The sequence below is a fragment of the Gopherus evgoodei genome, chromosome 4 (assembly GCF_007399415.2).
Source record: "Gopherus evgoodei ecotype Sinaloan lineage chromosome 4, rGopEvg1_v1.p, whole genome shotgun sequence".
In the NCBI taxonomy this organism is placed as follows: Eukaryota; Metazoa; Chordata; order Testudines; family Testudinidae; genus Gopherus; species Gopherus evgoodei.
Genome location: NC_044325.1, coordinates 154,319,261 through 154,389,972, shown reverse-complemented (window position 1 = coordinate 154,389,972; position 70,712 = coordinate 154,319,261). Strand labels below are relative to the sequence as shown.

The following is a 70,712-nucleotide window of genomic DNA, read 5'->3' as shown; positions in this document are numbered from 1 at the left end:
AACTGCTCAAAATTCAGTGAATTTCAAATTTCCGACGAAATGTTTTGTCAACAGGTCAAGTATCGGTGTAAAGAACAGGATGTCTCTTTGTGTGTCCGAGAGAAAAGTTTCATCAGCATTTCAAACACACCACAAGGTAGATCTAGTTTGAGGGGATTCCTCTTAGGCTATGAGACATCCAAGGCTCAGTAAGGGCTGTTCTGTGAACAACCATCCTCCATCCGTCTGGCTCCATGGTACGTCTATCTCGCCTATGTCATGGGCCAAACTGTGCTCTTGGTTTTCTCTGTGTGAATCCAGCATAACTGCAGTAAAGTCAGTGGAGTTCCTCTGGATTTACCCTACTGTAGCCAAGGGTAGAATCTGATCCAGACAAAACTGGCCAGCTCCCCAGTGGATGTAAGTTAGAATGTCTTTGTTGACCTATATGGAGCTGTGTTGATTTATACCTGATGAGGATCAGGCCCTATGACAGAGTTATCTGAGTGTTTTTAGCCGTCATTTGGGATTTTAGGCTTAAAAGCAAGATACACCTCTTTAGTTTTGAGTCTATTTCACAACCTATTCCTGGAGAGAAGGGCTTCTCTATGTGAAGCATATCCATATTTCTGCAATGAGCACATCCCTTTGAAAGAGGAAAAAAAGAAGAGTAAACAAAACACCCAGCAAATCCACAGGTGATTCTTCCCAGCTCCCGGGAGAGACGAGGGACATTTTGATGATCCCATCGGTGCCTGGCTAGAGATTCAGAGCTCTGAGATGCTTCAGGGACTTTGCACTAATATGCCACTAAACCAGATATAAACTGTGATACAGCATGGCCAGAGGGCAGCAGGAGAGGGTTAGAAGGGAGCCTTATTCCCTGTAAGGGGAAGAAAGTTTGCTATAGATTAACTAGAGCACCTGAAGCCAATTAGAGCTCCTGCAGTCAGTCATATGATAAAAAAACCCCTGCTTCAATCAGACAGTGTGGGAGATGGAGCAGAAAGGATTGATGCTGGAGCAGAGAACAGTTTGAAGCAGTTGGAGCAGAGAAGATTGGTGTTGGAACAGAGAACAGTTTGAAGGAGTTGGAGCAGAGAAGATTGGTGTTGGAACAGAGAACAGTTTGAAGAGAAGCAGAGGAAAGTTTGGAGGAGTGCTGAGGTGGGCTAGGAAGTCCAAGACCCTAGGTAAGGGGCACCTGGCTTATGCAGAGGGAGGGCAGGAAGCCCCCACAAGCTGAAGCGCAGGAGAGGGAAGTAGCCCAGGGGAAAGAACTGCCAGTTCAAGTGGTTCACTGCTATCCTCAGGGCCCCTGGGCTGGGACCTGGAGTAGAGGGTGGGCCCAGGTCCCTCTCTCTCCACTCCCCTCCTCAAGGACACTAGTGGGGCAATTAATATTCCAATTCAGGGGCAACAAATGGCACCCTGAACACCCCCCCTAAAGAAGAGAAAATGCGAGACCCATCATAATAGTGCTGGCAATTTGCCACAAAACATATCCATCATCCTGATGTGATCCATTTGGAACTGAGAAGCACAGGAGAGGCAAATTAGATCATTTATTTTGGATGTGGGGGGAAAAAATCTCTTTCATTTCAAATTTCTGCAAATGGCTACAGCATTAGACTGAGCCACTCAGAACTGAGATTTTTTTGGTACAAATGATTTTGGTTCTTTGCCCTTTTCTAGCTCAGCATAAGTTATACTGAAAAGGGAACCCAGCTCTTGAAAGTAGTCCATAGACAGAATGCAATAATGAGGTAAGCATGTGAGGTTTTGAGATCAGTTCTGGCATCTGCAAATGATAAAGGGAATATTGTAGAATAACAAAAGTGTGTTGTGTGGCAATACTATTGGATTTTTCAATGATGTTCAATCTAGAAATGAGGGGATGGGCAGGTGGAAGGACAAATATGTTTGTTTTAAATTCTCTGAAGTGTCTTTTATGCTGGATGATAGCTGCCCTCCAGACAGAAGTGCTCAATGGCTTTTGCCAAAGCCCACTGGTCAGTGGAGTTCTTCTGGTGAGTTCAGTGGGTTTTGGATCAGGTTCCTATCTATTGAGATGCTACTGTTTGGTTCTGAGTGGCATGGGATTTTCCAGCACACCACCACCTAGGAAGGGATGGGGGTGTGATGCCTGCCAGGGAAAGAATTGTCCAGGTTGTCAGCTACCAGCAGGTTGCAGCTGAACCAGAGGCAGACCCCACCCTAGGGAGCAGAGAGAAATGTGTCCCAGGGAGGAGCCCAGAGGAGGGTGATGGGATCTCAGAAACCACTGGGATGGGTGAGGGTTCCTGCGACTCTGTAACACAGGAAGGCAGGGGGCTTCCAAGCATGGGAGGGGCTGAGACTGGCTCCTTTCCAGCAGAAGGCAACACACCTTCAGGATCGAGGGCAGGAGAGGGGTTGTCACTGATTAAGGGAACTCTCTCAGTTGTTAGCTGGCAGAGTTTTGAACCTGAACAACGGATGGATCCCTTCCGAGGGAGCACAGAGAAATGTGTCTTAGCAGGGCACACAGACAAGGGAACTGGGGAAGGAATAGTGAAAATACAGGAATGTCTCCTCACTGGTCATTTGGGAAAGGATGCCCAGGACCGAATGGCCGAGTCAGCATCTGTGCACCCAGGCACTCAGCCCATGGCCCAGGTTTTGAGAGGGAACTGTGTGACCGACCTCCTGGACTTCTCAAGGACAGAGAAAGGGGTGACAGAGGATACCCCAATCCAGGTCCCAGCTTTTCAGGATGCTATTTCTGATAAGTTTTTGGAAAGTATCTGTGTCTCTTTGCATCAAGATGCAACTCCAACGCCTGTGATAACAGAGGAGTTGAGACCAGGAAATTGCCAGGTGGTAGTCTGTGAGAATTGAAATGACCTGGCTGATGTGGGGGAGCCGGGTTTTCCACCAGCAGGGGCGGCTCTAGACATTTTGCCTCCCCAAGTACAGAGGGTCCGCTGATCCTGTGGCTTCGGCGGACCTCCCGCAGGCATGCCTGCAGGAGGTCTGCTGAAGCCGCGGGACCAGCAGACCCTCTGCAGGCACGCCTCTGGGAGGTTCACCGAAGCCGCAGGATCAGTGGACCCTCCGCAGGCAAGCCACCGAAGGCACCCTGCCTGCCGCCCTAACGGCAACCGGCAGAGCACCCTCCGCTGCTTGCTGCCCCAGGCATGCGCTTGGAGCACTGGTGCCTGGAGCCGCCCCTGTCCACCAGGCTCATGAGAGGCAGAGAGCAGTGATGGGAAAGATGCTGGGAAAAGGTGACTCTGATCAAAATGTAGACACTCTTAGCCCTGACAGCACAGACCACAGCCCTCAAGGAAAAGTCGGGAGGGAAGGACTCAGTGCTGGGAGGGGAAAACACAGGGTAACCTCAAAAAGGGAACTGGATTTTTTGCATATGTACAGGCTTGGGTTTGAGAGACTGTTCCCCAAAGGGCCAGCGACATGTACAGCCATTGGTGAGCAAATGTAGCCTGAATCAGAAAGTAACAAGAAGTTGTCCAGGAGAGACCAGTTTGAGCACACAACACATATCTCAGGAGAAAGGAGAAAGGAATATTTATGCACACAGGTTGTTCAGCATGTATTTTTTTTATTTGTCAAAGACTTAAAACGAAAATGCACTCAAAATATTAAAGTGCTTGATTTACAGATCCTCAAGCTATTCCAGTTTATACCATCTCAGGATCTAGCTCCACCAGTCCTGATTACAAAAGATGTACATCTTTTTCAGGAGATCAGGGGAGGGTACGTTTGTGTCCCGATGTGTTTTGTGATGGCTGAGTTGTTCACTGCACTTGCATTTGCTGTTTCGATGTGGATTGTATTTCTACTGGTCTATTAAGGCATCTAAAGCTGGCACAGATGTCTTTTAAGTCTTTAAAGTCTAAAGACAATGAATAACATATGGGGGGCACAGGAAACTACAGTGGAAAAAGCCTAAACTAGGACAAGGATATTCAGAGGAGGGCTATGAAGTCAGACATAAGGATGTTCCCATGGCTGAGGTGCTAATCCTGGACTTGGTAGATCAGGATTCAACTACTTGTTCTGCCAAAGTCTTCCTGAGTGATCTTCACAACTTGCTTTATCTCATTGTGCCACAGTTTCCCCATAATGAAATGGGGATGGTCATAATTCCCGACCTCACAGGGGTGTAATGAGGCTAAATACATTAAAGGTTATGAGGTGTGCAGTTGTCATGCTACTGAGAGCAGGTGAATGCCATGGATGGTGGATGCCCATCTCTTACTTAATTTCAAATGGATCAGTACATCTAATTTTCATACATTCTTTTGAACAGCCCAGATGAGATGCTTCAAACAGCAGCTCCACGCTGGCCTGAATGCATTGGATTTTATGTAGGGTTTAAACACAAAGCAGACCTGGGTTTGGGTAGAGTTTGGCTGATTAGTTAATGTAAACACTTTATTTTTTCAAAGATCACCTCCGGTTTAATTTGCTGGTCATTCTGCACTTCCATAGGCCCTTCAATCCATAATTATCCAACACTGGGTAATGTGATGTGCCATTCCACAGTGAGTCAAATCTGAAGCAAAGGCCCAGCCATTTATTAACTGCCCCACCTGGAAAGTCATGAAAATGTGGCTGAAATGGGTATGGCTTTAGGTTAAAATCCATCTTTTCTCTATAAGGTTTTGTGCACATAATAGCTCTTGTCTTTAGACTGACTGGAACCAGGGGGCTATCAAGTAGCTAGATATCTGGCTTCCTTTAATTGCAAACATGAAAACCTCAGGAACAAACAGGTAGAACAGGTTTTTACATATTTGGACCATTGCATCTCTCATATTGCATTTTTGCACGTTAGGTTGCTGCGCAAGTATATTGAGTACTGATCCTGTGGGGAGATGAAAAACTAACCTCCATTGAGGTCAACCAGGAAGAATGGATGTGCTCTTTGCAGGATCTAGACTGTCAGGACAGCATAATCCACAGAAAAACGGCATAGCACTAATTGCAACCCAGACTCTCACTGTGTGGCTATTTGTCCTGTCTCTGTTGGCCAGAACATGAGCAGAGCTTTTTGAGACTGCTGCTGCCTTCTAGTTGATGATCCTGGTTATTTTGCTTAAACAACACAGGCCTGTGCTTTGTGACTCTGCTTTTAATATTTTGATTTGGTGCATTGAAAAATCCCATATTTAACGTTTCGTTAAAAAAAAGGAGGGTGTGTTTTTCCCCTCCTCTTAGTTGACATAAATTTATAATTGTTAGTTGCCTTGAAAATATCTTATATCAGGGAGTTCAGAAAGTTCAAATACATGGAATACTACTTTTCATCCCTTTGCACTCTTTTAGCTGTCAATATCAAGTTTCACCATTTTCTTAAAGGGCCTGCTCCAAAGTGCACTGTAGCCAATGGAAAAACTGCCTTTGGCTTCCATCACTATTGGTTCAGACATTCATAGAGGGAGTGGGAACACTACACACCAAGGAAGTAGGAAAATATGAATGTTTTTCTATGAAAAATTGCAAGATGAAATTAAAAACAAACAATCAAAAACAATTTTCATTCAAATTGTCCATGGAAAATTTCAACTGTTTGCCCCCCCACCCAACAATTATAATTTAATTAATTGGGCATGTTGCCGTGGTCTTTCATGGGAGCTGTATTTCCTCGTATACCCATTCTCTTCCATAGGCAGGGCTCACTACTTGGACTACATTTCCCATGGTGCACAATTCACAATCAAAATACTTCTGATTTCAGACAAAATATATTAGATTACAGCCAAGCTATTTTATATTATTTCCCCACGAAAACATGGAATTTTCCAAGAGAAATAAAAAAAATAAAAACCCATTTTCCAATTTAGCTTTACACATTAGTCCCTTATTAAATATTCTGTTTCGTATCTCATTTCTGTGACAAGTGATAACACCAACCTTTACTGTACATCAAAGGAGTCATTGGAGATATTTTGAAATACTCATTGTTCTGTCCTCTCATTTGTCTCTTCTTTGGTCACAGAGAGCATCTACAGGATAAATGGTACTGGGGAATTATACCACAGTGACTGGCTTCATCCTCCAGGGAATAACAGAAAATCCAAAGGTGCAAATCATCCTCTTCATGTCATTCTCCTTCATCTATTTCTGCACCCTGGTGGGGAATCTAGGGATGATCGTGTTAATCCGTGTTGATCCCCGACTCCACACCTCCATGTATTTTTTCCTCAGCAGCTTGTCTTTCTTAGACATTGGCTACTCCTCTGTGATTGCCCCAAAGACGCTGGTAATCTTTTCCACAGAGACTAAAGACATTTCTTTTGCAGGGTGTGTAGTTCAGTTTTTCTTCCTCTCTCTCTGTGCCAACACTGAGCTTTGTCTCCTGGCTGTGATGGCCTACGATCGCTTTGTAGCCATCTGCAACCCATTGCTTTATCATGTTGTTATGTCCAGGAGAGTCTGCATCCAGTTGGTGCTGGGCTCTTATCTCTATGCCTTTGCCAATGCGATCGCCCACACTAGTTCTTTGTTTTGTCTGTCCTTCTGCCACTCCCATGTCCTCGATCATTTCTTCTGTGACATCCCCCCTCTCCAAAAGATCTCATGCTCCAACACTCGCATTGATGAGCTGGTGCATTTCACCTTTGCAGCTATAGCAACCATTGTCACCATTGTGATCATCCTTGTCTCCTACACATATATCATCTTTGCCATCCTGAGGATCCGCTCTGCTGAGGGCAGGCGCAAAGCCTTCAACACCTGCGCTTCCCACCTGATGGTCGTTGCTATGCTGTATGGGACTCTCTTCTTTATGTATCTGCGCCCCATCTCCAGCGACTCAGCAGATCAGGATAAAGTGGTGGCTGTGTTCTATACCCTGGTGATCCCCATGCTGAACCCCCTGATCTACAGCCTGAGGAACAAGGAGGTGAAGGATGCCTTGAGGAGAACAATATATCAGAAAATTATTACTCGCTATAAGTAAATATGGGGACTTTTTTACTGATCAGTATTGGAGCACAGGCATGAGCTAGTTCTGAGTCATTACGTCAACATGCAGAAATATCCTTCATTATGTGATATACAAGAGAAGACAGTAAAGTAATGGAAAGTTGAGCCAGATAATGCAGGAAGGCGTAATTTCACTTGATAACAATGTCCAGTAACAGTGTTATAGCTTTTCCATTATGCATTGTTATGTGATGTCTGCAAGGATAAGTATCTTCCTCATTGGTTTAATTTGCTACCAAACTGTGTCAGCTAGTGTATCGAGACACATAAAGAGATGATATCAAGAATGTAATTTTTTCAGTTTGCCACTCCTGTCACCTCAGCACCCACATCCCACACCAACCATCACTTTACAAGGAAATAAAGTACATTGTATATGTGGAAGTATATTTATAGATAGACTGACAGATTGATGGTTATGCACAGGGCTGGGTGGGTAGCTACACAGATCGATGTGTGGATAGATAGACAGAGAAACATCATTTTACATACACATGCAAGAGAAAGGACGACCCATTGGCCAACCTAAGGCTAATGAGGTCTCAGTTCAAGTTCCTGCCATGTGACCTTGATTAGGTCATTGAGAACCAGTTTTTCAATGCGGGTTAGGTGCCTTTAACAATCTTGGTCGCATGGCTTGTCTACAAGTAAAATGCTACGGAGGCACAGCTGTATTCCTGAAGTGCTACAGTGTAGGCACTACCTATGCTTACAGGAGGGGTTCTCTATTGGTGCAGATAATCAATCTTCCCAAGAGGCCACAGTTGGTCAACAGAAGAATTCTTCCTTGACCAAGCACTATCTACACTGGAGGTTGGGTCGGCACAGCTACGTCTCTCAGGGGAGTGGATTTTTCTAATTAAAATTTCTAGTGTACAACAGGCCTTAGTCTCTCTGGGCCTGACATTCCCGGCTGTAAAATGGGAATAAGGGCAAGTCCCTATCTCACAGATGGGTAAGTACATTGAAGATTGTGAAATGCGCAGCTACTGAAGGAGCAATAAGAGTAGATAAGATCAGATATTGCACCAAAGTAGCCACCTCGCTGTATACTTACCTGTCTACATTTGAAAAGTGAGTACTGATTTTGGATGCTTCCGTTTTTCAGTTCCCAACCTGAGACCGCTTCCCAGGACTGGGTTATCAGGCAGCGCTGAGCACTTGCCCTCTAAAACCTTTCTAAGAGGTCTCAGCTTGGGCACCCAAAAATGGAAACACCCAATACTGTAGCAGAATGAAAACTCAGCTATAGTTAAGGCCAGCTTTCTGTTTAACTGTGGTGTAGCTTTTAGAGCACTTAGAACAGTCAGATTGCCTCACAATTTGGTGTGTCTCACAGGGGCATGGGGCTCTGCTATAAACCCAAATTTGGGGCCATTTGATCACAGAGTTACTAAGATACAGCTCCTACCCCCAAACAGCTTTTCTTAAAATTAGCAGATTCTATACTTCCTCATACCTAACATTAAATCTACAGACTGATCTTGTCTCCCGCCTCATGACTGACAATACCCATGACAAGAAAAACCCGCTGCCCTGCTCCTGACATAACCTACATTGTTTGGTATTGGAATGATGTCAACAGGACACATTCACCTGTCAAGGGCACACGCACCTGTCAGGGATGGTCCAGATAATACTTGGTCCTGCCTCACTGAAGAGGACTGGACTAGATGGACTATTGAGGTCCTCTCCAGTCCTATATTTTTATGATTTATATCAGGAGTTCTCAACCTTTCCAGACTACTGGACCCCTTTCCAGAGGTGGATTTGGTCTTATGTACCCCCAAGTTTCATGTCACTTAAAAACAACTTGCTTACAAAATCAGACATAAAAATACAAGTGTTGCAGCACACTAGTACTGAAAAATTGCTTCCTTTCTCCTTTTTATCATATAATTATAAAATAGATTGCAACTCTCCCGCTGAGAAACACAGATATAGTACATAGAGCAGTATAAGGAAGCCATTGTCTGTATATAATTTAGGTTTGTACTGACTTTGCTAACACTTCTCATATAGTCTGTTGGAAAACTAGGCAAATATCTAGATGAGTTGATGTACCCCCTGGAAGACCTCTGCATACCCCCAGGGCTGCATGTACCCCTGGTTGAGAACTATTGATTGATATGACTCCTTTACTTCGATCACACTCACTGGGGGACTGAGATCCATGTCTCATCATATCTCAGTCACAGCTCCAACTTATTCCTCTGCCATTCAGTACATCTACTGTACAGTACAGTGAATGCAGCTGGAGTGCAAGCAGATAATTCCCAGTGTTTATTACCAGCTCCAGTGGGCAGAGTTACGGTTGTGTGGGCATTTCCCTGAACTTTGTATTTTCTGGTTTTCACAAGTCTGAGTTTTGCTGAACTCAACTTTCTGGAATGGCATGAGCCATCATGGGGCAACCATAACTCTGTGCTAATGTAGGGTGTTTTTTTACCATTTATTTACTAGTTAGTCTGGAAACTATTGATGTAAAGCCTATGATTCTTATCTGTCTGTTGCATGCCTTTATTGGTTCTTGTCTAATACTGAGATTGTACGCCCCTTGGGGTGGGGAACATGTGAGTCTGATTTCGTTTTGAAACACCTTGCACATTGCTGGCTGCTCTGAAAATAATAATAATAATAATAATAATAATAATAATAATAAATAATAATAAACATAAGTGTGATGCTAACACGTTAACTAATCCATCGTGTCCTCCGCTTATTATAGCCTATAGAAATAGGGTGCTGTTTCTTTAGTCTGTGGGTATGTCTAGGAGGAGGGATAAAAATTATTCTCCGTAACCTCTGATGATAGGACAAGAAGCAATGGGCTTAAATTGCAGCAAGGGAAGTTAAGTTGGACATTAGGAACAACTTCCTAACTGTCGGGGTGGTTAAGCCCTGGAATAAATTGCCTGGGGAGGTTGTGGAGTCTTCATCATTGGAGATTTTTAAGTGCTGCCATGAGTGCAGGGGATTGGACTTGATTCCTGTGATTCTATGGTCACAGAGAACATGCCATGCATACTGACCTCCACCAACACCACCCAACAGCTGCACAGTGGACCCAGCAACAGAAATTAGACCAAACTAAATGAGACCCAGAGAAGACTAGTCTGTTATGTGCCACAGGCAGAGGATATCAAAGAGCTAGGTGCACCAGTGGTTGAGACCTCTGTAATGGAAGGGAAATAAGTGAGTGAGATATACCCAGATAATCCTGGCAAGTGACTCACAATAGGATGCTTCTGAGGAAGTTGAACCGCACCCCCCAGGTCACTGCCAATCTGATCTGGGGGAAAATTCCTTCTCAACCCCATATGTGGCGATCAATTGGACCTTGAGCATGTGAGCAAGAATCAGTCAGACAGCCAGGCATGGGAGAGGGAATGCTCTGTGCCACCTCATCGAACCAGCCCTCTCCATTCAGGGTGCCAGCTCCAACCTTGGCCATCCCTGATGCTTCAGAGGAAGATATTTAACAACAACAAAAAAAACCCTCCCAGAATATAATGGTAAAAAAATATCCCTTCCTAACCTCTGCTAGTGACAAGCTGAAACCCTGAAGCTTTTGCGATAGGAACATAAGACATAAACCACAAGTGAACCCCAGGGCTGTTGAGCCCTGCCTCCACCATCACAAGCAACCCCAACATGCAACTCCATCATACAATCAGACTCATAATTCATCCCGCTCTCTATTAAAGCTAATTAAGTGGTTTTCCCCCACAACTCCTATTGGGAGGCTGTTCCACAACCTTCCCCTTGTGGTGGTTAGAAACCTTCTTATAATTTCCAGCCTGAATTTGTTCATGTCCAGTTTATATCCATTTGTTCTTGTGACAACATCGTCCATTAGTTTAAATAGCTTGTCACTTTCCCTGGTATTTAGCCCCTTAATATAGTTATAGTGCCTGATGTTAGCCCCTCTCAACCTTTTTATGAGACTAAAAAAGCCAAGTTCTTCCTGTCTCCTCTCATGAAGTTCTCTGTACCTGTTCTCATTTAAATTAATCTTTCTTCAACATGGGTGATCAGAATTGTGCACATTATTCCAAATGACATCTTACCAGTGCCATACAATGGCATTAATACTTCTCTTTCTCTACTGAGAATGCCTGTCCCCGTGGTTCTCAACCTATTTACCATGGTGGGCTGCATATGCAGCTCTCTATGTGACATTTGGGCTGCATCCAGACAATGTATGTACTACCTGTATGGCCCCGAGGATGTCACATGGGCTGCAGCCATGTGCTGATTGGGCCACAAGTTGAGAATCACTGACCTAGCCTAATACATCCCAAGGTCTCATTTGCCTTTTCACAGTCTCATTACAGTGGTGGTTCACAGTCACCCTGTGATCAACCCCACAGCCCGGTCTCTCTCCTCCTCTATTGCTTCCAGCTTGTGATCTACAACTTGTAGAAGTTTCTATTATTAGATCCTTTGACCTTTCACTCTGTACTACTGAATTTCATCCTAAGACTGTCAATCTTGTCTTCAAGGTCAATTCAAATCTTTCACTATAATATTCTGATCCTCCTCTGTATTGGTGATGCCTCCCAACTTTGTATCATCAGCAAATTTCATTAGCACATGCCTACTTTTTGTTCCGAGGTCATTAGTAAAAATATTGAACAAGATTGGTCCCAAGACCAGCCCTTGAGTAACTCCACTAGCAAGCTCTCTCCAGTCTGATCATTCATCTTTCAGCACAACCTGTGTCATTCTCCCATTTAGTCAATTCTTTTTCCACCTTACAAGGCCTGTTCTGTTCTCTAGTTTAACGAATAATTTCCCATGTGGTACCATGTCAAATGCTTTACTAAAGTCCAAATATATTAGATTTACAGAACTCCTTTTATCTAAAAATATCAGATATATTCCCAGAGAAGGAAATGAGATAAGTCTGGCATGATCTACTTGTAGTGAACCCATGTTGCATTACATCTCCTTTACCATTTACCTCTCTGAATTTAAATATTCTGTTTTTCACAATTTTCTCTAAAACCCAGTTCCATCTGTCAGTCTCAGTTAGGGTCAGTGGAATAAGACTTCGTGACCTTGTTGAAGAATTATAGAATTCATCAAAGATCCAGAGTTTTCTATCCTCCCCCAGGCTCTGCAGCATACTATAAAGCTAGGATGCAAGGATGTATGTTTGTTTTCCCTTGCTTGTTACTATATTCTCCTCCAAATTGCTTTATAAGTACAGCTAAACCACAGTATCTCCATAATGGACCAAAAAGGATTTGATCCGATCTGAATACTCAGACTTTGAGTTATTGACCTTTGGGCCAGTAGTGAAATTGATTCAAGCCGTGTGACTGGCTGGACTAGAAGTTACTAGATCACAGGCTCTGGTTCTCATGGGGAATTTCAATCACCCCGATATCTGCTGGGAGAGCAATACAGCAGTGCACGGACAATCCAGGAAATTCTGCACAGAATATGAATTTGGTGTGAATTCTGCATTATGCAATGGGGCAGAATTCCCCCAGGAATAATGGGGAGAAGAGGTAAGAATAAACCATCATGTCGCTCAATACACAGCAGGAAGATGCTCAGATATTATGGTGATGTAAGTCTATGTAGAATAGAATCAGAAATTGGGGGTTTATTTTGGGCTTCCTTCCACCCAAATGTGGAAGATCAATTATCCTTGTGAAAAAAAAAACCTGGAATAGAAATACTGAGCATATGAGTAAAAATCTCTCCTCGCACCCCCACTCCCAACAGAACAATATATCGGAGGGCAGTTATTCTGTACCCAAAATGTCTGTCTGCAATGTGAGCCTTAGTTATTTAATTGTGCGATTCTGTCATCAAGAGATCTGAAAACTCCAGGGAATCTGTCTTGGCTTTATAAGCTAGCAATAAACACTTTAACTTAAAAATCCCTCCTTTTACTAATGTAAATCCTTTGAAGCCTTTCAGTAAATGCCAGCTTTCATCAGCAGGTAGGTTCCATGGGGCTATATTTGAACTAAGCGGGGATAAATAATGGAGTAAACCATTGTATTTTCCTGAGTTAGAAGCATTTGCTTTTTAATGTAACTCTATTTTATCTTATTTATTGGTTAGTCAAAGTGAAATGCAGCTAGCAGGCCGGAAAGCTGAAATAATAGGAAGCAAACTATGTAGAAATTATTCATGACGAGCAAGATTCTGATACAATCTCTGTTGTTGGGAAGTAATTTAATCCTCAGATTGCACCATTCATTTACATTGGTTAATCATGGTGTGGAATATTATGCAGCATTAGAGCTGGTTGATTAATTTATATAATTTTTAATGATAATTAAATTTTAAATGTTGTGGGAAATTTCATGCAGCTTCCCCATCACCATCACAGATTTTACAAAAAACCCCCACAAAAATAAAACAGCAGAGCCCCTCCTCTCTATGTACATATTTTGCGTTTGAAAAAATGTTATTAAAATCTGTAGGGTCTTAGGTTCCAAATTTCATCACACATTGAAAATATCACACTCCAAATATTTGGAGTTTGTTTCCCTTTTTTTTCCTGTGACACATCAGAGGAAGTTAGACTACACTGAACATTTTCTGCAAAAATGCATTTTTCATAAAAATATGATTTGGTTAAAATAAATTCAACCACCTCCACTCAACATGAGTTCCAACATATCACATTCTGGTCCTAAACAAAGCAAAGGGCTACATAGATGACAAACAGTTTTACAGACGAGTTAGTAAACCCCAAAGTTAAAGATACAGATGCCATTTTTAATTCTTTCCCCTTCTGCATATGCATTATTAGAGTTCAGGTAGTTTGAAGCCAATTGAAGTTTTGCCACTTGTCTTTAGTTAAGATCAGGATTTAGTGCAAAATATAGGCATATATGCAACTGACCTGAAAATTATCAATACATTTCTAATCAGTAAAGCAGAACTAAATGACAAACTCACTTTTTTGCAACACTGAAAAAAAGTCCATGTGGCTCTAAGTACAATGTATGTACTGGATAGCATGGAGGTAGTGCCACAGATAAAGCTGAGTTTGCTTCCACTTAAGCAGAAATTCACTGTGGTGTGCTGAGGTCACTGCCTTTCATATGGACCATATTAATTCCTTGTTTCCTTGTACTCCCCTATTAATCTGTCTGTGTACAGCTGTTGCCTCTGGACATGTTTAAGCCATGTCCTCCTCATAGTTACAGCACTACACCCTAACTAACAAATGAATTTTCTGAGAATTTGCTAGTGCATCTGTTAATAAATTTCTGAGTTAAAATTAATTAAAAAAATATGCCCTTTAAAAATTAAACACAGTGTCAAATTATTTATTTCTCCCTAAATAACCCAACCCAGGTCCTCCCTATTTCAATGGAAATTATCAAAGTCCTAGGTGGATCTGGGGCAGTGGGTGGTTTCTGAAAAGAACTTTTTAGATCTTTTTCCCTTTTATTTTACTTAACTGAAAATGACCTCTTCACAGTAAAGTGTATTAACAAAACACTATTGATAGTGTCATAGTCTTTGAAACAATTCACATAGTAATTTATTTCAAAATCACCTTACATGCAAGCTCGTTTTCATTAGCACTCCGTGGTGTTATATTTCACATGCTCAATGTTGTCTACATATGAATTTTAGTATAATTTTCATGTGAATGGTTTTTAAGGACACTAAGCCAAATTCTGCACCCTCTACAACTGGGTTATTTTGAGAGTAAGTGCATTAACTACTGTGCAGTCACAATGGATTCAAACAACTTTTCGATTGAAGGATTTAGATTTATTTATAAGAATATACTCAGGTATGCAAAGCGATCATACAATTGATGATGCTACAGTAATGCATATGAGTGACAGTTACTATGTTAACCAACAAGAGGCGCTGAACTGGGACTCTCTAGAATGCAAGCAGGAGTGTCCACAGCTTGGCTAAATCGCCAGCCATTGAAGCAATGGGCTATAACAGAAGCACGTCCTCTGTACATCAGGCAGTGAATGGGACACACATAACACATGCTAACCAGTGAGTTACAGATATTTAGGTCATATGTTGCTATGCATTCCAGAGTGTTTTGTCTACTGCGTACTCTGGGAAGAACTTGCAGCTATCGCCAGCACTCACAGGGAGATGGGACACTCAAAAGCCCAGGGTGGTGAATAAATGTAAATCAGTTGCTATAAGCATCATGATTAATTATTTTTCCCTGCAGATAACAAGGAAGTTAACACGAATGACTGGAGACAACCACACCACAGTGACCAAGTTCATTCTCCTTGGATTAACAGATCGTCTGGAGCTGCAGGTCCCGCTCTTCGTCACATTTTTTCTCATCTATCTCATCACCCTGATGGGGAATATAGGGATGATCTTGGTAATTCAGATCGACCCCCAACTCCACACCCCCATGTACTTCTTCCTCAGCAACTTGTCTTTCTTAGATGTCTGCTATTCCTCCACCATTGCTCCCAATATGCTGGTCAATTTCTTAGTGGAGAGCAAAGCCATTTCTTATAGCGGGTGCCTTACGCAATATGGCTTCTTTGTTGTGTTTGTCACCACTGAGATCTTCCTCCTGGCTGTGATGGCGTATGATCGTTATGTGGCCATCTGTAACCCACTGCTCTACATGGTCACCATGACCAAGAGAGTCTGCATAACGCTGGTGGTTGGGTCGTATTTCTCGGGCTTGATTAACTCTTTGATAAACACAAGCAGTTTGCGGAGATTGTCCTTTTGTGATTCCAATGTCATCAATAACTTTTACTGTGATCTCACCTCTCTCCTGAAACTCTCCTGCAGTGATGTCTCTGTCAACGAGAGGCTACTCTTTACCTGTGGCAGTTTGTTTGAAATGAGCACATTTCTGATCATCATCATCTCGTACATTCTTATTGTAATTGCAGTGCTGAGGATCCATTCTGTCCAGGGCAGGCATAAAGCATTTGCCACCTGCACCTCCCACCTGACAGCTGTGACTATATTCCATGGAACCATTTTTTTCATGTATTTGCGACCCAGTGCCAGCTACTCACTGGACACAGATCAAATAGCCTCTGTATTCTATACTATAGTGATCCCCATGTTGAACCCCCTGATCTACAGCCTGAGGAACAGGGATGTGAAATGTGCTGTAAGGAAATTGCTAAGTAGAAAAGTGATTGTTACTCAGTGAAAATCTAGCATAACATCCTTCAGAGTAACTAACGGGGAAGGGTGGTAGGAGAAAGAGGTCTATGCTGGGGTGGAATCAAGAACTCCATGACAGCAGCATCACCAGAAACAGTATAAAGGCTCTTCCAGGTGACAGATATGTAAGGCGTTTATCAAAATCACACAATGTGCATTGCATGATGTAAATTCACTAAAGCCAATTATATCACTTAAAAGTTCTGTGCTATCAGATCCTGAGTAGAATAGCATCGAATCAGTCTGCTCCATTTTTATTCTAAATAAATAAAACACCTTTCATGAACCCCCACCTTCCCAAGTGCTCAGCCCACTCTCATGGTAAACTGGATGGTGTACCAATACTCCTGACCCCTACTGGGTGGAATCAGAGTTATGTTCACAGCATGCAAATAGAGATGCTAGATGTAAGCCTAAAATACACTTTTGGAAGGTTGCAACATAACACTTTTATTTCTTTAGAATTCAGAACAATAACATACAAGAACCTTGAAACAGAGAAAGACAAAGCAGGCTGTTCCCTAAGGCTATTTCTACATTGCACACTCCTTAGGGTGACATGTAAAGCCCCTCACCTGGCATGCCTCCTAGCAGCACTATAAATAGCAGTGTAGGCAAGGAGGCATTGCTTAGATGAGTAAAGACACAACTGAACTTGTAAGGTATGTACCTTGCGTGGTTCTGTACATGCCCAGCCACTGTCTCCTCAATCTACACTGCTAAACTCACCCCACCTTGTTCTAAATTAGCTCTCTGCAGAATGACTCGGATCATAAGTTTCCTAATAGAGCTTCCTCGCTCTGGGTCATCACTTTTCCCAAGTGCAGGACACACAGCCTCAGTTGCTCTGGGACTGGGTGATGGAGCTCCAGTACCCCCTGTTCCCCATTGTGAGCTCCTATAGCAACTCCACCGTAGTTTAGACTTTACTGCAGGGCCAGATGTTATTCAAGCATGAGTGCTGAAGGAACTCAAATATGAAATTTGCACAACTACTAATTGTGGTATGTAACCTGTCAGTGAAATAAGCCTCTGTATCAGATGACTGCAGGAAAGTTAATATAATCCTGATGTTCAAAACACGATATCGAGATGATCCTGGCAATTACAACAGTAAGCTTAATTTAAATACCAGGCAAATTGGTTGAAATTACAGTAAAGAACAGAGACATAGATGAGCATGATTTGTTAGTGAAGAGTCAACATGTTTTTTGTAATGGGCAATAAAGCCTCACTGATCTATTAGGATTCTTGGAGCGGGGTCAACAAACATGCAGACAAGGGTGATCCAATTGATATAGTGTACCCAAACTTTCCGAAAACCTTTGACAAAGTCCATCACCAAAGGCTCTTAAGTGAATTAAGCAGTCATGGGGTAAGAGAGAAGGTTCTGTCATGGATCAGTAACTGGTTAAAAGACAGGAAACAAAGGGTAGGAATAAATGGTCATCTTTCACAATAGAGAGAGGTAAGCAACAGGGTTCCATAAGCAACTGTATTCAATATATTCATAAATTATCTGGAAAAAGGGGTAAACAGTGAGGGTTCAAAGCTTGCAGATGATACAAAACTACTCAAGATAGTTAAATCCAAAGCTGGCTGCAAAGAGTTACAGAGGGAACTCACAAAACTGAGCGATCAAAACTTTGCAATCGGGCAAGGAAATGACAGATAAAATTCAGTGTTGATAATGGAAAGTATCACACATTAGAAAACATAATCCTAACTAGACATACAAAATGATGGATCTAAATTAGCTGTTACCACTCAAGAAGGAGCTCTTGGAGTCACTGAGGACAGTTCTCTGCAACTACATGAAGTGGTGGTTCAAAAAGCTAACAAAGTTAGGAGCCATTAGGAAAGGGATAAACAATGAGACAGAAAATATTATATTGCCTGTATATAAACACATCGTATCCTCAGTCCCTGAATACTTTGTGCAGTTCTGGTTTCCCTATCTTAAAAAATATATATATTAGAATTGAAAAAGTCCAGCAATAAAAATGTCCAGAGGTCAAGCTTTAATTTTTTTGAGAAAAAGCAGAAATTTCCCAGTAAACCAGTTGATGCATAAGAATTTGTGTGTATGTGTGTAAAAACTCTATAGGCAAGGGGAACATTTCCTGAAAACTTTAATGGTGAATAACTTTCTTCTTCAGAGAACGGCAACTTTTCAAAATGGCCACCAGCTCTCATTGTCAACAGGAATGAGGCTAAAACTGCCTTTAAGCAAAGAGGTCCTCTTTCAATATGACCACCACCTGCCATTATTTCCAACAGCAGTAATGTCAAGTTGCCCTCACTGAAGCTGGTGGCCCACGTCCCCAGCACAGAGAGACATTATCTTTTAAAGGTCATATGCACCTTGCTGTTCTGTAGAACAATAGAATATGCAAGCTGTTTTGAAAGACGGCAGTTCCACTTCAGAAGATACCAAGAGGTAAAGGCCAATTCTGTGTTGAGACCATGCTGCCGAAACCTCTCCAGATTCGGATGTGGTACACATGCTGCTCTTGGTTCTCCAAAAAGAGAAGTATGTCACCTGAATAGATGACACTGTATGAATCCACAATGTCCGCAGCTACATCACTGATGAAATGTTGCAAGGTCAGGGGATTCACAGCAGGGAGTAATGGTTCCAAAATATCACTTTGTTCAGGAGCTGATTGTCTAAACAGAAGCGTAGTAGAGTCCCACATTTCTTCTTCCCAAAAAGGGCCTGGGCACCCATGGGAGATGCTTATTTGCTCATAAACTCTTAGGACCGGTTTCCATGAACATACGCAGGGAGAGCCACTAATTCTGGTTCCAACAATGTGTAAATGCAGGCGAAAGCAACTTTCAACCAAGATGGTAGGTCAATAGGGCAGTCATAGTCCCGGTGCAAAGGTAACGAATCCACATTTCTTTCAAAGGTATCCATGTAATCTGGGTATTTATCAGGAATGCCAGGTGTCCAAGTCAGGAATGGTGGAGTAGGTCCATGGGCAGGGGTTGGTTAAAGGAACTCTGACATTTTCAGTCATTTCCATTGCACAACTCCAGTAGGGGCAGCACCGGGCCAGGCTCATGTAGTGAGGCCATGGTTCACACTTGGTGTGATGGGTCCCCTGTTGCATACAGGACACGTACTTGTGGAGAGCCTGATTTTCTGCAAGAAGATGCACCACCTGATGTCACGTGCTGCATCTGATAATTAGGTCCAGTGGTTGGAGTATAGGTCAAGCGAGGTGCAGGATGGCACCTAGGCTAAAAGTGGTGCTAGAATCAAGGTCCAGGGACACACCAGGTTCAAAACCAAGATCAGAGTCCATCGACAAAGCACAACCAGAACTAGAGCCAGTGTCCAAGTCTAGGATAGAGGTCGAAGCTGGGTGGTCAGATCAAAGATCAGCCAAGTGCATGCCAAGCCAAAGTCCAGATACAAGCCGAAGGTCAAATCCAGGTAGTCAAAATACAAGGGGTTGGGAAGATCAGGAGGAGGAGGCAATGCTGGAGCGGGTGGGTGGAGGGCCTGGAGCAAGGCTAGAGAAAGGCAAGGAAAATACTCAGCCAGAGTTCATAACCAAAATCTGGAGCCAGGAAGGGTCACGCCAAAGTCATAGCCAGAGATCGAAGCCAAGAATCAAGTCTGAGTCAATAGTGAAGAAACCTCAGGGCAGGGCAGGGTGGTACATGCAGGCAGGAACCAGGATGACTTACAGGTGCTCCCAGGCACTGCCCACCTGGAGCCCTAGAGACCCCTCATCGGGGGACTCCCTTCCTAGCAATAAAAGAAGGACAGCAGGATCATAGAATATCAGGGTTGGAAGGAACCTCAGGAGGTCGTCTAGTCCAAAGCCCCTGCTCAAAACAGGACCAATTCCCAACTAAATCATCCCAGCCAGGGCTTTGTCAAGCTTGACCTTAAAAATGTCTAAAGAAGGAGATTCCACCACCTTCCTAGGGAACTCATTCCAGTGCTTCACCACCCTCCTAGTGAAATAGTGTTTCCTAATATCCAACCTAAACCTCCCCCACTGCAACTTGAGACCATTGCTCCTTGTTCTGTCATCGGATACTACTGAAACAGTCTAGATCCATCCTCTTTGGAACCCCCTTTCAGGTAGTTGAAAGCAGCTATCAAATCTCCCCTCATTCTTCTCTTCTGCAGACTAAACAATCCCAGTTCCCTCAGCCTCTCCCCATAAGTCATGTGCTCCAGTCCCCATATAATTTTTGTTGCCCTCTGCTGGACTTTTTCCAATTTTTCCATATCCTTCTTGTAGTGTGGGGCCCAAAACTGGATACAGTACTCCAGATGACCAAGGGTCCAAGCCAAGGGGAGCTCCCATCCAGGCTATGTGCCAGGACTCCACTACCCTCCCTGTTCATTTCACACTCAGAGACTCACTAGCTGGAGGGGAGAATAAAGGGCAGAAAGTGAAGGTGCCCCTGGAGGAAAGGGTCTAGGCTGGGACCCAGTTCACTTCCCAAATCTACACCCAGGATTATGTGAGCCACGCCTCCCAGACTGCAATGGCTATTGAGGATAACTCCTGGTTTTGTGGATGCTCTCATTTCTGGGCCAGTCCCACAGCCCTCACAGCCTGATTCTTCCAAAACTGGCCTCTGGGCATGCGGGCAGGGACAGTTTCTGGCCTGGCCCCAGCTCCAGGGGTAGGGGTGGGGCAGGGTGTTCAGAGTGAGGTGCTCGGCCTTGATTTCTCTCAGTGCTGCGGGGTCTATGGTCGCTCCCCCCAGCCCTTTCTCCCAGACACAGTGAGACACAGCAGTACCTGCGGCAGGGGGTGGGAGCTGGTCATGCAAAGGCGGGGGGGTCTTCACTGCTGCCCCACGGAGCATAGCCCCTGCAGGACTTTGGGGACCTGGCCCAAGACCCTGATAGTAAATAGCTCGGCCATGACCTTCACTGTAATGTTCTCCTGCTGCAAGGCAACAAGGATCAATCAGAGACTTGGACACCCATGAGAAAGAAGGGTATTAATGACACTGTGAACCAGTAAAATTTCCTCCCCGCCCTCCCCATGTCTGAGGGACGGATTCCTCCACCCAACCCCCAAGGCGAAATCTTCTCTCTTCTCTAGTGACTTCCATCCCCTCTCCCACCATTGTGGAATGAACTCCTGCCTCCACTCCTCTCAGTCCCCCCATGAGAACGGTTCTACCTCCCAACCCAGGGGGAATCCAGCTCCGCTCCCCAGAGTCCTCTCAGTCTCCCTTGCCCCCTCCAGCTGAGGGGCTGGGAGGCTTTGGGCAGTAGTGCTGGGGGGTGAGAGGAAGTGGAAACCTTTCCCCAAGGGATCCCCATCTCCTTAACGTGATGCCATGGGTAGTAGCTCTGGTGAATGGGGCACTTGAGCAGCCTCTGCTGACTGACTCTTCCAGTTCTCCCAGAGCAGTTGGTGGCTGGGATAACATGATACCAGAGCACAAGGAACCGGCCTGAGGCCCGGAGGGAGATGAAAGGCTCACAGAGGTGGCTAGGGCAGTTGGCAGCCCCTAGCAAACTCCCTTCTGCTGAGGCAATTCCTCCTTCAAGTTAAATGGGGTGTCAAATTTGAGGGAAAAATCAAATTGAAAAAAAAATACAAATAAAATAACTATGATGTCATTATTTCAATTCCCGCATGTGGTCTGTCCCGTGGTTGGACAGACAGATGGGCTGACAAACCGAATAATTAAGCTAGCAGCCGGAGGGTCACAACACTGACCGACAGCCAGGAGGACACCTCCCATCTCAAGGTCTCCTAGTACCTCACCTACATTCCTGAAGCGTGACGGCCCAAGGTCTGTAGGGGAGGGACCTCAGCCCACTGATGGAAACAGAGGCCTGGACAGGAGAAGCCACTGCCTCAGGGTTGCGTTGAGAGTCAGGGATAGAGCCGGGGATGGAGCCCAGGAGTCCTCTGTCCAGAATCCCACACATACCTCTAGAAGAACACTCCCTTCCAGAGCTAGGAAGTGCCAGCAGGACTCTAGTCCCAGTCTCCCTGGCTCCGAGTGTGACCTGTCGTAGTGACTGAGGCAGGGGGTTGGGAATCAGGACTCCTGGCTTTCATTGCTGGTTTTCCTCTATCCCCAGTCTCCCTGCCGCCAAGTGTGACCCATGGACGTGGTGGAATCATAATCTCTGGAGATTTGTAAGGGCAGCTTGACAAAAAAATATTAAATGTGAAATTGACAAGCTTTGTTAAGGATGAAATTTATGACAATCTTTTAAATAATTTAAATAGAAGAGAAAAAATAACATTAAGTGGAACATGTTCACTAACAAGTTTTTCAGACAGTCGCACCACTGATGTGATAGCTAAGGCCCTGGAAGCAAAGTTAGCTGAAATGCTAACCCAGCTTTGGGCAGCAGTAGCTTCCTTGAAAGGTGCAGAAATTATTGTCTGCCCTTCAGTTTATTCAAATCGTTCAGTTCAATTGACTAGTTTGTTGGAATTCAAGAAAGCAATTGGGAATTCACAAACCAGGCAAACTTGTTTTCCTCCCTCAATCTATGGATAAAAACTAGGGGATAGATCTACTGGCTCATCAGTCTAGAAACACGTGGAGACAAGAATGGATCATTTCAGTTCACTAACCACACATCAAATTGCCTTTGTTTAAGAAATCAGTTAGTTTGAAATGCAAAACGTTTTTAATATAACTTGTTTCTTATGCTTCTCTTTCTAGCTCTGGTATGACCTTGCTGTGTGACCAAAGAGAGGTCACTTCCTTTCTCTTTACCTCTGTATCATGGGGAATGGAGAAAATTCTCTCAGTCCTAGTAGAACAGAGATTTGACCACGTCAGGCATGTTAGAGCCCTTGTGCTCTAAAGGACAATGGGCGATTGTTGTTTGGGGCAAGAATCCTGATGCATTTGCTACTTGTCCCCCAACCAAAGCCAATACCACATCTCTTTGTTTGCAATCATGAGTTAGACTTTCTCAGCACCATTCTGTATCCCACAGCCCTCAGGTGTTCCTTGCATTACGGAGGCTTGGACAGTAACAGGACTGGAATTTGTTACTGGCTCACTGGGTGGTTCTAGCCAATGAGGGTCTCAGTCTAGCCTCAGAGGCCCATACCCCCAGATACTACAGATCAGGGTAGATTGATTTTATTCCAAATGTTTTGTAGTTGTATTTTTGAGTTATTTTCCTAATGAATGATTGATTCTCATGAAATTCTTAGTGGTGGCCAATGACAGAACACGGAGCAATGGTTTCAAGTTGCACAGTGGAAGGCTTAGGTTGGATATTAGGAAAAACTTTTTCACTAGGAGGGTGGTGAAGCCCTGGAATGGGTTACCTAGGGAGGTGGTGGAATCTCCATCCTTACAAGTTTTTAAAGGTCAGCTTGACAAAGCTCTGGCTGGGATGATGAAGTTGGGGTTGGTCCTGCCTGCAGCAGGGGTTGGACTAGATACCACCTGAGGTCTGTTCCAGCCCTAGTCTTCTATGATTCTAAAAATAGGGATCCATTCAAACATGTTGACTTGCTGGTTTTCCAGGATACATAAAAACAAAAAGGTTGACTGAACCATCTGTTTTCATTTCAAACAAACTGAGGTAAAGAAGTATCTCTAGTTCGTGCACTGAACTGTGTGTTCCTGCTCATAATGTCCTTCCAGATTTTAGAAGTAGTAGCTCACATCTCCTCCTTTCTAGCGTTTATTCATGTATCACAAGAGGAAAAGAAGCCTTCATCCTTTTTCAACCTTCCAATCAGTTTCTTACATTTGAATGAAGTAGCTGCATCAACTGGAATGAAGAAAATATTCTTTCTGCACCCGCAGAAGAGGCTTGAGCTGCCAAAATCTGGCTGAGTGTTTCAATAACTTCTGGACCCCCAGGTGCTTAGGCAATGACTTCCAACAGTTCAGTGCTTTGACTTCCTCTGACACTTGGCAGCAAACGTGGACTTCTTCTTTAATATTTATTTAATTAAAATTAGTTTAATAGGTTTTAACAACTATAGGTCTTAATATAGACTCAGACTCAGACTCAGACTCTAGGACTGGAAGGGACCTCCAGAGGTCATCGAGTCCAGTCCCCTGCCCTCATGGCAGGACCAAATACTGTCTAGACCATCCCCGATAGACATTTATCTAACCTACTCTTAAATATCTCCAGCGATGGAGATTCCACAGCTTCCCTAGGCAATCTATTCCAGTGTTTAACTACCCTGACAGTTAGGAACTTTTTCCTAATGTCCAACCTAAATCTCCCTTGCTGCAGTTTAAGCCCATTGCTTCTTGTTCTATCATTGGAGGCTAAGGTGAACAAGTTTTCTCCCTCCTCCTGATGACACCCTTTTAGATACCTGAAAACTGCTATCAGGTCCCCTCTCAGTCTTCTCTTTTCCAAACTAAACAAACCCAATTCCTTCAGCCTTCCTTCATAGGTCATGTTCTCAAGACCTTTAATCATTCTTGTTGCTCTTCTCTGGACCCTCTCCAATTTCTCCACATCTTTCTTGAAATGCGATGCCCAGAACTGGACACAATACTCCAGTTGAGGCCTAACCAGCGCAGAGTAAAGCGGAAGAATGACTTCTCGTGTCTTGTTTACAACACACCTGTTAATGCATCCCAGAATCATGTTTGCTTTTTATATATATAGTTTGTCACAGTTTCAAATTTTATTCCTGAAAGGTTTAGTTTTTAAAACAAAGAAAACTCTTTTGAAATACATTTTAAAAATCTACTTTAAATGCTTAAAAATGCCTTTTTTGGATTTTTGGTTTTGAAAGAGCCATTACAAGTAGCTGGGAGCTGCTGGCTTATTACAAAAGCAGCTTTGCCTCTTCTAGAATTGATACTTCCTCATCTACATCCACTCTGATTGAATTGGCCTCCTCAATACTGGTTCTCCACTTCTGAAGTAACGCCCTTCCCTTCATGTGTCATTTTATAATGCCTGCATCTGTAACTTTCACTCCATGCATCTGAAGAAGTGAGGTTTTTTACCCACGAAAGCTTATGCCCAAATAAATCTGTTCGTCTTTAAGGTGCCACTGGACGCCTTGTTGTTTTTGTGGATACAGTCTAACATGGCTACTCCCGATACTTGACTTTTTACTAGAGTTCTGGACCCTCTCATGCTTCTGCTTCAAATGTTTCTTTCTCTCAGCACTGAGCAGCAGATTGCTCATTGCCCTTTGGCTGTGCGACCTACAGACGTCTAGTCCTACTGCTCTGAAAGAAACCATATTCACAGTTGTAATCTTGGCAAAACTTGATCAAAAACTTTCTGTATTCCTCTCAGTGTGTTTGTGATTGGATGTGTTTCTTGCTAGGGGGGATTTTCAATTTACAGACTGCATGAAACGGAGGGAAAGATAAAGAGAAGCATCAACATGTCCAGGAACTTCAGCAACATTTGAAGACCATATATTGGTGTCTAACTATCTCTTGCTGCTGGGAGATGTAACTGGGTATTTTAATGATCCCCTTTCCCCCTCCCCACACACACACACTTGTGCCTGACCTGAGATTCAGAGCTCTGAGGAATTCTGTCCCCTCATGTCGACAGAACAAATAAACCCTGCCTCCAATTACCCCCTACACAATCCATTTGAATTCAATAAAGAGAGATCTCTCTCTTGCAACAAGTTTTAACATTACAGGGCAAAGACTAAGGTGAGTGATCTATTTTTCTTGCAGTTCTAATACCCGAGGAAAGCTCCAAAATCCATTCTGTCTACCAAGAGAAAAGATTGTTTTTCTTTCTCAAAGTGCTGATGCTTTTGACCCCAAAATGTTGTTTTCGTTTTCTCTCACAAAATAACTTGCAGTGAAATGGGACCAACGGCCTAAACTATCCTGAACGCTGCATGTCAGACTTTGGGAATATCAGGATAGATCATCACCTGGTGTCAGTTGTCACAGATCCATCAGCATCAGCAGAGCTATGGTGATTTATATCAACTAAGTGTCTGCTCCATTGTGCTCTATGGAGTTAAAAGATTTCATGCGCTGTGCAAATCAAGACGAAAATAGTTTACTTAAAATTACCCCTTGGTTTCACAGAATTTTGTTTAATGGAGGGTTTGTTCTTTTTTTTTTCCCCTAAAAATGTGCTTCATTTATTTGAATATCAAACATTTTCATTTAAAATTTCCCAGAGTGGGTTTTGTGCAGTGAAATATTCCCAGTCGGCAGCCCTGGAGAGAGAAGATTGTGAAAAAAGACAGTACAGTATGGAATGGGCAGCACTGGCTTCCCCAGTGCACCATTCTCTGCCCCCATGGACGGTTTCATGGGTTTGGGGTGGCTACTCACTGATAATGGAATGAAATTTCTCTTGCATAGTTGAGTTTTCTGCTTAGTTTGAAGCGGAAGAAGGAACAGAAACATCTGGACCCACCTAGCTTCCAAGGAAACCATCTTTCTTGATGCTGTTTGACCTGCAATTCATTGTGGTACTTAAGGTGGAGATCTGTGGGTATTCTCTAGGAATCTGCTTTATGACTCTGCAAAAGAACTATCTTCTGAGAAGGACAGGCTGGTCCTCCCACTGTCTCCACTCACTCACGGTAAATTATAGAGCAGGGGTCAGCAACCTTTCAGAAGTGCTGTGCCGAGTCTTCATTTATTCACTCTAATTTAAGGTTTCGCGTGCCGGTAATACATTTTAACATTTTTAGAAGGTTTCTTTCTATAAGTCTATAATATAGAACTAAACTTTTGTTGTATGTAAAGTAAATAAGATTTTTAAAATGTTTAAGAAGCTTCATTTAAAATTAAATTAAAATGCAGAGTCCCCCAGACTGGTAGCCTGGACCCAGGCAATGTGAGTGCCACTGAAAATCAGCTCAAGTGCCGCCTTTGGCATGCGTTTCATAGGTTGCCTACCCCTGTTATAGAGATTTGTAGCCTTAGGTTCTACAGGATGATAAGATACTGCATGTGAGCATGGGAGAGAGAGAGATGTTTTACTTAGTATTCATTATCATTAAGGTCTTTCCTCTTGAGGTGGAAACTTTTCCTCAAACGCACTTGCTGTCTCTTCTCTCCCCCTGCAGAACTCCAGTTTTAGGCTGTGCAAGGAGACAGAGCTAGCACGAGGGTCTCACCCATAGTTTTAATTCAGCTCCCGCTGCTTAACTTTGCTATTCATTCATATCTCCTCAGTTAATATACAGTGAACCACTGTGAACATAATCTTACTGATTTCAACAAGAATGCTGTTTATTGAACTTAATCGGAGTTTATTCCTAGTTTGTGGTTTTAATTGACTTATTATAAATGCATAGCTCCTAACTGTTTTAATTATGGAAAGGTGCTGGAGTGCTAATATGAGGCTTAAATCTACTGCTCCAAGCACCTCCTTGCTATAGATCAGGTGGCTGTGGTGACACTTGGCCTTTTAGTTTCATAATAAGAAAGTTATATTTGCAGTTGCCGACTTTGCATTGTTTGTGGTTGACATTTCTAAAATGCTGACTTGGACTTCTAAAATCGTTTCCGAGCAAACAGACTTCTGAAATTCCAAAACGCTCACCTCCTTCTTTTTAAAGTAATTCTTTTTCTCTGCCATTGTTTTTTAGTTCAGTTTCTCTAAATAGCTACAGTATTAGTGTGATTTACTTAGAAATTAGATTTTTATTTTTTACTTTACTAACAATTTTGACTATTTCTACCTGAAAATGATTCTTGAATTAATTTATTATCTATCCCACATTACATCACAGTGAAGAGGGAACACGGCATTTCAAAGTGTTCCTGATATTGCATTGTTATAACAAAGTAAGAGTTTATGATGTTTTAGGATCAGTTTTGAAACCCGGAAATGATAAAGGATAGAATAATACATTAAAATTACATTTTGTGGAAAAAATACTTTATTTATCAGTGGGCTGTTTAATATAATTTTTTTTCTCTTGACGTTTCCTTGTGGTTTCTTATTATGGTGAAATGTGATTAGTACAAACAGGATAATTGAAACTTGTGTGTATGTGTGTGTGTGCACGTGTTTTAATTTTTTCACATTGCAAGGTAAAAAATTGTAGAAATCTAGTACAAAAATACCCATCTTACCAAGAAAGAGGGTTTCCAGATGAGTGTAACTTTATGCTTATATTTCCATATGGAAATTCTGATTCCTATCTTTGGTGTTTCTTTATCTCATGGAGAAATGCAAGAACTTTGTTATCGGTGACCTTGTTTATAACCATGGGTGGGCAAATCTGAAGAAGAAAAAATAGGAGCTGTAATAAAAAACAATCGAAGAAGACCAGTTTGTGCAACAGATGCATATCTCAGGAAAATGACTGAATATTCATGTAACTATATTGTTCACCATGTTTTTATTTTTTATTTGTAAGACTTTAAACAAAAATGATCTCAAAGTATTAAAGTGCTCGATTAAAAAGTCTTCCAGCTATTCCAGTTTAGACCAGGTCAGACTCTGTCTCCATAACTTTACCTTTAAAAAGATTTCAGGTAGGAGCCCATGTAGAGAGATGTTTGGGTGGGCCTGGCTGTATTTTGCATTGGCTGAGTTGGCCAGTGGACTGTTCATGCCATTTTGTTAGAGATGTTGTTTCTACTCATCGGTTAAAGGCAGTTAAACTGTCACAAACATCTTGGGATTTTAGACCCTGCTTTCAATTTCCTGATTTCGATGCATTCAAAATCTCATATTTAATAGCTGAATAAAAGAGGAAGTGTTTTTTCCCCTTTGAGTTCATATAAATTTATAATTCTTTGTGAACTTTACTAATCCATTTTCCTTTAAGATATCCTCTATTAGAGAGTGCAGAAGGTTCGAATACACTGCATGTTACCTTTCCTTGTTTCTCACTCTGAGAGCTGTAATATCAGATTTCATCATCTTCCCAAACAGCCTGCCCCAAAATGCATTGAAATAAATGGAAAAACTCCCCTTTGGCTTCAATCTGCTTTGGATCAGACCCCCCTACAGTGAGTGGGAACACTACATTCCTAGGGAATAGATGAAAACTGCCCTCCTCCCACAAAAACAAACAAAACTCTTTTTCATTGAACTTTTCCATGGAAATGTCAGCATTTTTACAACAAATAAAATAAAATAATAATAATCAATACAAATATTGTTATTCGGGAGTCCTAGCAATGTAGGATGGAAGGGACCTCATGTAGTCAAGTCAGATTCCCTGTACTGAGGCAAGACCAAGTAACACTAAATAAACATCCCAATGGGTGTTTCTCTGACCTGTTCTGAAACAGCTTCAGCACTGAGCAGTCCACATGCTGATGTGTCTAGCTGAAGTTCCTCATGCTTCCTTTCTCCTTTATAGGTCAGTCTTGCTGGTTCGACTACATCTCCAAGTTGCTCCATTTCAAAATCAAAATACTTCAGATCTCAGCCAAAATAGATCAGCGCCAATTTTATTTTATTTTTTATTTGAGGTTTTGATCCTGAAAGCTCAAAAATGTCCGAAGGTGTAGGAGGGAATTATGACCAGCTCTACATAAAAGGCCTCTATTAACAGTGAGGGTAATTAAAATAATTGGAATGATTTACCAAGGGTTGTGGTAGGTACTCAGTTTATGGACAATTTTTAATTCAAGATTGGATGATTTTTTTAAATTATATGCTCTAGTTTACAATGAAAAATATTGGGAAAAAATGATGACCTGTGTTATACAAGCAGTTAGACTAGATCAGGGGTTTTGAATTTGTCATCTCTGAACACCTTTGGGTCCACAGACTACATCTAAGGGGTACTCAAAAGGTTGTTGTTATCATAGAACACTGCTTTTCGACCTGTGATCTGTGGATTCCTAGGGGTCCACAGATTATGTCTAAGATTTCCACCTCCATTCAAAGTTTTTGATTAGTCTGAAAATGAAAAAAACCATTGGACTAGAAAATCAAAAAAGTTCCTTTGGGCTTTGGAATCTATTACTAAATTAAATTTCCGTTGTTCAGGCATCTTTAAAGAGATAATAAGAGTCTCCACTGTACAACAGATTTATTTGTGTGGTACTCATTGCTTTTATCCTCCCCTCTGCCTCTTCTTTGACACAGAGCACAGTGACAGGAGAAATGGCTCCAGGGAACTGCACCAAAGTGACTGGCTTCATTTTCCGGGGAATAACTGACAGTCCAAAGCTACAAAGCATCCTCTTTGTGTTCTTCTTTGCCATTTATTTCTGCACACTGGTGGGGAATGTAGGGATGATTGTGCTGATTAGGGTTGACTTCCAACTCCACAGCCCCATGTACTTTTTCCTCAGCAATTTGTCACTCTTAGATGTTGTCTACTCCTCTACAATTGCCCCAAAGGCGATGCTCAGTTCCCTAGTGATGAGTAAAGACATTTCTTTCCCTGGGTGTGTGGTTCAGTTTTTCCTCTTCTCCTTCTGTGCCAACAATGAGCTTTGCCTCCTGGCCGTGATGGCCTACGATCGCTTTGTGGCCATCTGCAACCCATTGCTTTATAATGTCATCATGTCCAAGAGAATCTGCTTCCAGCTGGTGGCTGGCTCTTACCTGTGCGCCTGTATCAATGCCACTGTGCATACATGTACTGTATTCAGTCTGTCCTTTGGCCACTCCAATGTCCTCGATCATTTCTTCTGCGATATTCGCCCACTCCAAGAAATCTCCTGCTCTGACTTTCGTATCAATAAGCGAGTGCATTTCATCTTTGCAGCCATAGAAACAATAGGCACCATTCTCATCATCCTCATCTCCTACACTTACATCATCTTTGCCATCCTGAGGATCCGCTCCACGGCAGGAAGGCACAAAGCCTTCTCCACCTGCGCCTCCCACCTGACTGTCGTTTCCATCTTATATGGGACCCTGATCTTTACATATTTACGACCCTCATCTGGCAGCTCAGTGGAATGGGAGAAAATGGTGGCCGTGTTCTATACCCTTGTGATCCCCATGATGAACCCCCTGATCTACAGCCTGAGGAACAAGGAGGTGAAAGACGCCCTGAGGAGGACAATATACCAGAAAATTATTCCTCGCTGTATGTAAATATGGGAATTGTTTTTTACTGATCAGTACTGGAGTGCAGATAAGTCATTATGCAGAAATTTCTGTCATCATGTGACTTCCAGGAGAAAACAATATGGAAATAGAACTTGAGTCAGATAAAGAAGGAAGGTGCCATTTCCCTTGAAAAATAGTGTCCAGTAACTGTTACAGCTTCTCCTTTATGCACTGATATGTGATTTCTGCAATATAGGCATCTCCCCCGGCTTGTTCCACTACCTTTTGAACTATATTGATTAACTTAACAGATGATATAAAGAGGAGATACTCGGACACTGTAATTGTTTGTGTTTGCCTCCACTATTAGCTTAGTTCCCACAGCCCCCACCTAAAATCACTGCACAATTAAATAAAAGGAGGTACACATGGAGAGGTGTTTTTATAGATAGATAGTCAGATAGATGGTTCTGTTTGGGGACACACCGGTAGACACTAGACAGACGGATGTTTTCTCTGGGGCTAGATAGACAGAGACAGGGTTATGTCTGGGGTTAGACAGACATAAACACATCATTAGACACACACAGGAGAAAGGAAGGGTGGCCCAGAGGTTATCGCACTTGCTTAAGACTTGAGGGGTCTGAGTTTAAATTCCGCCTCCACTGCAGACTTCCTTTGTGACCTTGAGCAAATCACTTAAGAACAGATTTTTTAGAGGGATTTCAGTTCCTAATTCCCTTTTAAACCAATGGGATTTATGTGGCCTAAATACCTTTAAAAATCCTGGGTTTAATCTCCCTTTGCCTCAGTTTGTCACTTGTAATATGGAGGTAAGAGCAGGGGTGTTGTAAGCAAGACACAAGAAGTGATTCTTCTGTTCTACTCTGCACTGATTAGGCCTCAACTGGAGTATTGTCCAGTTCTGGGCACCACTTTTCAGGAAAGATGTGGATACATTGGAAAAAAAAATCAAGAGGAAAGCAACAAATATGATTAAAGGTCTAGAAAACATGACCTGTGAGGGAAGATTGAAAGAACTGGGTTTGTTTTAGTCAGGAAAAGAGAAGACTGAGAGGCGACATGATTACATTTTTAAAGTACCTAAAAGTCAGTGACAAGGAGGAGGGAGAAAAATTATTCTCCTTAACCTCTGATGATAGGACAAGATGCAATGGGCTTAAATTGCAGCAAAGGCAATTTAGGTTGGACATTAGGAAAAGCTTCCTAACTGTCAGGGTGGTTAGACACTGGAATAAATTGTCTGGGGAGGTTGTGGAATCTCCATATTTTGGGATTTTTAAAAGCAGGTTAGACAAACACCTGTCAGGGATGTTCTCGATGGTGCTGCCATGAGTACAGAGTACTGGACTCGATGACCTCTCGAGGTTCTGTCCAGTCCTTTGTTTCTATGATTTATCCATAGGTTATCCATCAAGTCATCCTCTGACTCTAGTATACTGGCAATAAGGTGATATTCCTTTAAATAGTCTGTAAGCTCTCTAGTGGTGCTCACAGTGTTCTGCGTTTCAGGAGCTGCCAGGGCAGCAATGTGTATGTTTGGGAAATTTTTACTACACATGGTTATTGGGGACTCATCTTTGTCCATATGAGATCCTTTAATAGCAGTACTTGCGCTGAGAACAAAAAACACAGCCCATGTTGTTCGGATAATGTATTTTCATTACATAAGCACTCTGTGATATCACAATCCTTCATCCTCTGTGGACATAAGGATGCATTGCCCTAACATACTGGATAAAGTCAGCACAGGATGTCTTCATTAGTATGCATGTTTGGTCAGTCCAATGCAAATCTGTGTTCCAGCATATTCTGTTCCATGAGTTTGAGATCACAGAGGAGAAAATATGCAGACTAAATTTACTGATGCAGAATATCGCCTGGGCTTGCAGCTACAAGATATCATTTGCAAATGAGCACAACAAACACCTGGCAAATATCTTATTCTAAAATTCAACCACTTTTGAGTTACTTTGGAGCAAAAAAATGTGGACTTAATCTGGCACTTTATTCACATGTTGGAGAGGAGGGGAAGCTCTCTGGCCTGCATTATACAGGAGGTCAGACCAGATGATCCCAGTGGTCCCTTCTAGCCATGAAATCTATGAATCCATGTGTTAGCGAGAAGGAAGCAGGGAGTAACAAAAACAAGATGTTTTAATATAGACTGTCTTAGAGCAGGGCTGTATGCAGTGTAGTTCTGGCCATGTTGGTCCCAGGATATTAGAGAGAAAATGTGGATGTTTTACTATGTTCCTTTGGACCAACTTCTGTTGGTGAGAGATGTAAGTTTTCAAGCCAAACAGAGCTTTTCTTCAGGTCTGGGAAAGGTACTTGAATCATCCAATACAATATGCGCTAGCAATTTACACCAAGCAATCTGTTCCACCTAGCATTTAACTATGACTCCCAGAGTACCTTTCCCAAGCCTGAGAAAGAGCTCTGTACGGCTCAGAAGTTTCTCTCTCTGACCAAAGTTTGTCTCTCTCACCGACAGAACTTGGTCCAATAAAGGATATTACCTCACCCACCTTGTCTCTGTGAACATGGTTCATAGCTGCACTAAGTCAATCAGTCCTAGCAAATGCTGTAGGAACAGCTCACACCATGCCTGTAATTATCAACTGACAGTTTTCTGAAGTCTTTGCAAGAGAGGTGGGTTTTTATGGAGGGACTTGAAGGAATCGTATGAAGATTGACAGCAGATTCTGACCTTGCTCTCACCAGTGTAACTCCCTGGGCATCAGTGGAGAGACACGGGGTTCTCACGGGTGAAAGCGAGAGCGGGGTCAAGCCTGGAGCTCATGAGATAATAGCTGAGACGTGTACAAGCAAATGAAACAAGAGGTTCATGAATAGAGCAGGCCACAAAGTTTCCAGTGGAATAGTTCTCCATCTGATATGGACTCAAAACATTGCACGGAATCGTGTTGCTTATGTCAGCACTTTGAATGGAAACCAGTCAGGTTCGTGTGCACAACTGCTCACCTGAGGGACAGCTAAAATGTCCGGTTCCCAGGCTTCCCACTCTCCAGGATCCTCTTCCTGTGGGCTTCCCCTAGACTGCCTCTCTCCTTATATACCCCCCAGGTTTCCCCCAAAGTCTCTTTCTTTCAGGACCCAGAACAGAAATGTTGAGTGGAATAGCCCATCCACTCATCACTTTGGCCACCAATTAGCCCTAATATCTGATATACCAGTTTTGGTTTATTAATTTCTGGTTCCACATCTTCTGTTTTTACCAAGCATGATTTCAACATAGATCTAATTTAGTCTTTTTGTCTAGTTCTTTTGTACCTGTTTATAATATTTATTATTGAAAAAAGCTTGACCTATTTTGCCAACAAGTTTTGTTATGTTATTCTAACATTATTATATAATGTTTCATATATTTTTTACATTAGAGATCACAATTAGAGCAAATTTGCAGGCCCAGTCATCACAGCATAATGACAGGGAAAGGAATTTGGCTATGGGGAAGGTTTGGAGACCTTCCCTTGCCTGACCCCTCTGTTGTGAAAAGTAGCGTATGATTGAGGGTTGCTGTACAAGTGAAGCAGACCTACCTTAGTTCACCTTTGAAGCAAATAACTTGCTTATAATACATGAACCTCAACCCATTGCCGGCACAGCTAATCCCTGAAAGGGGGGTGGGGTCACCATACACACTTCCAGGAAACTGGTGGGAGGACCAGATCTCAGGTTTAAATCCAATGATTTTGGGTAACAAGTGTAAGAAGGGACTTCACTAAAATAAGACAGGAGATCTACATTACTCACTTCACTTCTCTACAAAGGAAAAAGGACTGTAAGCTGTCTAAACTCCTACCTGCCTCATGGGGCCACAACCGTGGTACCCTCAACCCACCCAGCAATATCGTCAATCTATCCAACTACACGCTCAGCCCAGAAGAAAAGTCTGTCCTATCTCAGGGACTCTGTTTCTGCTCTGCCACCTCCACCAACATGATACAGTTCTGCGGCAATCTGGAAGCCTACTTCCGCTGTCTCCGACTCAAAGAATACTTTCAGGACAACACTGAACAGCACACTGATACACAGGTATCCTCCCACCAACAGCACAGAAGAAGAACTCCACATGGACTCCTCCTGAGGGTCGAAATGACAGTGTGGACCTCTACATTGAATGCTTCCGCCGACGTGCACAGGCAGAAATTGTGGAAAAACAACATCGCTTGCCTCATAACCTAAGTCGTGCAGAACGCAACGCCATCCACAGCCTCAGAAACCACCCAGACATATCATCAAAGAGGCTGATAAAGGAGGTGCTGTTGTCATCATGAACAGGTCTGACTACCAAAAGGAGGCAGCCAGACAACTCTCCAACACCAAATTCTACAGGCCACTTCCCTCAGATCCCACTGAGGAATACACTAAGAAACTGCAACATCTACTCAGGGCACTCCCTACACTAACACCGGAACAAATCAACATACCCCTAGAGTCCCGACCAGGATTATTCTATCTACTACCCAAAATCCACAAACCCGGAAATCCTGGACGCCCCATCATCTTGGGCATTGGCACTCTCACTGAAGGACTGTCTGGATATGTGGACTCTCTGCTCAGACCCTATGCCACCAGCACTCCCAACTATCTCCGTGACACCACTGATTTCCTGAGGAAACTACAATGCATTGGTGACCTTCCAGAAAACACCATCCTAGCCACCATGGACGTGGAGGCTCTCTATACAAACATCCCATACACAGATGGAATACAAGCTGTCAGGAACAGTATCCCTGATGATGCCACAGCACAACTGGCTGTTGAGCTCTGTGCCTTTATCCTCACACACAACTATTTCAAATTTGATGACAATATATATCTCCAGATCAGTGACACCGCTATGGGCACCCGCATGGCCCCACAATATGCCAATATTTTTATGGCTGACCTGGAACAACACTTCCTCAGCTCTCGTCCACTCACACCCCTTCTCTACTTACGCTACATTGATGACATCTTCATCATCTGAACCCATGGGGAGGAGACTCTTGAAAAATTCCACCACGATTTCAACAGCTTCCACTCCACCATCAACCTCAGCCTGGACCAATCTACACGGGAGGTCCACTTCCTAGACACCACCATGCAAATAAGTGATGGTCACATTAACACCACCCTATACCGAAAACCTACCGACCGCTATGCCTCCTTCGTGCCTCCAGCTTCCATCCCACGATCCATTGTCTACAGCCAAGCACTGAGGTACAATCGCATCTGCTCTAACCCCTCAGACAGAGACCAACACCTACAAAATCTCCACCAAGCATTCTCAAAACTACAATAGCCACACTAGGAAATAAGGAAACAGATCAACAGAGCCAGACGTGTACCCAGAAGCCTCCTACTGCAAGACAAACCCAAGAAAGAAACCAACAGGACTCCACTGGCCATCACATACAGTCTCCAGCTAAAACTCCTCCAACGCATCATCAGGGATCTACAACCCATCCTGGACAACGATCCCACACTTTCACAGGCCTTGGGTGGCAGGCCAGTCCTCGCCTACAGGCAACCTGCCAACCTGAAACATTTTCTCATCAGTAACTGCACACCGTACCATAGGAGCTCTAGCTCAGGAACCAATCCATGCAACAAACCTCGATGCCAACTCTGCCCACATATCTACACCAGCGACACCATCACAAGACCTAACCAGATCAGCCATACCATCACCGGTTCATTCACCTGCACGTCCACCAATGTAATATATGCCATCATATGCCAGCAATGCCCCTCTGCTATGTACATCGGCCAAACTGGACAGTCGCTACGGAAAAGGATAAATGGACACAAATCAGATATTAGGAATGGCACTATACAAAAACCTGTAGGAGAGCACTTCAGCCTCCCTGGCCACACTATAGCAGACCTTAAGGTGGCCATCCTGCAGCAAAAAAACTTCAGGACCAGACTTCAAAGAGAAACTGCTGAGCTTCAGTTCATCTGCAAATTTGACACCATCAGCTCAGGATTAAACAAAGACTATGAATGGCTTGCCAACTATAAAACCAGTTTCTCCTCCCTCAACTGCTAGAACAGGGCCTCATCCTCCCTGATTGAACTAACCTCATTATCTCTAGCTTGCCTGCATATATATACCTGCTCCTGGAAATTTCCACTACATGCATCTGACGAAGTGGGTATTCACCCATGAAAGCTCATGCTCCAAAACGTCTGTTAGTCTATAAGGTGCCACAGGATTCTTTGCTGCTTTTACAGATCCAGACTAACATGGCTACCACTCTGATACATGGATAGCAGAGTGCATTTCATCTTTGCTGCTGTAACTGCATTGAGTACTGTCCTGATCATCCTCGTCTCCTACATTTATATTATCCTCAACAATTTGAGGATCCGGTCTGTGGAAGGCAGGGGCAAAGCCTTCTCCACCTGCGTCTCCCACTTGACGTCCGTCAGCCTATTGTATGGGACTCTGTTCTTTATGTATTTACGGCCCACATCCGGCAACTCATCTGATCAGGACAGAGTGGTGTCCGTGTTCTACACCCTTGTGATCCCCATGCTGAACCCCCTGATCTACAGCCTCAGGAACAAGGAGGTGAAACATGCCCTGAGAAAAGTGATCTACTGGACAATGAATGATTCTTTAGTGGTTGGATGATGATCATAGAATCATAGGACGGGCAGTGACCTTGAGAGGCCATCTAGTCCAATTCCCTGCAGTCAAGGCAGGACTAATTATTATTATTAACATTAAAGCCTATTAACATGTTGAGTTAATCATCAATAAAGCTGGGGCAGGATCAAGTTTCTACTGTCATTGATGAAGTTTGTACCATTCCCTGTTCCTTTCCTGTGTAATCGACTGGCGAGTGTGTGCTGTCACTTCCATGTCCCTTTCTGCAAAAGGATCTGAGTTGTTACAGCCCCCAGCCATGGAGCTTTACCTCACGCTGTTGAAGCTCATGCTTCTGACTCTTCAGTTCTCCAGTTCAGTCCCTTGGGAGTCATGCCAGGAGCTGTCACATATGGCAACAAGCCAACTAGAGGGTGGTATGCTCTGTTGTGCACTCAGCGAGGGGTCAGCACTTCAAGCTGCTGTACGTGTTGTGTGTAGGCAACAGCAGGAGGGTTCCAGGTGTTGGGCTACTCTATGGGCCTCATTTTCCTCTCATTCCCACCAGTACAAATCAGGTTTTGCCTTTTTTCTCATTTTTTGTTTTGTTTACCAAAATCAGTTGGGTTCTGCCCAACGAGGCCTTGGTAATTCCCTGCAAAGTTTGGAATTGATTGTCTGTGGGGCCAACCAATCACACCGTACAAGCTAAAGCTTAGGGGATCTCTTAAGGAGCCAGCAAGATTGTCCTGATGAAGGTGGGTGGGGAAAAGGGCCTGGATGCAACCTCGGTCCTTGACCCAGAATGCCCTGCCTTCCTAGAGCACCTCCCTTCTGAGGAGCTCAAAGCACATCACAGGCCTGAGGAATTTACCCTCCTGTCTGCCCTGGGCTAACAGGAGACAAAGAAGAATATGTTTCATGACAGTTGGGCACTGCTGCCTTCACCCCCTTCCGCTTCCACTCCTCTGTCTCAGACCTCCCCTACCCTTGCAGCCTTCATGTTACCTTATAGTCTGCCCACACATTGGGGAGCAAGGGGAACAAGGGGGCAGGGACTTCAGGGGGAGGGGTAAAGAACAGGAACGGGAGGGGGCTAGGCTAGGGCCATGAAGCGGGAGGGCACAGTTTACATGGGTAGGGAAGGGGGAATTCCAGAGGGTGGAGAGAGGCAGATTTGAGAGAAGGTTGTTGGGAAGGAAAGGGGCAGGGGGCAGGATTCAGGGAGTCGTGAGGAAGGGTCCTGTGGGATGGGGGAGATTGGGAGGGATCACAGGGGGGAAGAGAGTTCAGAAGGCAGCAGATGTGAAGGAGTCAAGAGGAGACTGGGAAGGAGAGAGGAAAATGTACAGGGGGAAGGAGCAGCTCAGGGTCCGTGAGGGAATGTAGTGAATGGGTTTTCATGGGGGGGGGCACTTCTCAGGCCTTTCCCAGGCCCCTCACTCTGGCAGCTGCCACCCCCCCATCAGCCCCAGCTGGCCTTTCTGCCCTGGGAAGCTAGCTCTTGGGATAGGACTGTTTGCTCTGCAGCCTCATCCCCGTGTTGATTCCCTGCCCCGGGGGAACTGCTGCCCCATCCCCATCAGGTGGAGCAGTTCTCGGCTGACAGGACAAAGGGTGCTACCAGCGAACAAGCATCCATGAAAGGACTGGGTTGCTACCTGCTCCAGGGTGGGGGGTCATTGCAGCCACTGGAGGTGGCAATAGACCAGGGAGTTTGGGTCAGTTCTATTCCCTTCCCCTGTGATGTCTCTCAAGGACACCTAGGGCTGTGAGACACTTCACTACCACCTGCCCTTCGTGTGAGGAAGCCTTGTCAGTGTGTGCCAGGAGGTCACTCCGCTCTAGGTCTCTGCAGGTCTTGCTATATATGCACACACCAACCCTCGAGCATCGTCCTGGAGTGTCCAGCCCCTGACCCACCAGACATGAAGAATTACTAGACCCGGTGTTCCCAAACTGCATCTTACCAATTACACCACACTACACAGCTCCATTTAATACACCACACTCACAGTTGTTCACACAGAAAGCAAGTATGTTTATTTAACCCAGGGATTCAAATGATAACCATTAAAAATATTAGAAATAAAGGGTTACATATAAAATAAAATCATGACATGCATACTCAAGCTTAAACTCAATTAATAGAACATCGTCCTGTCATAAGAGCGAAAGCCCCAAATCCTTCCAATCAGGTATGGCTGTGATCTTCTGTTCATGAGACAAGCACACAGTCCTCTTGTCTCCTCAGTGGGAAGATGCAGAGTTTTTATCTACAGTTATAGTCCAAAACTCCATTGTGTGCACTTGTAGGATAACTCCTGCTGCTTGTCTGTCTTTTCCTGTCCAGAACACTCTGAAAAGACTTGATTGACATTTTGCTCAGAGTGTAAATGGTGCCCATTGTGAACCATACAATACTCAGAGTACATGTAGATAGACCAATAAACATCTCTTGTCTGAAAGAAACCTGATTTCATCATTTCTCACCAGTTCCAAGTCACAGACCTTAAGAACATAATTTTCAGTCTATATACATAACTCCTTACATGTTATTGGTACGTACATTTTGCAATAATTAAAATGACCAGTGTGACACAGGCTTTCAATAGAGTCCTGGCATGACACTCTTTGATGAACTAGTATGTAAATATCAGGCCCAGGGGATCCCGGAAATCCTAATGCACCCTTGTGTCCTCTGCCAGTTGGCACCAAGAAGTCCCTGGGTCACACACCCCATCTGTGTCCCAGTAACACTCATGCTACTGACCTAGGAGACCCCCAGAGTAGAAGGGAAAAGGGGAGCAAGGCTCAGGGTGGGGAGGACTGAGTCCCAACCTCCCAGGGTCTCATTTACTCTGCAGCAACAGCTCTGCACTGGTGCTGCAGGAGCCCAGGGTGAGCTGGGGTGTCCTTTCTGGGTTCAGCAGGGGCTCATTCATCGCAGGGAGTCAGGGTATCCACAAGGCATTAAGTGCTGTCCAGGGTATTTATTAACCACCCAGGAGAATGAGGCCAAGGGACATATGGGGATTTGCCAATGACTCTGTTTTTTGGGAGGGGGCATTGTGGTGAGGCTCTAGGGAAAGATGATTACTGGGTAGTGCACTGGCAGGGGCTATTTGGTGCAGATGAGCATGAGGGGTGGCCCCTGGGGAAAGACAGGGACAAGAGAGTGACACTAAAATATCAGAGACAGAGCTAGCAATAGCCAGAGGGGATGGGAAGAGAGAGGCATATTGCCCTGGGAACACTAGAGGGACCCACTTCAGCCACCATCTCAGGCCAGCAGTTGCGAAAGGACATGGGTAGGGAGAGCAGAAGGGATTCTGGGCTGGGGTGACTGCAGAGAGTTTGGCCCATAAATGCTGTTATTGTTTATTTTTATCTCTACACGTTTCAATCAATGTCTCTGCTTTCTTTTATTTAATCCTCTTATTTCCTCTTTAATGGTAGAAAATCTTCTTTCTGGGGCTAAGGTTTAGCTGCCTCCCTTGGGGACTGTTCCAGCAACTCAAAAGAGACCTTCTATTAACTGTGGTAACTATGGCCAACCCAACATTCCATAACAGGTAAAAAGTATCTTTTCCCCAATTTTTATCCCATTTTCACATCCCATTCTCTTAACTTGTTATCAGTCTTTGACACACTCTAAGGTTATGTCTATACTACTCATTGGATCGGTGGGCAGTGATTGATCCAGCGGGGGTCAATTTATCACATCTAGTCTAGACACAATAAATCGACGCTCGAGTGCTCTCCCATTGACTCCTGTACTCCACCATTGCAAGAGATGCAGGCACAGTCAACAGGGGAGCGGCAGCAGAACAGATGGGGCAGGGATGGGGCCTCAGGGAAGGGATGGAGTGGGGATGGGGCCGGGGACAAGCGAAGGGTCAAGCACGCACCGAGTAGAGGGGAAGTTGGAGCCTATGCTGAGATGTATAAACAAAGAAATATCAAGGAGGATTAGAGAGATATTACTTCTGTATATGCCAATGGTGAGATCATTACTGGGATATTGTGCCCAGTTCTGGTGTCCATAATTTAAAAAAAAAGCGTGTTTGGAAAATTGGAGAGGTTTCAGAGAAGATCTGCAAGAATGATTCAAGGTTTGAAAAAATCTGCTTTTTACTAAGAGACTTGGAGCTCAATGCATTTACTTAGCAAAGAGAAGATTAATCATGATCTGTAACTACTAAGGAAAAAAATAACAGCTAGTAGAGGGCTCTTGATCCTAGCAAACAAATGTAGAACAAGATCCAATGTTTGGAAATTGAAGTTAAATTTATTTTTAATTGAAAATAAAATTCAGCTTTTACAGTCAGGGTAACTGACCTGGAACAGCTTCTGAATTGAACTGGTAAATTCATCATTATTTGGGGTCTTTAAATTGCAATTGGATTTCCTTCTAAAATATCTGCTCTTCTTAGTTCAACCATAAATTACTTGGTTGATAATGAGCTGCTTCTTACCAACTATGGATGAATAATTTCCCCCACAGCAGGAATTATTGGACAGAATTCTCTGGCTAGGTTTTATGCTGAAAGCCAGACCAATGGATGACTACTGTGGTTGCTGTTGGCCTTGAAATCTAATTAGGAAGAAACTTCTGTTGTTCCACAATTGTCCATTCAGGGTTCCTTGAACCTTCTTATGGAATATCTCGTATTGGCCACTCTCGGAGACAGGATAGCAGACTAAATGGTTCTCTCTGCTCTGGTCAAGTGTGGCAGTTCTTGTATAATTGTACAGCAGTCAATCTGTAATTGTATCATAAGTTGTCATGTGACATGAAAAGTCAGAAACTTCTCAGTTCCACATAGAAGCTGTGAAGCGAACATGAGGTTCTGAGACTAAAAATATTCTGTATTGTATTTTTTAAATGTGCCATTTTTTAAAATTAATGAAAGTTTTCAAATACTTAAACATATGTACATTGCATTTCAACAGGCTCTCACCATGTTTTTATTTCATGTTAAAGGCTTGTTTTAGGCCCTCCAGTGCCCGTGTTTCAGTTATTTTTCCCCAGTTTCTTGGGAGATCTGCTGGGTTAGCATTATAACTTTTAGCTAACTGGTGATTGAACTTCTGAAAAACAAACTTCCAGTAATCAGAAGCCTCAATGCTCGGATCTGGCTGAATGCGCCAGTCTGGGTAATAGACACGATAATCTTTGTAGGGATGAAGTTTCCCTTTTGTGTCTGAATTTTGGAATGAGTTCTCAGAAACCACTTCAGATGAGCATATATCATAAACAAGTTTTTGTGTATCAAGATACCTGTAACTGCATAATCCTTGTGGCCGATGCACAGATGCAAAATGCTCCTTGTGGTCACTGCCTCCTGCTTCACAGGGGACTTTACAGAATGGACACTGCTTCCCACAGCCAAACACTCGCTTAAAAATTTCATCCTGGGGTTTTAATGGCAGATTGGAGAGTTTGGTGTGAACATCCAAACCACCAAATTGGGATAAGATTTCTTGTTCCAGATCCAGAAGAAAGGTTTGAATATTAGCACAAAACTGGCCTGTTTTTGCTGTGTTTTTAAACTGTATCCCAAGTAAATTGTCCTTGGAAATGACTAGGTCCTGCTGCAGCGCTTCACAAAAGTTGTTTAAAAATGCCAAGACCGTGGTGTTTTTTTCATTTTTGGAGCCTTCCAGAACTTCCCTCACTTTCTTTACTATTGTAGAAAGAATATTTTTCTCCAACTCTCCCAAACACTTAGTCTCCCTATAATGATCCACCATACGTCTCTGAATCCAGGTTTTGACAAAATTGTCATAGTTTTTAATATATTTCACATAGTTATCAAAGTTCATCTCCTCCAGAAGCTTTTTCTGTACAGTGAACTGGAAGAAGGTCCGATTGCCATATTCTATGGACTCTGCCTTGTTGAGAATGTCATCTACTATCTCTATTCCTAGTCTTTTGTTGATATAAACTACCAAGGCAGGTTTGAGACATTGATCACAGAAATCCCTGGCCCTTGTTTGGTTCTCATCTTTTTCCAAATACAGGTCAGTAAAAGTGGAGAAATACTGAGGTTTCAGCTTCTCTAGACGACACTGAGGATCATTTTGTTTGATAAAATCTTTATGCATCTTCTGAAATCTCCAAGCTGCCTCCCCCAAAATATGAATTTTCAGGTCAACTTCAAAGCAAGCAGTAGTGCCAAGTTTTTTAACGTCCTCGTCTTGGAGTCTCTTGTTGATTATGTTCAGCAATTCTCTGCAATAGATTTCATCGTAGTCCACTCTGGAATTTACCTTTTCTTCAGTGTATCTTTTACCCTCATCTATTAAGGATTTAGCAAGTTCTTCTATGTGAACAGCTGTTTCACATTCCTCTATGAACAAGAGTTTTTTCATAGTTTTGATCCATGCTGAATCTAGATACTCCTTTTTCATTTTGAAATTCTTAATTCCATGAAACAACAAACTACCTGACTCCTGTAGCTTCTGCCTGACGGCACTCCCTCGATTTGCCAGGTCCTTTCTCAACTGGGACTCCATCTCTCGATAAATTTCACGTTTCTGTAAACTGCTGAACTTCAACTCTGACAGTGTTTCTCTCCACATGTTTTCAAATTCTAATTTCAGTTCCTCATGCTCTAGTTTATGTTTTTTGTTCCTACATTCATCCAAGACCCTGTCAACTTTCCCTTCAATTATCTGCATGTATGAGGTCTGGATGTTTTCTGCCATGAGCTGGCCTTTTCGAATTCGAATTGCTTCCTCGCACTTGTTCTCGGAGTAGCTCTCAAGTTCATTTCTGAGGCAGGTTGCACTCCTGATAAAATCTTCTCTGTACTTTTCTATCAGGTGCAGATTCGAAACTCCACTTTCAAAATAATCTTGTAAATTATCCAAAACTTTTTGTTTCTCATGCTGCAGTTTTTCCTGTGCCTCATTTTCCAGCATGGATAAGGCATCAGCCTGTAGTTTTTCTGATGTCTGATTCTGAATGACAGTTTCCTTTTCAGATACCCAGAGATATATCTCTTTGCGGAAATGCCATTCCCACTCAGAATACTTCATAGACAGCTGGTTATAGGCTTCAGCTACAAGGCTGTTTCTGAAACTGAAGATGAAGTTCTCGTGTTTGACAGCATTCCACAGGCTCTCCACCCATTTGACAAACTGGGGAATGTCCTTAGGGGCTCTATCACGTGACCGTTTCTTTATAAAATCAATCAGGTATTTCTTTAACTCACACACACTCTCACTGTATCCCATGTTCACTGGAGCCATGGGAGGGACTCCATGCCACAGCCCAGGGATGTACCAATTGTGTTTCTCTGCATCATAATCCATAATACATGAAAAATTCACTTTTTTACATTGCTTTTCCATCCGAGCTGCAGCTTTGGTCATTTCATTCAGCTGCTCCAAGAGATGTTTCCTGTCCCTCATGTTTTGGTCATGTGCAGACACATCACTGACATTCTGATGCACAAATTGGCAGTTGGGTTTTTGCCCAATTTCCTCCATTCTGAGAAAGGCATGGACCACAATTTGCAGAACGTCCTTCATTTCGGTGGCGTTCTCCATGGCCATGTTAATGATGGCTATGTCACTTAACCCAATCACCAGTGTGGCCAGCTCATTGTCATGTTGATAACTATCCTCCAGCAAGGCCAGTTCAGGGGCTTTCAAGCCTTCTGTGTCTATCACCAGGATGAAATCACAGCCCAGCTCCTGCTGAAAGTTCTCTGCCACTTTAATGAGCATCATGAAGGCTCCTCGTGTACATCGGCCATTGCTCACTGCCAACTGCAGGCCAAACATGGTGTTGAGGAGGGTGGATTTCCCAGTGCTCTGCACTCCCAGCACCGTTAGAACCAGCAATCTGGACCTTCCCCCCAGCTTGGCATGGAGCTCAGTCAGAACGTCTGTCACCCACTGCAGTGGGATGTTGGATGAATCTCCATCTAGCAGTTCCATAGGAAACCCTTCCAGCATCAGGTCAGCTGCTATGCCTGGGAGATAGATGAATTGTCTTTGGCATTCAGCCTTATCTGCTTCTTTAACCATTGAGCATTCAGCTTCATAAAACTGCCCCAGCTCACGCATGAAATGCTCAGTCCCTAAGGAAGTGGTAGATATTAATTTATCCAGCATGGCTAGTGCTTGTGGGTCATCTCCTGCCATTTTACTTTTCCCTTTATATCGATCCCGTAGTTTAAAAAGATTCTCTCGAGCAATGTGATCCAGGCTAAACTTCATCCATTTCAGAAAGTAATGTTTCTCTATTGAAGGCAATTGTCCTATTCCATTAATAAATTTAATCAATCCATCAGTAAGGTCACATTGATTCTGCTGTCTACGTAAATCCAACTGTTTCTCTCTCAGCTGACATTTATAGTCTTCGGTGGCAGTTTCCCCTTGCCTTCTCATTCTGCACAGTTCTTTTTCCACTTTAGCCAATTTTTCCCAGAGATCCCCCTGCAGTCTCAACATTTCCCTCTTGCACTTTGCCAAATCTTTTATTTCCACAGTGATTTCTCTAGCCCGCTTGCTTGCACTCTGACATTCCTTTCGGTCCTCATCTACCTGGATTCCTAGTTCACGTGCGGTCACAGCCATGGCTTCCAAATTCATTCTCTTGGGAGTTGAACTTGTTATACTTTTTATGGCAGATTTCAATTTTTGCACAAATCCTGCATTATTTGTGTTGCTGTCTTTCACCAGTAGCTGTGATTTGCTCAGATTCAGCACTGGAGCCAACTTATTAAGGAATTCTAATGTTTCCTTGGAATTTCCATTCTTGCAATTGAGGATGAAGTAGTATTTAGTGGCTGATCCCTGCAGAAATGATAACAGTGTGTATTGCCTCTCACTCATGCTCTCAGTAACTATGAACACTGCTGAGGAGACCACTGTTAAAAAACTGAACTGCAGCCAGTGCGACTCAATGTCTCCGCGCAGGTTTGTAACTGCGACGGGCTCTGGGAAAAGATCCAAATTCTCCCTCCCTCCAGGGAAATACCAGGAAATCTCGACCAGCCCATCTGCAATTTCCCGAGGGACATTCCCAGACTCCATGTCCCGATGGATGAAGAAATCGTGGTGCTGCTGGGAAGGACTGAGAACATCATTGAGGAGTTTGGACTTGGAGAAGCTGCAGCTCCCCAGCTGCACAAAGGAAATGGTTGGCATTGATGTGAGCACCAGGCTCTCTTCTCTGAACCCTCTGCTCTCTGCCAGGGAGTGCGGCCTCCACTTCCTCACAATGTCCCTCATGGCCCACAGCATTAGGGTGCACTTGGGGATGTCGAGGGCGGGTAGCAGCAGAGGGAGGGCAAACTGGCACATGGACATTCTGGACAGGATCTCCTGCTGCAGGAAACTGTCTGAGCAAAGCAGAACGGCACAGAGAACATCGAGGGGATGTAGAGATTCTCTGATGTCAGTGTCATTAAAACTAAAAACATCTTCACCGGCAATCTGTGCCTCCTCGCTGCTGCCTTCATCATCACATGCTCTGTGTCCAAGGCTTGTGTTTCTGGCTGTCCCATTCAGAGCCATGAGTTTCCTCAGGAAGTGCCACGGTAAATCCCCCAACATCTGAGGAGTCCAGTTTTCTGTACTTTCTGAGCCAATTTCCAGGACATCTTGCAGCCTGAGCTTCGTGCTTTGGTATTCCTGCAGGTTTAGCTTAGAAAGGAGTCCTTGAAAAGCTTTATTTTTCTCTGTAAAAAAAAAAATAGGGTTCTCATGGCTTTCTGAAGTTAGATATTCCCAGAGAGAACACCTTTTAGAGATGGAGTTAATGATGTAAAATCTTCATAATGTAAAAGAAAAATCCAATTTGTGGCTAGTAATTAGAGGCTAATGGACTTAAAGCTAATCCCCCTCTTCTATTTCTTTAACTAACCTTTACCGCAGGTGTTCTCAACCATTTTCTTTCTGAGGCCCCCCTCAACATGCTATTAAAACACCATGGCCCGCCTGTGCCACAATTACTGGTTTTCTGTGTATAAAAGCTGGGGCGGCATTAGGGAGTAGTAAGCAGGGCAGTTGCCTGGGGCCCCACACCATGGGAACCGCCACGAAGTTACATTGCTCAGGCTCCAGCTTCAGCCCTGGGTGGCAGGGCTCAGGGTTCTGGGCTTCAGCTTTCTTCCCTAGACCCCAGTGAGTCTAGTGCTGGTCCTGCTTGGAGGCCCCCCTGAAACCTGCTTAAGGCCCCCTAGGGGGTCCTGGACCCCCGGTTAGAACCACTGCTTTACAGCATATACTTTTCTTTCCTCTCTTCTCTCCAGCAGGCATATGAGGGAACAGTGGGGAAGGGGAGGAAGGAGAGTCTGGCAGTGCTCCCACCTTCTTTATAGCAGCAGTCTGTGGAGGGAGGTGCTGGTGGGGCTGGTTGCCCTCAGCCCTTATGGGTACATGTAGACTGGAGCTGGCAGGCTGTAATTTCAAGCTTGAGTAGACATAGGACACGCTAGCATTGTTCAATCTAGTATGATAAAAATATGAGTGTAGCCACTGTGGTGTGGTTTGTCGGATGCCTGAGTACAATCCCATCTGAGATCCTAGGCAGCTAGCCCACACCACCGCAGCTAGCGTCTACCTTTATCGTGCTCACTTGATCACAGCTAGCGTGGGTATGTCTGCCCAAGCTGGACATCACACTGTGAGCGCCAATGTAGTCAGCCCCGAAAAGAGCTCCTCTCTCCATTGAAAGTACAGCGCGTTGCTGAGGTCAGAACGTGCAGACTGGCTGCCTTTTCAATCCTCTTGGCACAGAATCAGACTAATCCTAGAATGTGAATGCAAAGCTCCATCCCCACCTCAGGAGCAGCATGCAGGGCCCAGATTGGAGGAAGACGAGATAGAGTGAAGGAGGAATTGTCTAAGGTGTCACTTTCCTGGTAGGGACCTGTGACAGGAAGCAGTAGTAGGCCCATGGCACAGTGAAGCGAGTGAGCAGTGAAAAGAGTGGTAGGGAGGCCTGTGACAGGGAGGTGGGGAGCAGGGCACCGGGATTTCTCAGTTCTTTATTTTTCCCAGGTGAGAGTAGGGAGTGAGGAAGCAGAGTGGTAACTGTCTGTTCATTTTCACTCGGAGCAGAGGAACACTGATAGGAGTTGCAGCATTAGGAACATAACATAAGAACAGCCATACTGGGTGAAACTAAAGGTCCATCTAGCCCAGTATCCTGTCTTCCAACAGTGGCCAGTGCCAGGTGCCCCAGAGTGAGTGAACCTAACAGGCAATGATCAAATGATCTCTCTCCTGCCATCCATCTCCATCCTCTGACAAACAGAGGCTAGGGACACCATTCCTTACCCATCTTGGCTAATAGCCATTAATGGACTTAACCTCCATGAATTTATTTAGTTCTCTTTTAAACGCTTTATAGTCCTAGCGTTCACAACCTCCTCAGGCAAGGAGTTCCACAAGTTGACTGTGCGCTGCGTGAAGAACTTCCTTGTATTTGTTTTAAACCTGCTGCCTATTAAACTTCCTTATATTTGTTTTAAACCTGAACTACTGAGAGGAGAGGAACATATTTATTGAAGGAGAGGAAAAGCCCCAAATTGATTAGTTGGTTAGTTGATTTTATTGGGACATCAATCCAATCAGGAAGTGAATGTGGGGGCAGGGGTGCAAGGAGAAGGGGTAAAATTGTAGAGAGATTCTCACATTGTTAACTGGGTTTTCTCTCAAGGCAAGTGGGTGACCAGTAAGGCCAGAAATTAACTTGATTATTATCTGTTTTTTTTAGAGAAGGTGTCACATGGAATAATATTTTATTGTTGGATTTTGATTTTTAGGTTGCTGGTCTTTGCACTCACTGTTACTTTTTGGTAGGTCTGAAACTTCAGAGTCAGGTTAAGATGCAATTAGTCAGAGGAGTGTCAGTGGGGAGCCTCAGCTCTGTAAGTATGCAGGGGATCTGTGGTCTGCAGTGGCAGAGAGTCCTTAATGGTATATCTCTGATGGCCACTCCAGCTACAGACAGTGGGGGGCTAAATGCACAAAAGGACGTAGACATTGTAACACTCAGCATTGCAACACAGAATTTTTAGGTGTCCTGCCGTCCACTGGACTCCTCCGCCCTGAGCTAGGTTCCCAGGCTCCCTTTATAATGCATGGGGAGAGTAGACACCTAGGAATGGGATTCACAGAAGCCAGCATGCTGAGCAGGGAGCCAAAATGAAATGCTGTTGAAAAGGGTGGGGCCTAAGCCCTGCCCCACAAAGGTAATTAGATACTTAACTCTGGACCAGAGAGAGACGCCTATATCTGCTCAGCTGTAAACCCTCCCCTGGAGTTAGGCCCCTAAATTAGGTCATCCCTTGAGAGCTGAGAGACCCCACCCCATTATAGCCAATAGTCTGCTGGACTGCTGGAGTGTAGGAGACCCAAGTTCAAGTCCCTGCTCCAAATCAGCCAGACTGGGTTTTTGAAAACAAGCCTCCCACATCACAGGCGACTGCCCTAACCGAAAGGCTATTGAGTAGTCTGGGACACACATATTCCATCCAACTCAAAAGATTACCGATCTGGTTGCCCTGGGCTGTCTTTTGTGCAAGACTTCAGGTGGCAGGCATGCTCTGAGAATGCTCCCAGATCAGGCTCCACAGGCTAGAAAGGTGGGGCAATGTCTAGCTGAGAATCCCCAGGCTTGGGGCTGCTGCTCCATCTGCAGCTCCTGCCAGGCCCCAGGGCACCCATTTTTTAAATTGTCCAGGGCCTCTGGGCATGGGCCCCATGGGCCCATGTGTTAATCTGCTACTGATCATGACTTGCAGCTAGGAGCCCCCGGCTGACGCGCTCCCAGCAGCACTGGAAAGATCAAATCCACCTCCGCTTCTGGGATCCTCCTCCAGCTGCTACAGTTCTGTGATACTTCACCGCAGCGAGTCTCAGGCCTTGTCTACATTACCAAGTTTTGTTACCAAAAACTGCCTTTTGGCAACAAAACAGTGAGAGCGTACACACTGCAATGGGACTTTTGTCAGGAAAACGCCTGGTTTCAGCAAGAAAAAACTTCCTTCCCCAAGAGAGATTTTTTTTTCTTTCCCCTCCCTTTATTGTTGACAAAGAGTCAGTGTAGACACTGCGGTTTGTTCTGCGGACAGAACTGGCTTCCGCCAGTATCCCACAATGCCTGTCCTGATGGCTGTGCTCAGTGTTTTGATCTCTGTTGCCCTGCGGGCATGCGCCTCTCCCCTTACAAAGCTCCAGGAAGTATCTGACAGCTGAGTGTGCTGCTCCCTTGGGGGAACAAAGAGGAAATCGTTGCAATGCTCCTGTTCTGCCGCACTAGGAACACAGGCAGCAGTCTGCCTGCTGCCACTGGGCGGCGGGGAGGGCAGGACTGGATTTATAATGGTCCCAAAGGTGCCATGGTGCCAGACCCAGGCACAGCAGGGGCCCCCTCGGCCGGGCACTCCACTTCTGCTACAACTCAGCAGCTGCAGTGCTGGCTCTCCTCTCCAGCCCTCTCCTCCCACAACGACCTGGACCCTGGGCTTCTCCCCCTGCCCGCTTCCACTCCCTCGCTCCTCCTATCAGATGGCAGGCTAAGGGCTCCTTTCGTCTCCACCCCACATGGGCCGGTGACGGATGGTCTGCCACCTCCGGCTCCCCTGGGCCCAGGAAGCCCGAAGCCAGGGACTGTCAACCAGCTGCCCCGAGTGGAGTGGAGCGGAGAGGATGGAGTCCCTGCTTGCCGCTCAGCTGCTCTGAAACAGAGGAAGGGTGAGGGGCTAGGACCAGGGAGAAGGTAGGGACTCACTCTATGTGGATAGGGGTGTGTGGGGGGGGTCCTGTTTACCTCCTCCCTAGCTCTGCTGTGCTTGCAGTTTACCCACGGCCTCTCTCTTGCTCCAGGGACCAACCCCAGCTCCCTCCCCACTGTGCTTTACCCCCTGGCCCCTGCCTTGCTCCAGCTGGGGACCAATCCTCCCCCCACCATGCCCTGCTGTGCCCTTGCCCCTTGCCCAGAGGCGGATTTACCATAAAACAAAGGGTGCCCTGGGACGGGACCCCCCAACGACAGGGGGCCCCAGGCCTGGGCAGCTGCAGGCGCAGAGGCTTGATTCTGCTGGCTCCTGGGCTCCTGCTTCAGGCTCTGCCCATCCCCAGTGGCAGTCGAGCTACCCCTCCCCGAGCACGCCATGTCCCTGCTCCTCCTCCAGCCTCCCAGCACTTCCCCTGCCACCAAACAGCTGTTTGCCAGCGCTCAGAATGCTCTGGGAAGGAGGAGGAGGAGCAGGGCTGCAGCGTGCTCGGGGGCAGGGATAGGGGCAGGGCAGAGGTGGAGCAGGGATGGGGAAGGGCCTTGGGAAAGGGGTGGAATCCGGGCAGGGTGGAGCAGAGGCAGGGCCCCCGCACTCACCCTACACATACCCCCCAGCTCCACAACCCCAGCCCCGACTTCTGCACCCCCTTCACACACACCCAGCCCCCTGCCCTTTCTGACTCCTGCACCCCCTCGCACACACACAGCCTTGACTCCTGCACCCCTGACACAGCCCCTGCCCTCCCTGACTCCTGTATCCCAGCCCCCTGCCCTCCCTGACTTCTGCACCCCCACACACAACCCCAGACCTGACTCCTGCACCTCCCCACATTCCCAGCCCCCACCCTGAGCACCAAACAGGAGCTGCCTTACGTAACCACTCCACACCCCAACTCCCTTCCCCAGCTCTGAGCCCCATCCCATATCCTAACTCCTGACTAGGCCCTGCACTCCAACCCCCAGCCTGCTCCTGCACCCTTACTCCCTTCCAGACCCTGCACCCCCAGCCCTGACCCCCCCCACATGCTAACTCCTAGCCAGACCCCGCACCCTAATGTTTTTTACATTTTTTTAATAAGCGCTCTTATCCAAATCACTTTACAATGGTTATCTAACTTTACAAACAGTATCTGGAAAGATCATTAAGTGATCTGCTGAGACCCTTAGCAATTTTCAAGTAGTCTGTGGAAAAAATAAGTTAGACTACAAAAAAATCAATGTACCTCAATTTATTTTCATTTTCTTCCTATTTCTTATAGGAGGACAATGCAGAACAAAAGAATGAACAACAGAGCTCTGTGTGTGTGTGTGGTGGAGGAGATAAGAGAGTGTTCTTTTTTCTTGGCTGGGTCCCTAGGGGGGGACCCAAAAATGAAGCTGAGCACAGGGCCCCACTAACTCTAAATCAGCCACTGTCCTGCCATATGAAAAAGCTATATAAGATGGGGAGTGACATCATAAGGGTTCTTCACTCCCCACCCAAGAAGAGTCCTGGAAACACCCAAGGAACAAAGACTGAACTAGGGGAAGTGCAGAACCCAGGCTAAAGGGATTTCTAGCCTGTGTATGAAACATCTGGGGGATTATAAGCTGTAAAGCAAGTGCAGCTTGCGCCTTAAGAATCTGCAGCCTGCTTGTATCATCTCTCAGGGTGAGAATCTGCTAATTCATATCCAGTATATTTAGTATAATAAGTTTAGTTTGTGTGTTTAGTTTATTTGCTAGGTAATCAGCTTTGATCTGTTTGCTATCCCTTATGATCACTTAAAAGCTATCTTTTGTGGTTAATAAACCTGTTTTTGCTTTATTTAAACCAGTAAGTTGGAGTGAAGTGTATGGGAATCTTAGCTCAGGGGAAAAAGGCTTTTGCATATTCCTCTCCACATTGAGGGAAGGGTAGAATTTTATCAGCGTACTCTGTACAGTTCCCTGTGCAGCACAGGACAGTAAAATTTTGGGTTTATACTCCCGAGGGGGTGCATGCCTAAGGTGATGGGAGTTGCCCTAACTGTAGCCTTTCTATACAGAGGCTGGTCAGAGAGCCTGAATGTAACTGCAGCTAGATGTGTCCCTACCTGTATGTATGCTGGGGAAAGTGCAGGTTGGAGGGCTTTGCAGCTGGTCACAGGAGTTCAGTGTGAGGTAGGGCTGCCAAGAGGATTCAGGGGGCCTGGGGCAAAGGAATTCCAGGGCCCCTTCCATAAAAAAAATTGCAATACTATACAATACAATATTCTTGTGGGGGCCCCTGCGGGGCCCGGGGACAAATTTCCCCACTTGCTCCCCCCCTCCACCCACGAGCAGCCCTGGGAAAAATAAACCTTCCGCACCTCAGCACAAACCCAGTTTTGAGAAAACTTCTTTACAAGGTATCACTGGTTCTCAGCATCAGCTAGTGCTAAAAGGCACTAAAGCTCATTAAAAGGGTTGAACAAATATGTTCCGTCAAAAGTTTTTTTGGATTGAAAACTAGCGGATTTTAAAAAGCAGAAAAAATCATGGGCAATGTCTGCTTTCCTTCAAAATTTGTTGTCTTTTTTTAATTGAAAAGCTGAAATTAGTCTGCCAAAACCTGAATATGGTTTGGGGTTTCAAAAGTGTGTGGGCAAATATTTGCTGCTTGCTGTGTTTGATTGCTTAAAGAAACAATAAAAAAAGTCTGCTTAAAAAAATCCAAAACTTTTCAACCACCTCAGCTTGTGACCAAATGTCTGAGCCCATCCAGTCAGATATTTTTCCAGGTTTCTGATACTCTGCTGGCTTCCTTAACTCGTATCTGTCTCCATAACTTTGGAATCATTTAGCTTAGAACATAAGAATGGCCATACTGGGTCAGACCAAAGATCCATCCAGCCCAGTATCCTGTCTACTGACAATGGTCAATGCCAGGTGCCCCAGAGGGATTGAATCTAACAGGTAATGATCAAGTGATCTCTCTCCTGCCATCATCTCCACCCTCTGATAAGCAGAGGCTAGGGTCACCATTCCTTACCCATCCTGGCTAATAGCCATTAATGAACTTAACCTCCATGCATTTATCTAATGGAAAAGCTAACAGCTTGGCTCTTCTGCAAGCCTCAAATTGCTGAATGAGCTTTAGGGTAGGGAAGGCTGTGCCTCCCAAACAGCCTGGTCCTGCCCCCTATCTGACCCCCACCACTTCCTGCCCCCCGACTGCCTGCCCCCCTCAGAATCCCCTAACCCATCCTGTTCCTTGTCCCCTCACCCTCCCTCAGAGACCCCCCCCAACCAGCACTCCAGGACCCCACCCCTGCTCCCTGTCCCCTGACTGCCCCGACCCCTATCCACCCCCTTCCCCCTGCTGAGTCCTGACAGACCCCCGGAATGCCCACAGTCCAACCTCCCCATTCCCTGTCCCCTGACCCCCCCCAACCTCTGCCCCCAGGACTCCCTGCTCCTTATCCAACCCCCCCAGCCCCGGCCTCTTACCCCTGGCTCCCCCCTTCACCTGGAGCCTCAGCTCACCGCATCCAGCAGCGCCCCTGAACAGCTGCAGCGTGGCTCTGGCAGGGCTTCCTGAGCTTCTCCCCTGCTCAGAGTCCGCGTGGTCAGGGGGTGGGGCTGCGAGATCCAGGCCGAGCGGAGGGAACTCCGTCCCCGCCAGAGCCACTGCTGCGGCACTGTTCAGGGGCGCTCCTGGATGCCATGAGGCTCCGGGAGAGGGGTGGAGGCGGAGTCGGGCTGGGGAGGGAGCCTCGGCCATTCTCGTGGGGGACCCTGCGAAGCCCGGGGCCTCGGGCAAATTGCCCCACTTGCTTCCCTCTCTGGGCAGCCCTGGTGTGAGAGGTCAGGGGGCTCAGTGGTACCCCAGTTCCAGGGGGCACCCTGGGAGGGGGAAGCCATCACACTGGGTTGGGCCAGCATTATCTGGTACAGAATTGTAGTAACATATTAAGGAGTAGATAGTACCTTCAGCATTTTCTTTTTCTGAGGACACAGTGCCTTCTAAATTCTTGGGTTCATTCTCCATACTTGAAGATCCTAGAAAGGAGACCACATTAAAACCTTCTTAGATCCTTAAAGACTTTTTTGATGTTCCTGTATTCCTGTATTTCCTTCAAAATTTGTTGTGTCTTTTTTTAATTGAAAAGCTGAAATTAGTATGCCAAAACCTGAATGTGGTTTGGGGTTTCAAAAGTGTGTGGGCAAATATTTGCTGCTTGCTGTGTTTGATTGCTTAAAGAAACAATAAAAAAATTCTGCTTAAAAAAAATCCAAAACTTTTCAACCACCTCAGCTTGTGACCAAATGTCACAATAATCTCCTTTCAAAATGATGAAGATGCCCCAGAAGCTTTCTTGATGGTAAAAATAAAGCCAATGAAAATTCAAACACTGTGCAGGAAATTCTAACCACAGTAAACAGGAAGTCAAAATGCGGTTTGTTGTTACATAATGTAGATTAAATGTTTTAATTCTGTACAGAGGTTCCAGAATTTTTCATTGGGTTTTCTTTCAAGAAAGATAGGTGATCTGTAAGGCCAGAAATTAACTTGATTTCTACCTTTTTCTTTTGTGAAGGTGTCACAAGGTATTACATTTTAATTGTGGAGTTTGATTTTTAAATTTTGATCTTTGCACTCAAAGTTAGTTTTTATTAGGCCTGGTAAGTTAAGTGCAGTTAAAAGAAAGTCTCGGATCTGTGACCATGCAAGGGATTTACATTCATGGCCAACTCAGACATAGGATCCTTAATTGAATCTCTCTGAAGGCTGTTCCAAACATGAGCAGACTATATATGGAGGGAGTGACTAGAGACCTGAGCACTCTGCAGCAGATATTACAGTTCTGTGTAATATCCCTAGCGAGTCTTACTCACTGCACTCCCTGAACCAGTCTCACTAATCAGAGGTGGAAGGCTTCAGTCAGATGAGTCTGTAGATGGCCCAGGAAGTGCTTGTACCTGCCCTGAGAATAGCCATATGGAGAGCTCTACCAAGGGACAGAGTATGGGGGAAAGCAAGCTACTCATGTCTTATTTCCACAGCCCATCCTCTCATCCTGCCCCTTTTCCCCATCCATTGGTGAATGCTGCTGCTCCCTTTTCCCTACACCATTCCTCTGGTGGCTCACCTTCTGTCCCCTCCTCCACTTCTTCTCTGGTGTCTCCTTTAGAGCCCTGAGAAATATCTCAGAGGAACAGGATTAAATTTAAGGAAAGAAAAGTTTAGGCGTGATATCCAGAAAAACATCCTGAAAGTGAGCCCTACGAGGCCGTGGAATATCTTCCCAGGGGGAAGGTTGGGAGCCCCATCACCTGGGTCATAGAAAATTAGGACTGGATAAACACTTGGCGGACAGGCAGTACGCAAACATCCTAGGCTTTTGCAAGTCTCCCTGCCAGAAAAATAGTTCTGTAATAACTACTGGAAATTAGCTATAGCAACTGCACTGAGGTTCGGGAAAACTGGGTGTTTCCCATGGGGTTGAGACAGGGTTGACTCTAATATGGCTGCCAAAACTGCACTGCAGCTCTGGATCATCCACACCTTCCTGCCTCACTGTTTCAAACCTGCTGTGGCTCTGTCCTCCTTTTACCCATCTTTTTACCTGTGTTTTGCTAGTTAGATACCAGCATGTCCTGATGGGGGTGGGGTCAAGACTGCTGAGACAGCTGTTCCTTTTCTAAGCGAGAATGGGGAGATCTGCATGCAGAGAGTCCCTTCCTTCAGCAATCCATCTCACCTCTGTCTCTGTAAATTTCGGCTATGAATGATGGAATTTCCCCACCCATTAAGCCCCACCCTCATTTTTTAGGATTGCCAACATTGTATTAAAATCAAAGGGAATGTGAAAAATCAAAGGCTCCTGTGAAAGTTAATGCGGTGTCAGGCTGTGTTCATTTTGGGGGTGGTCTTACTGCTGGTTGTCAAGGGTGGAGGAGCTGCAATTCCCAACCCCACTTCCTTGGGATTCAGAGATTATATTGCCAAGGTGGCTCGCCCCATAATGTACCCATAAAGGAAATGGAAACCTATGTCACAGAGTCTGCTCTGCACCCAGATCCTGGAGAAGCATTCCCACGCCCAGACCAAACCCCTCCTGATAATTCAGGATTTGTCCCACAGATTTGTATTTTAAGTTTTAAAATCTTTTTAAATAGCTAATAGTACTTACTCTTTTATTGTTCGAAGCTAAAGTGATCACAGCTCCTAAAGAGGTATCTGTTCAGCTGGGTTTGCCTTGTGCTGTAAAAATAAAGAGTCAATAGGAATCTGAAAGTAAAACTATTTCAGGGAGGTTGGGTCACAACCTTTCCTTTGCAGTTATCAGACACCACACAGCTGCAGAGTATTAGCAAACAATACCTGCATCCTAACTGGAACTTGGGCTGATGCCCAGCACCATGGGTGTGCCCAGCTTATGGTGCAAATTATTTGAGTTCAGTTTCATGGCACAACCAGAGTCCAGTACAGTGTCAGGCTGTCTTTCATCTCAAAGCAGTACAGGGAGATGGCTGCAGCTGCTTCCTGCTTTGCTACCATTCAGTCTGTCCTACCAGACAGCCAGGTAATCCTTACTTAGCTGCTTCCCCTGTGACTGCCCTCCTGCTGTCAGAGTGGGGTGGAGGGCTCCCATTCCTGTGATGATTCCCAAAGTTGGGTGGATGAGACCAAAATCAGGGACATGGCATGCTCGTTTATGGGGCTAGGGCTGCTATCAAGGGGTCAGCCTCCCTCCTTGTCAGGACTCGTGGGTTCTATTTCCAGTTCTGGGAGGGAAGTAATACCTAGTGACTACAGCAGGAGGAAATAGGAGTTAGAACTCCTAGTTCTATTCCTGACTTGTGGAAAGGAGTGGGGTCTAGTGATCAGAGCAGAGTGGCTGAGAGTTCGGCCTAGTGGGTCCCATTCCCAGCGTTGAGAGGAAATTTAGAACAGTGGTGGAGAATGAAAGTCATGATCCCTGGGTTCTATTTTTGGCTCCAGGAGGGGAGTGGGGTCTAGTTGTTAGCCAATGGATCTCAGATTCCTTGGTCCTAATCCTGGTTCTGCCACTGACTTGTTTAACTGTGGGCACCACTGACATTGTTCTCTCACTTTTTATTTTTGTCCCTCCAAGATGATTTCTGGGAATCACAGTTGCTGGTGGAGATCAGGGAAAGTCCCTGGCACTGATTAAGGGCAGGGTTACACTACAAACACTACCTGGGCTCAGATGGTACCTGCGCCACTGTACTGCCTCTGAAGAAGATGCTTTAAGCTGATGGGAGAGAGCTCTTCTGTCTGCTTAGTCACCCCACCTCTGCGAGAGGTGGTAGCTATGTTGTTGGGAGAAGCTCTCCTGCCGACATAACGTTGTCTACATGGGAGTGGGGCATTAAAGTTGGTATAACTATGTTGCTCAGGGGTGTGGATTTTTCACGCCCCTGAGGGACGTAGTTTATACAGAAGCAAGTGTAGTGTAGAGCTGGCCCAAGACTGTAATGAAACGAAGGCAATTCAATTGTTGTAAATGAGGAAAGGGTCCTTCCCTGTCCTGACTCCTTTCCTCTCTCCCTCTCTCTCCCCTCCCCCGTCTCTCAGAAGCAATGTGTATATGTGGGTGGGGGCCATGCAGGGTCATGTGCCCTCCCAGATTTGCTGCTTGGCTTGTACCGAGCATGCTCACAAAGACTGAGCATGCTCAAAAACATCTGCTGAAGCCACCGCCCTCACTCTGCCCCTCCGCTATTGGCAAGTACGGTCATCTCTGGGGGCAGTGTTGGATTCTACCCAGGCCAGAACATTCCTTCCAGAGTCAAGATTCCAACCTGGTCAATCTCTCGTGACAGACCTCAAAATTCACCCAGTCACACAGTCCCAAAGCTGTGTGAGGCTCCTGGGCTTCATGAACATATCTAATACAACACACGCGGCTGCACCTCAGGCCCCTGCAGATGTGGCTGGCCTCCATTTATTCACAGCGTCCCCATCTTCTGAGCACTGTGCTCATGATACCCTCACAGATAATGACTTCATTGGATTGGTGGTGAACTCACTCAGTGTTTGTGGGGTTGTTCCCTTCAGCCAGCATCAACCTTAAATGATGTTGGTGTAGGATGTGTCTGCTCTGGGATTGGGAGCTCTGGCGGGGCCCCCTTTGAACTCAAAATCTGTAGCTCTCGAGGTAGGCAAAGAAGGCCATCAGAAAATGTAGTCAGTTTTGTTTCCTGCAAGGCCATAGTCTGAGTTCTATTACAGACAAGTTTTTAAAGTGCTTGGACACAAATGCTAGAAGCCTAAATAATAAGATGGGTAACTAGAGTGCCTAGTGTTTAAAGAAGGATATTGATATAATAGGTATCACAAAAACCTGGTGAAGTGGGGACAATCACTGGGACTGTCATAAACAGATAGTAGGAGTTAATAGAACAAAAGTACTTTATATCTCTTTTGACTGTAAAGGGTTAACAAGTTCAGTAAGTCTGGCTGTTACCTGACCAGAGGACCAATCAGGGGACAGGATACTTTCAAATCTTGAGGGAGGGAAGTTTTTGTGTGTGCCGTCAGTGTTTGGTTGTTGTTCACTCTGGGAGCTCAGAGGGACCAGACATGCAACCAGGTTTCTCTCCAATCTCTCTGATACAGGTTCTTATAAGTTTAAAATAGTGAGTACTGGATAGATAAGGTGAGCTAAGCTTATGTTTGTTTTCTTTATTTGCAAATGTGTATGTGGTTGGAAGGAGTTCAAATGTGTATTTGGTTGGAGGAGTTCAAATTGGTATTTTCCTGAAAAGATTTTAATTTGTACTTGTATACTTAGGCTGGGAGGGTATTTCCAGTGTCTATAGCTGAAAGACCCTGTACCTATTCCGTCTTAAATTTACAAAGATAATTTTTACTGTTTTTCCTTCTTTTATTAAAAGCTTTTCTTCTTTAAGAACTTGATTGTTTTTTTATTCTGGTGAGACCCCAAAGGACTGGGTCTGGATCCACCAGGGAATTGGTGAGGAGAAAGGAGAGAAGGAGGAGAGAGAGGTTATTTTCTCTCTGTGTTAGGATTACTTTCTCTCTCAGGGAGAGTCTGGGCGGGGGAGAGAGAAGGAGGGGGGAAGGTGGATTTTCCTCTCTGTTTCAAGATTCAAGGAGTTTGAATCACAGTGATCTTCCAGGGTAACCCAGGGAGGGGAAGTCTGCGAGAGACAACAGTGAGGGAAAGTGTTTACTTTCCTTGTGTTAAGATCCAGAGGGACTGGGTCTTGGGGGTCCCTGGGCAAGGTTTTGGGGGGACCAGAGTGTACCAGGCACTGGAATTCCTGGTTGGTGGCAGCACTACAAGTGCTAAGCTGGTAGTTGAGCTTAGAGGAATTCAGGCTGGTACCCCATCTTTTGGATACTAAAGTTCAGAGTGGGGAATTATAGCATGACAGGGACACAATCATTCTGGGGTACAAAATATATCGGAAGGACAGAACAGGTCCTGTATGGGGTAGGTGACACTATATGTGAAAGAAAATGGAGAATCAAATGAAGTAAAAATCTTAAATGAATCCACATGTTCCATAGAATTTCTATAGATAGGAATTTCATGCTCTAATAAGAATGTAACAGTAGGGATCTATTATAGACCTCCTGACCAGGACAGTTATAGAGACAATGAAATGCTAAGGGAGATTAGAGAAGCTATCAAAATAAAGAACTCAATAATAGTGGGAGATTTCCATTATCCCCATATTGACTGGGTACATGTCACCTCAGGACGAAATGCAGAGACAAAATTTCTTGATACCTTAAACGACTGCTTCTTGGAGCAGCTGGTACAGGAACCCACAAGGGGAGAGGCAACTCTAGATTGAATCCTTAGTGGAGCGCAGGATCTGGTCCAAGAGGTAACTATAACAGGACCGCTTGGAAATAATGACCATAATATAATAACATTTAACATTCCTGTGGTGGGAGGAACACCTCAACAGCCCAGCATTGTGGCATTTAATTTCAGAGAGGGGAACTATATAAAAATGAGGAGGTTAATTAAAAAGAAATTAAAAGGTACAGTGACTAGAGTGAAATCCCTGCAAGCTGCATGGACACTTTTCAAAGACACCATAATAGAGGCCCAACTTAAATGTATACCCCAAATTAAAAAAACACAATAAAAGAACTAAAAAAGAGCCACCATGGCTTAACAACCATATAAAAGTAGCAGTGAGAGATAAAAAGGCATCTTTTAAAAAGGGGAAGTCAAATCCCAGTGAGGTAAATAGAAAGGGGCATAAATACTGCCTAAGTAAGTGTAAAAATGGAATAAGAAAAGCCAAAAAGGAGTTTGAAGAACAGCTAGCCAAAAACTCAAAAGGTAATAACAAAACATTTTTTAAGTACATCAGAAGCAGGAAGCCTGCTAAAGAACCAGTGGTCCCCCTGGACAATCAAGATACAAAAGGAGGACTTAAAGACAATAAAGTCATCGTGGAGTAACTAAATGACTTCTTTGATTCAATCTTCATGGTTGAGGATGTTAGGGAGATTCCCAAACCTGAGCTGTCCTTTGTAGGTGACAAATCTGAGGAATTGTCACAGTTTGAAGTGTCACTAGAGGAGGTTTTGGAATTAATTGATAAACTTAACAGTAACAAGTCACCGGAACCCAATGGCATTCACCCAAGAGTTCTGAAAGAATTCCTGGGTGAAACTGCAGAACTATTAACTATGGTTTGTAACCTGTCCTTTAAATCAGCCTCTGTAGATGACTGGATGATAGCTAATGTAACGCTAATATTTAAACAGGGCTCTTAGAGGTGATCCTGGCAATTACAGACCAGTAAATCTAATGTCAATACCGGGCAAATTAGTTGAAACAATAGTAAAGAATAAAATTGTCAGACACATAGAAGAACATAAATTGCTAGGCAAAAGTCAACATGGTTCCTGTAAAGGAAAATCGTGTCTTACTAATCTATTAGAGTTCTTTGAAGGGGTCAACAAACATGGACAAGGGGGGTCCAGTGGATAAGTGTACTTAGATTTCCAGAAAGCCTTTGACAAGGTCCCTCACCAAAGGCTCTAACGTAAATGAAATTGTCATGGGATAAAAGGGAAGGTCCTTTCATGGATTTAGAACTGGTTAAATGACAGGGAACAAAGAGTAGGAATTCATGGTAAATTCTCAGAATGGAGAGGGGTAACTAGTGGTGTTCCTCAAGGGATGTACATAATCACTATATGTTTATTTCTTTACCATATAATGAAAATGCAAAATGTCTTTATTCTAAATGGCTGCTACAACTTCTGTGCTCTAACTGGCTCCTGCACCGGGAATTTTCAAGCAATTTGACAGTGCTGAGGATGCCGTCTCAGCTTTTGTCTCCATTTAAGTGAAGCAGAAAAGATCTATGAAAGAAAATGGAACAAAAATATGAAAGAACAAAGAAACTGTGCCTCTGAAACACCAGTATCACCTGGACAGCTGGTTTAGTGAATTGTGGGACATCCTTGTACACAAAAACCTCACTGAGATGAAGCAAAGAAACAACCACCAATATTTTACTCCCTGGCTTTCTTTTATTCAGCATGTAACATATACAATCAGTTAAACCAATCAATTTATTAATTATGCTCATTTTGTATGTACTTGTCTGGGTGTTGCATATATTCACATTTTAAACAGTGAGACAATTTCATGGAGCGCTGAGCTCTCACTGGGGAGTGGAGACCCAATGGGGCACAAGTTGTAGCTGCTGTGGTGGGAGAGGCAGGGCCAGCGCTGGAGTCACTGGAGCAACCCCCAGGTGAAGCAGCTAAACCCCAACCCAAAGAATGGATTTTCCACAGTTACAGGGGAAATTAGATTGAAATATGTAGGGATAGAAATCCCCAAGAACGGCATTTATGGCTCAAAATCTCTGCAGTGACGCCAACCCATGACACTCCCTCTCTGTGTCCCTTCTCGACAGTGGGGCTGTGAGTGTGGCTGGGTTGGGCAGTGGGTCCTTCTATTGTCCCACAGGGGAACCTCTTCTTTTCATTGCCACATGCCATGCAGTTGCCGTACTCTATCCGTAAGCACAGCTGTTTAGTGGATTTGCCCATGTCCGCGTCACCGGTTTTCAATTGTTCCTTTCCACATGGAATCATAGGACTGGAGGGACCTCGAGAGATCATCTAATCCAGGGGTTCTCCACCTTTTTCTTGCTGAGGCCCTGTTCAACATCCTATAAAAACAACAGGGCCTGGTGGTGGGGAACGCGAGGCTCCAGGCCGGGGAGACACACTTGGGCATGGGCATAGTTTTACTTCTATTTTTTTTTTTGCGGGGGAGGCCTAGCGGGGCTCAATCCAGCTCCACACAGTAGAGTCCAGGGAGGGTGTGCCGCCTCCACCCCCTGACTCACTCAGGAGGGCACCCAGCCTGTCTGGGCTCTGGGGGGATGCAACCAAAACATATAACTCAAAGGGGGGACTCAGTTCAAAAAGTTTGAAAACCACTCAGGGTGTGGGCGGGGGGGGGGTAGCTAGGGGCTGTGACCGGGTGGGGAGTAGCCCAGGGTGCAGGGAGGGGATAGCTAAGGACTGTATGAAGGCAGGGGCGCTTCCAGTGCAACTCCCAGCTTCAGAGGGCGAGGTATTGGGGTTCCCGGCTTTAGCCTCCCCGCTGCTCCTGGCATAGGGGGAGGTTTGCTGGTATAGGACAAGAAGCGATAGGGTGATCAGACATCCCAATAAAATCGGGACTGTCCTGGTATTTAGGCATTTGTCCCGCATCCCGACCGATGTTTGGTCGGGATACAATTTGTCCCAATATTTTGCACTCCTGTTTGTTTGTTTGTTTGTTTGTTTTTCTCCACCAGCGGGACTCCCCCCCCCTCCATGTGTCCTGATATTTTCTTCATCCCCCCTGGTCACACCGTCTGAAGTCACTGGACAACTGCCACTGAGTTTAGCACCTTTGGATCAGGCTCTTATGCCATCGTTAAGCCAGTGAAATCTAGGAAGTTTTTCCAGATTTCTAGGCGTGCTGGTAAGCACAGGCTTTGGCTCAGTGACTCCACTTCCACACTTCTATGGAATATGCCAATAGCTGCTGAAATAAACGTCAGATTCGGAACAGGGATAACAGGGTTATAGTTACAGATCCTCATAAGTCAGAGATAAAGATGTGTTTGGAAGACATAAAGAGACTCATAGATCCCTAGATTTTTTAAAGTGACCTAAACATGCTGAAAGGACCAGTACCTTTATCTAATTGAACTTCCTTCATAACACAGGCACAAGACTCTCACCCAGTAATTGTCCGTTGAGTCCATGAATTCTATTGAAGTGATAGCATATGATTTAGGAAGATATATTGCCTTGTTATTAAGACATTACATGATGAAACATCCTCCACAGTAATAGGTAACTTGTTCAAATAATTAATTACTCTCACGAAGAAAAATGTGTACCTCATATCTTGACTAAGTTTATTTAGCTTTCAACCACTGATTCTTATGCCTTTGTCTGCAGAATTAAAGATTTTTACCCTATTGGAAATCTTTGCCCCACACAGGCATGTATACAGCATGTTTAAGTCATTTCTTGAATTTCCCTTGGATAAACTAACTAATAAAAATAAGATGTATCAGAACTCATTATTTTCAGGGCCAGATCCTCATTTGCTGTCATTCCTGTAGCTCCATTGACTTCAAGTGACTTCAAGAAAACTATACAACAACCTAGGGTCTGGAACTCAGTTCCTAAAACAAAAGCCAATATTTGATGTGCTAAAGAAGAATTTCAGCTGTCAGCAGTAGAGCTGTGCAGAGGACAGTGATTGCCCAGGGGATGTTATGAAGGCCAAAAGTATAATTGGGTTCAAAAAAGAACTAGTTAAGTTCCCAGAGGATTGGTCCATCAATAGCAATTAGGCAAGATGGTCAGGGACACATGCCCATGCTATGGGTATCCCTAAACTTCTGACTGCCAGAAGCTGGGAGTGGATGACAGGGGGTGGGTCACTTCATAATTGCCCTGTTCTGTTCATTCTCTCTGAAACATCTGGCACTGGCCATTGTGGAAGACAGGGCACTGGGGTAGATGGACCATTGGTCTGACCCAGTATGACCAGTCTTATGTTCTTATGCGATGGGCTGGGTGATGCTTTCTGCTAAGATGGCTGATGCTGATAGCTGGGTGTGGCTTTGTTTGTTGCCCCCTTCCTCTGCCTGCACAGTTCTCAGCTCTAGGATACCACTGCTTCTGTAGGCCATGCAGCTGGATCCGCAGCCTTTAGCATTGCTTTTCCCCTTGCCCTGGGTCTGAGTTGTGTTGGGGGCAGGAGAGTGAAATGAAAACGCCTCTGTGTTTGGGTGAGGGCAGAAAAGGGGATGGCAGCAGCCAGTGGCAGGAGGGAGCAAATTGCATGAAAAAAAATAGAGAAAAGTTTGACTGAGTGTCACGTGTCTGAAAGGCAGCGGGCCTAGGGATTAGGCTGTGATCCCTCAGACTTTTTCAATCTCTCCATTCCTGAGGGAGCTCTGCTGGGTCAAATGTAAAAAATCAAAGGATCCTAGAAGGAGCCTGGCATGTGGTTGAAACTTGCCTGTAGTTCAATATTATTATTACTTTAACAGTAACGACTGGAGGTGCAAACTGAGACCAGAGCCCCATTGTGCTGAACACACACCCACACCACAGTGACTCACTAACTCTCTGAGGACATGTCTTGACTGCAATGTAATCCTTGGGCTAGTAGAACTCGTGTTAGCGGACCCTGGGTTTGATAACCTGGGGTTTGAGAATCTACACTCATTTGTAACCCCAGGTTAGGGATTGCTGCACCCTGGGTCCCAAACTGCGGCTCCAGCATCTACATGGCATTACGTGGACCCCATTTCAACCACCCACATCCCAGAGCTCCTAGCATGCTCCCAAAATGTGACCACTTTAGCTGTTTGTTCATGGTGTAGTGTGGGGTCACTTGACCATCCAGAGGACAAAGAAACTCAGTCTTTTGGATACTTTTGGCTGACTCCCAGAGCAGGAGTCTAGTGGGCCTGCATCTACACTACAAACCAGTAAAGGGTTAGTGCAATTTGTGTGTAGATGGAAGGGGACTTAACTTGAGCATGAGTTCGAACCCTGGGCTTACATTGCAGTGTAGACATACTGTGAGGTGACTGGTGCTTTGGAAATTCACTGTTGCAATTCACCATGCCCAAAAGATTCAGCAATGGCCAGTGATTTTGGTAGCCTCTGTTTATGGGTGCCCAGCTTCAGTCCCCTCAGTCCTGATTTCCAGAAACTCCACCACTCCAGCTGAAGTCAACGAGAACTGTAAGTACCCAGCACTTAAGAAAATAAGGCTCAAGGTCTTTTACATTGAGATCCCAATAACAGTGGCATTCACAATCAACAACTATCCTTGAAAATGTGTCTGTATATGTTTGGTCACCTAAACTACCTGCTCTTTAATTGTGTGGCTCCTAAACTCATAAAGAGTTGTGTGGGAGACTTGGTGTGAGTACTGAAGAAATATTATATCTGACTGAGCATTCATGACATTCTCTCTTTCAACAAACATAGCTTTGAATATTGTATCATGCACACAAATGTCTCCCAACAAAACAGATGAGTTGGGCTGTGGATCTGATTGAAGCAAAATCACAAAATTTAATTGAATAAATATCTGTCAATGTTTTTGGACATTGAAATCAGACCTGGTTATTCCTCATGAATCTATTGTTGCAGTGTGAACTTTCCTCTTTTATTCAGTAATTCTAAACAATATTTAAATCACCCTCTTATATCTTACACTGAAAAACCAATTTTAAAGTATTTTATTATAGGCACAGGGGAGCAAATCATCATTTAATAACTGACATGGCCTTTTTATGCACATAAGGCCTCTATTCAGGAACATATCTCTCTTCAAAGCAGCACTTAAATACATGTTTAACTTTCAATATGTGCTTAAGCCCCATTGAAATCAAAGGGAGAGATACTTAAACATGTGCCTAAGGACTTTCTGAATCAGAGCCAATGGGCAGGTCTACGCTACGGGGACAGGTCGATCTAAGCTTCACAATTTGAGTTACGTTAGTTGCATATCCCCTTACTCATCTTGTTCTGGTGGAGTACTGGAGTCAATGCCAGAGTGATAGTCTGTTGATCCAGTGGGTCTTCACTAGACCTGCTAAATTGTCCCCCGGTGGATTTATCACCGCAGCATTGATCTACCCTGTAGTGGAGACAAGCTCTATGTGTGCAGAGAAGTCATTGAAGGATTTGGTTGTCCTATTCTGACACCCTTTGGGGAAAAATGGGCCCTCAATTTTGTCTCTATTGCTCTCCTCAGGGAGTCCTTCACATCCTTGTTCCTCAAGCTGTAGATGAGGGGGTTCAGCATGGGGATCACCACTGTGTAGAACACGGAGGCCATTTTGTCTGTGTCCAACGAGTAGCTGGCGCTGGGTCGGAAATACATGAAGAGAATTGTCCCATGGAACATGGAGACAGCCATCAGGTGGGAGGTGCAGGTGTAGAAGGCTTTGCGCCTGCCCTCGGTGGAGCGGATCTGCAGCACAGTCACAATAACGAAGATGTATGAGATGAGGATGGTCACAATGCTGATCACCTCAATCAGACTGCCAAAGAGGAAAACAAGCAGCTGATTGACAGAGGTGCCAGAAGAGGAGAGCTTTAGAAGTGGGTTGACATCACAGAAAAAATGATTCAGGATATTGGAGTTGCAATAGGATAATCTTAACAAACCGCTCGTGTGTATCACGGAGTTCAGGAAGGCCCATAGATATGAACCAGCCACCAGCAGCAGGCAATGCTTTGGCGACATGATGACCATATACAGCAGTGGGTTACAGATGGCTACATAACGGTCATATGCCATTACTGCCAGCAGAAGGCACTCAGAGATGGCAAACAATATGAAGCTAAAATATTGAATGATGCAAGCTGTATAGGAAATAGCTTTCCTCTCGGCTAAGAAGCTCATCAGCATCTTGGGAGTGATGACTGTGGAGTAACAGACATCCACGAGAGACAAATTCTGGAGAAAGAAGTACATGGGGGTGTGAAGTTGGGGGTCGATCCTGATTAAAACAGTCATCCCCAGATTCCACACCAGGGTGATAACATAGATCACTAGGAACCCCACAAAGAGGGGGACCTGCAGCTCTGGATGATCTGTCACACCTGTGAGAATGAACTCGGTCACTGCCGTACAATTTCCTCCAGCCATTCATTCAGCCTTGGGTGCTAGCTGCGGGATCAACCATAAAGAAAGGCTTTAGTTCTTATGCACATGGTGTATGCTAATATAAAGCACTGTGGTCATATGCGTAAAGACCCTTTGAGTCATGGAATGGAACCTGGAACAACTGATGGGAAAACCCAGAACTCTTTCACTTCTTCTAAGGGAGAAAAAAATCCTTTCTCTCTAGGAAAGTGCATTACGCTGCCATTTAATCTGATTTACACATTTTAACCCTAATTCCGCTGATATTTTAATTTCACTTCTTAGTGTAGCCCCACAGACTCAGTGGAATGCCTCACATGAATAACATTAAGGAATATGTTCAATTTTGTGGGACTGGTGCCTTAGACAGTAGTAGAAGCTGTGGATCTCCATTACACCTGGTAACAATAACATGGTTAGAAGGAACGCATAGTTTGCATCGCACTCTCTGGTTATTGGTTGACAGTTTCCCCCACTGAACTATGCCTCCATATTTTTTAATCACCGGCTACCAGGTAGTACACATTACGCACATACTTTCATTGAGAAAATATTTCAAAAATGGAGCTTCCAAATTTATCCCTTCTGGACACTACAGCCATGCTGACTAAATCCTGTAGCTTCTTGTTCTTCGGCTGCTGAAAAATTACCACACGTACACTTCTAATGATCAGACTAAAAGTGTGTAGCCGGGGTGAATATTTCTGAGAAAATTAACAACAGTGACATATTTTTAGAAACATATATTCATAATGATAAGAAAAAATCTTCTATGTATAGATTGATCTTTTAACCTGTCTTTACAGAGATAAGAAACTGCCTGTAAACCTGTTTCATCGTATGTCAATATCCTCAATGCATCTCTTGCCTCACCCCGTATCACAACAGTGATTGCCACATCACATAATTGTTAATTGTACTTAGCTCATGTTGTGCATTCCAGTTTGTGAAATTATGAGGATGGCTTGGTTCTCATTCATAACACCCTGGCAATGTAAAAGGTAGTGAACGTCTAGTGTGATCATCGTGTGTGTGTGTGTGGTATGTTTTTTGTGGCCAAAGATCAAGAAAATGTGTGTGTGTGTGTGTATGTGTGTGTGTGTGTGTACATATTCATACACATGACATACATACACACATGTGTCATTTATTTCTTTATCCAGTCTTTGCTTTTGGCCAACTAGCAAGTCAGTCAGTCGGCATTCAGACAAATATTACAAATAAAATGATTAGTCAACTTCAAAGGCAGCTTGCTTAATATGCAGTTCTACAGAAGGTACCAAGGAAGAAGGACTTGACTTCTTTCATCAAATGCATCCAAGCAAAGAAAAATAGGTCAGGTAGGGCTTGATCCTCAGCTATGTATGTGTGGTATTTTTTTTGTGGCCAAAGATCAAGTAAAAGTGTGTGTGTGTGTGTGTGTACATATTCATACACATGCCGTACAAACACACACGTGTCATTTATTTCTTTACACACTCTTTGGTTTTGGCCAAATAGCATGTCCGTCAGTCGGCATTCAGACAAATATTACAGATAAGTGGGCTGTAGTCCACAAAACCTTACACTCAGATAAATTTGTTAGTCTCTAAGGTGCCACAAGTACTCCTGTTCTTTTTGCGGATATAGACTAACACGGCTGCTACTCTGAAACAAATTAAATAATTATCCAACTTCAAAGGCAGCTTGCTTAGCATGCAGCTCTACAGAAGATAGAAAGGAAGAAGAACTTGACTTCTTTCATCAAACACATCCAAGCAAAGAACAATAGGCCATTTAGGGCTTGATCCTGCATGGATCTGAGCATTCTTCCCTCAGTCCAGCAGAACATTTAAGCGGGTGCATAACTTTTCACAGAATCACAGAAACGTAGGACCTGAAGAGGTCATCTAGTCCATCCCCCAGTGCTTCTAAACCTTTCATCATTTTTATTGCTCTCCTCTGGGCTGTCTCCAATCTAGCTCCATCTTTCCTGAAGTGGAGCACCCAGAATTTTCAGCATGTTGCTTTCAATGGGGCTGCTTACATTCTTCAAGTTGCTTAAAATTAAGCATGTGCTTATATGTTTCCTTGGATTGG

The 70,712-nt window shown here is 44.5% G+C and overlaps 6 protein-coding genes across 10 annotated transcripts; 4 read left to right on the top strand and 2 right to left on the bottom strand.

The window, feature by feature from the left end:
* The first annotated feature begins 6,004 nt into the window (after window positions 1–6,004).
* On the top strand, window positions 6,005–6,949 carry LOC115651314 (olfactory receptor 1009-like). Its single transcript, XM_030562248.1, has one exon. It carries the CDS (start codon window positions 6,005–6,007, stop codon window positions 6,947–6,949), a length of 945 nt encoding a protein of 314 aa, XP_030418108.1.
* An 8,190-nt stretch (window positions 6,950–15,139) lies between these two features.
* LOC115651093 (olfactory receptor 1052-like) lies at window positions 15,140–16,126 on the top strand. Its single transcript, XM_030561976.1, has one exon. It carries the CDS (start codon window positions 15,140–15,142, stop codon window positions 16,124–16,126), a length of 987 nt encoding a protein of 328 aa, XP_030417836.1.
* Window positions 16,127–30,166: 14,040 nt separating this feature from the next.
* LOC115651313 (olfactory receptor 1052-like) lies at window positions 30,167–31,111 on the top strand. The gene has a single exon (XM_030562247.1). The coding sequence runs from the start codon at window positions 30,167–30,169 to the stop codon at window positions 31,109–31,111; it is 945 nt and encodes a 314-aa protein (XP_030418107.1).
* A 10,852-nt stretch (window positions 31,112–41,963) lies between these two features.
* On the bottom strand, window positions 41,964–57,750 carry LOC115651090 (up-regulator of cell proliferation-like). 5 transcript variants are annotated; one of them, XM_030561972.1, is made up of 4 exons: window positions 57,600–57,750; window positions 56,556–56,601; window positions 55,393–55,464; window positions 41,964–47,395 (listed from the first exon to the last, which is right to left on the bottom strand). In XM_030561972.1, the coding sequence occupies exons 3-4, from the start codon at window positions 55,451–55,453 to the stop codon at window positions 42,666–42,668; spliced, it is 4,791 nt and encodes a 1,596-aa protein (XP_030417832.1). In that variant the 5' UTR covers window positions 55,454–55,464; window positions 56,556–56,601; window positions 57,600–57,750; the 3' UTR covers window positions 41,964–42,665. The 5 variants fall into 5 exon arrangements, with proteins under 5 accessions (XP_030417832.1, XP_030417831.1, XP_030417833.1 ...); XM_030561971.1 differs by lacking the exon at window positions 56,556–56,601; XM_030561973.1 differs by lacking the exons at window positions 55,393–55,464; window positions 56,556–56,601 and having other exon boundaries at window positions 57,600–57,749.
* LOC115651092 lies at window positions 50,691–53,036 on the top strand. The gene is made up of 2 exons (XM_030561975.1): window positions 50,691–51,444; window positions 52,722–53,036. The coding sequence occupies exons 1-2, from the start codon at window positions 50,963–50,965 to the stop codon at window positions 52,858–52,860; spliced, it is 621 nt and encodes a 206-aa protein (XP_030417835.1). The 5' UTR covers window positions 50,691–50,962; the 3' UTR covers window positions 52,861–53,036.
* On the bottom strand, window positions 57,079–68,636 carry LOC115651312 (olfactory receptor-like protein COR4). Its single transcript, XM_030562246.1, has 3 exons — window positions 67,728–68,636; window positions 61,884–61,905; window positions 57,079–57,107 (listed from the first exon to the last, which is right to left on the bottom strand). Exons 1-3 carry the CDS (start codon window positions 68,634–68,636, stop codon window positions 57,079–57,081), a joined length of 960 nt encoding a protein of 319 aa, XP_030418106.1.
* Window positions 68,637–70,712: the final 2,076 nt, after the last annotated feature.

Bases quoted from the DNA above. Each gene is read 5' to 3' on its own strand.
- LOC115651314 (XM_030562248.1), top strand. From the start codon at position 6,005: ATGGTACTGGGGAATTATACCACAGTGACTGGCTTCATCCTCCAGGGA.
- LOC115651093 (XM_030561976.1), top strand. From the start codon at position 15,140: ATGATTAATTATTTTTCCCTGCAGATAACAAGGAAGTTAACACGAATG.
- LOC115651313 (XM_030562247.1), top strand. From the start codon at position 30,167: ATGGCTCCAGGGAACTGCACCAAAGTGACTGGCTTCATTTTCCGGGGA.
- LOC115651092 (XM_030561975.1), top strand. From the start codon at position 50,963: ATGCTCCTGTTCTGCCGCACTAGGAACACAGGCAGCAGTCTGCCTGCT. The intron at 51,445-52,721 runs GTAGGGACTCAC...TATTTCTTATAG, and splicing joins GGGCTAGGACCAGGGAGAAG to GAGGACAATGCAGAACAAAA.
- LOC115651090 (XM_030561970.1), bottom strand. From the start codon at position 55,186: ATGGCCGAGGCTCCCTCCCCAGCCCGACTCCGCCTCCACCCCTCTCCC. The intron at 47,396-54,912 runs GTAAGAGGCCGG...TTTTTTTTACAG, and splicing joins GGTGAAGGGGGGAGCCAGGG to AGAAAAATAAAGCTTTTCAA.
- LOC115651312 (XM_030562246.1), bottom strand. From the start codon at position 68,636: ATGGCTGGAGGAAATTGTACGGCAGTGACCGAGTTCATTCTCACAGGT. The intron at 61,906-67,727 runs GCAATAGAGACA...TCAACCATGAAG, and splicing joins TGAAGGACTCCCTGAGGAGA to ATTGAATCAAAGAAGTCATT. The intron at 57,108-61,883 runs GTTACTCCACGA...ATTCTCGCTTAG, and splicing joins TGAATCAAAGAAGTCATTTA to AAAAGGAACAGCTGTCTCAG.